This window comes from Aegilops tauschii, chromosome 7 (genome assembly GCF_002575655.3).
Source record: "Aegilops tauschii subsp. strangulata cultivar AL8/78 chromosome 7, Aet v6.0, whole genome shotgun sequence".
Classification (NCBI taxonomy): Eukaryota; Viridiplantae; Streptophyta; class Magnoliopsida; order Poales; family Poaceae; genus Aegilops; species Aegilops tauschii.
The window spans coordinates 12597144-12668637 of record NC_053041.3 but is presented as its reverse complement, the minus strand read 5'-3'; the positions used below and the strand labels follow the sequence as shown (position 1 = coordinate 12668637).

The window sequence follows — 71494 nt, the reverse complement described above, 5'->3', positions numbered from 1 at the left end:
GAGCTAAGTGTGTGAACACGATTTGGTAAAGGTAGCGGTGAGAGGCCATGTAGGAGTACATGGTGGGTTGTCTCATTGAAGCCGTCCTCAGGAACTGAGTTCTGTGTTTGTGATCCATGATACAGTTACTACCACGCATTGGGCCCGAAACCAATGGACCCTCTCGGCTTCTTAATCACCCTTGTCCTCTGTCCAGGAGTTGCAAGTAGTTTCTGGTGTTTGTAGTATGCTGGAGGCCGTGGACAGCGCTGACCGAGGGGTGGGTTGTGATGCGGTAGGCACGTGGCACGGTGTACCGGGCGCCCGTTTGGTGTCTCGGGAACCCTGCACACATCGTTCGGGGCCGTATGTGGAAACCTCGGCCGGACTCCCTGCGGATGGAACCTGAATAGGCGATAAACCTGGACTAGAGACTTGAGTGTTTAGGTAGGTTGTGGCCGACTCCCTCGCCAGGCTTCCGCTTGAAGGTTGCCGAGGTACACGACGTGTACATGGTGGTAAGTGGCGAGAGCGTGTGTGACGAAGTACACCCCTGCAGGGTTAATATGATCTATTCGAATAGCCGTGTCCACGGTAAAGGACTTCTGGGTTGCCTATAACAGTTCATAGACAAGTGAAAGTGGATACTCTAAAATGCGCAAGATAAGCGTGAGTGCTATGGATGGCGTTCTCGTAGGGAGACGGGAGCGGATCCATAGTGGTGTATTGGTATGGTGAATTTGTGGACTCGTGTGCGCCACCTCAAAAGAGTTACTTGCAGTCGTAGTTCAGGATAGCCACCGAGTCAAAGCTGGCTTGTTGCAGTCAAACTCCACCACCCCCCTTTTGTTGATACCGATGCATATGTAGCTAGTTCTGATGTAAGTCTTGCTGGGTACATTTGTACTCACGTTTGCCTATTTTATGTTTTTGCAGAGAGACTTCAGTCTCGCTAGTAGTACCGCTTGGACTTCGACGTTTAGCTTGTTACCTCAGCTACGATCTTGTGCCCTCGGCAGGATCTAGTAAATAGTCAGGCTTCTCAGCCTTTTTCATTTGTAGATGTCTGTACTCAGACATGTTAAGCTTCCGCATGTGTTTTGACTTGTATGCTCTGAATGTTGGGTCATGAGACCCATGTTTGTAATATCTGGCTCTTCGGAGCCTAATGAATAAATACTCTGAGTCATAGAGTCTTGTTGTGATGCCATGTTGTATTTGCACATATCGAGCATATTGTGTGTATGATTGAAATGCTTGGTATGTGTGGGATCCGACAATCTAGTTGTCTATCCTTAGCAGCCTCTCTTATGGGGAAATGTAGTCTAGTGCCTCCTTGAGCCATAGTAGTCCGCTACAGCCCGGTTCACCGGAATCCTGCTAGCCCAGCACTACTGCTCTGGACACTTGACTGGCCGGCATGTGTTTCATATCGTTCCTGTGTCTGTCCCTTCGGGGAAATGTCACGCGGTGACATCCGGAGTCCTGCCTAGCCTGCTACAGCCCGGGTTCCCGGAGTCCTGTTAGCCTATTGCTACAGCCCGGATTCGCACGCTGCTGACCGACACGTTCGATGTTGATTCATGTATGCCTGTCCCCATACGTTAGCGCCGCTTTGGGTTCACGACTAGCCATGTCGGCCCGGGTTCTCTGTCATATGGATGCTAGCGACATTGTCATATACGTGAGCCAAAAGGCGCAAACGGTCCCGGGCCATGGTAAGGCGACACCCGTGGGAGTACCGTGCGTGAGGCCGCAAAGTGATATGAGGTGTTACAGGCTAGATCGGTGTGACTTGGAATCGGGGTCCCGACAATACTTGACGAAAAATCGTTATGGTTTTGATGCGTAGGTAAGAACGGTTCTTGCTCAGCCTGTAGCAGCCATGTAAAAGTTGCTACAACAAAATAGAGGACGTCTAACTTGTTTTTGCAGGGCATGTTGTGATGTGATGTGGTCAAGACATGATGCTAAATTTTATTGTATGAGATGATCATGTTTTGTAACAGAGTTATCGGCAACTGGCAGGAGCCATATGGTTGTCGCTTTATTGTATGAAATGCAATCGCCATGTAATTGATTTACTTTATCACTAAGCGGTAGCGATAGTCATAGAAGCAATAGTTGGCGAGACGACAACGATGCTACAATGGAGATCAAGGTGTCGCTCCGGTGACGATGGTGATCATGGCGGTGCTTTGGAGATGGAGATCAAAGGCACAAGATGATGATGGCCATATCATATCACTTATATTGATTGCATGTGATGTTTATCCTTTATGCATCTTATTTTGCTTAGTTCGACGGTAGTATTATAAGATGATCTCTCACTAAATTTCAAGGTATAAGTGTTCTCCCTAAGTATGCACCGTTGCGAAAGTTCGTCGTGCCGAGACACCACGTGATGATCGGGTGTGATAAGCTCTACGTTCACATACAACGGGTGCAAGCCAATTTTGCACACGCAGAATACTCGGGTTAAACTTGACGAGCCTAGCATATGCAGATATGGCCTCGGAACACTAAGACCGAAAGGTCGAGCATGAATCATATAGTAGATATGATCAACATAGTGGTGTTCACCATTGAAAACTACTCAATCTCACGTGATGATCGGACATGGTTTAGTTGATTTGGATCACGTGATCACTTAGATGATTAGAGGGATGTCTATCTAAGTGGTAGTTCTTAAGTAATTTGATTAACTGAACTTTAATTTATCACGAACTTAGTACCTGATAGTATTTTGCATGTCTATGTTGTTGTAGATAGATGGCCCGTGCTGTTGTTCCGTTGCATTTTAATGCGTTCCTAGAGAAAGCTAAGTTGAAAGATGATGGTAGCAACTACACGGACTGGGTCCGTAACTTGAGGATTATCCTCATTGCTGCACAGAAGAATTACGTCCTGGAAGCACCGCTAGGTGCCAAACCCGTTGCAGGAGCAACGCCAGATGTTAAGAACATCTGGCAGAGCAAAGCTGATGACTACTCGATAGTTCAGTGTGCCATGCTTTACGGCTTAGAACCGGGACTTCAACGACGTTTTGAACGTCATGGAGCATATGAGATGTTCCAGGAGTTGAAGTTAATATTTCAAGCAAATGCCTGGATTGAGAGATATGAAGTCTCCAATAAGTTCTACAGCTGCAAGATGGAGGAGAATAGTTCTGTCACTGAGCATATACTCAAAATGTCTGGGTATAACAATCACTTGATTCAACTGGGAGTTAATCTTCCTGATGATAGTGTCATTGACAGAATTCTTCAATCACTGCCACCAAGCTACAAGAGCTTCGTGATGAACTATAACATGCAAGGGATTAAGACAATTCCCGAGCTCTTCGCAATGCTAAAGGCTGCGGACGTAGAAATCAAGAAAGAGCATCAAGTGTTGATGGTCAACAAGACCACCAATTTCAAGAAAAAGGGTAAAGGGAAGAAGGGGAACTTCAAGAAGAACGGCAAGCAAGTAGCTGCTGTGAAGAAGCCCAAGTCTGGACCAAAGCCTGAGACTGAGTGCTTCTACTGCAAAGGGACTGGTCACTGGAAGCGGAACTGCCCCAAGTATTTGGCGGATAAGAAGGATGGCAAAGTGAAAGGTATATTTGATATACATGTTATTGATCTGTACTTAACTAATGCTCACAGTAGCGCCTGGGTATTTGATACTGGTTCTGTCGCTCATATTTGCAACTCGAAACAGGGGCTACGGATTAAGCGAAGATTGGCTAAGGACGAGGTGACGATGCGCGTGGGAAACGGTTCCAAAGTCGATATGATCGCGGTCGGCACGCTACCTCTACATCTACCTTCGGGATTAGTTTTAGACCTGAATAATTGTTATTTGGTGCCAGCGTTGAGCATGAACATTATATTTGGATCTTGTTTGATGCGAGACGGTTATTCATTTAAATCAGAGAATAATGGTTGTTCTATTTATATGAGTAATATCTTTTATGGTCATGCACCCTTGAAGAGTGGTCTATTTTTGTTGGATCTCGATAGTAGTGACATACATATTCATAATATTGAAGCCAAAAGATGGAGAGTTGATAATGATAGTGCAACTTATTTGTGGCACTGCCGTTTGGGTCATATTGGTGTAAAGCGCATGAAGAAACTCCATTCTGATGGACTTTTGGAATCACTTGATTATGAATCACTTGGTAATTGTGAACCATGCCTTATTGGCAAGATGACTAAAACTCCGTTGTCCAAAACAATGGAGCGAGCAACAGATTTGTTGGAAATCATACATACTGATGTATGTGGTCCGATGAATGTTGAGGCTCGCGGCGGGTATCGTTATTTTCTCACCTTCACAGATGATTTGAGCAGATATGGGTATATCTACCTGATGAAACATAAGTCTGAAACATTTGAAAAGTTCAAAGAATTTCAGAGTGAAGTGGAAAATCATCGTAACAAGAAAATAAAGTTTCTACGATCTGATCGTGGAGGAGAATATTGGAGTTACGAGTTTGGTCTTCATTTGAAACAATGCGGAATAGTTTCGCAACTCACGCCACCCGGAACACCACAACGTAATGGTGTGTCTGAACGTCGTAATCGTACTTTACTAGATATGGTGTGATCTATGATGTCTCTTACTGATTTACCGCTATCATTTTGGGGTTATGCTTTAGAGACGGATGCATTCACGTTAAATAGAGCACCATCTAAATCCGTTAAGACGACACCTTATGAACTGTGGTTTGGCAAGAAACCAAAGTTGTCGTTTCTTAAAGTTTGGTGCTGCGATGCTTAAAAGTTTCAACCTGATAAGCTCGAACCCAAATCGGAGAAATGTATCTTCATAGGATACCCAAAGGAGACTGTTGGGTACACCTTCTATCACAGATCCGAAGGCAAGACATTCGTTGCTAAGAATGGATCCTTTCTAGAGAAGGAGTTTCTCTCGAAAGAAGTGAGTGGGAGGAAAGTAGAACTTGATGAGGTAACTATACCTGCTCCCTTATTGGAAAGTAGTTCATCACAGAAATCTGTTCCTGTGACTCCTACACCAATTAGTGAGGAAGCTAATGAGGATGATCATGTAACTTCAGATCAAGTTACTACCGAACCTCGTAGGTCAACTAGATTAAGATCCGCACCAGAGTGGTACGGTAATCATGTTCTGGAGGTCATGTTACTTGACCATGACGAACCTACGAACTATGAGGAAGCAATGATGAGCCCAGATTCCGTGAAATGGCTTGAGGCCATGAAATCTGAGATGGGATCCATGTATGAGAACAAAGTGTGGACTTTGGTTGACTTGCCCGATGATCGGCAAGCCATCAAAAATAAATGGATCTTCAAGAAGAAGACTGACGCTGACGGTAATGTTACTGTCTACAAAGCTTGACTTGTTGCGAAAGGTTTTCGACAATTTCAAGGAGTTGACTACGATGAGACCTTCTCACCCGTAGCGATGCTTAAGTCTGTCTGAATCATGTTAGCAATTGCTGCATTTTATGATTATGAAATTTGGCAAATGGATGTAAAGACTGCATTCCTGAATGGATTTCTGGAAAAAGAGTTGTATATGATGCAACCTGAAGGTTTTATCGATCCAAAGGATGCTAACAAAGTGTGCAAGCTCCAGCGGTCCATTTATGGACTGGTGCAAGCATCTCGGAGTTGGAATAAACATTTTGATAGTGTGATCAAAGCATATGGTTTTATATAGACTTTTGGAGAAGCCTGTATTTACAAGAAAGTGAGTGGGAGCTCTGTAGGATTTCTAATATTATATGTGGATGACATATTGTTGATTGGAAATGATATAGAATTTCTAGATAGCATAAAAGGATACTTGAACAAGAGTTTTTCAATGCAAGACCTCGGTGAAGCTGCTTATATATTGGGCATCAAGATCTATAGAGATAGATCAAGATTTCACAAGAGAACCAAGCACATCAAGAGATGCTTCAATTCCATCCGCGATCAAGTCAAGGAGGGAGACATAGAGATTTGCAAGATACATACGGATCTGAATGTTGTAGATCCATTGACGAAGCCTCTCTCACGAGCAAAATATGATCAGCACCAAGACTCCATGGGTGTTAGAATCATTACTGTGTAATCTAGATTATTGACTCTAGTGCAAGTGGGAGACTGAAGGAAATATGCCCTAGAGGCAATAATAAAGTTGTTATTTATATTTTTCCTTATATCATGATAAATGTTTATTATTCATGCTAGAATTGTATTAACCGGAAACTCAGTACATGTGTGAATACATAGAAAAACAGATTGTCACTAGTATGCCTCTACTTGACTAGCTCGTTGAATCAAAGATGGTTAATTTTCCTAGCCATAGACATGAGTTTTCATTTGATTAACGGGATCACATCATTAGAGAATGATGTGATTGACTTGACCCATTCCGTTAAGCTTAGCACTCGATCGTTTAGTATATTGCTATTGCTTTCTTCATGACTTATACATGTTCCTATGACTATGAGATTATGCAACTCCCGAATACCGAAGGAACACTTTGTGTGCGACCAAACGTCACAACGTAACTGGGTGATTATAAAGGTGCTCTACAGGTGTCTCCGATGGTACTTGTTGAGTTGGCATAGATCGAGATTAGGATTTGTCACTCCGATTGTCGGAGACGTATCTCTGGGCCCTCTCGGTAATGCACATCACTATAAGCCTTGCAAGCAATGTGACTAATGAGTTAGTTGCGGGATGATGCATTACGGAACGAGTAAAGAGACTTGCCGGTAACGAGATTGAACTAGGTATTGAGATACCAACGATTGAATCTCGGGCAAGTAACATACCGATGACAAAGGGAACAACGTATATCGTTATGTGGTTTGACCGATAAAGATCTTCGTAGAATATGTGGGAGCCAATATGAACATCCAGGTTCCGCTATTGGTTATTGACCAGAGACGTGTCTCGGTCATGTCTACATAGTTCTCGAACCCATAGGGTCCGCATGCTTGAACGTTCGGTGACGATCGGTATTACGAGTTTATCCGTTTTGATGTACTAAAGGTAGTTCGCAGTCCCGGATGTGATCAAGGACATGGCGAGGAGTCTCGAAATGGTCGAGACATAAAGATTGATATATTGGATGACTATATTCGGACACCGGATGAGTTCCGGGGGTCACCGGATAATTATCGGAGTGCCGGGGGGTTATCGGAACCCCCGGGGGAACTAATGGGCCAACATGGGCCTTGTGAGAGAGAGAGGAGGGGCCATAGGGCTGGCCGCCCCCCCCCCCCCCCCCCCCCCGAGTCCGAATTGGACAAGGAGGTGGGGCGGCGCCCCCTTTTTCCCTCCCTCTCTCCATCTCCTTCCTTCCCCCTTCCTCCTCCTAGTTGGACTAGGAAAGGGGGAGTCCTACTCCTACTAGGAGGAGGACTCCTCCCCTCCTTGGCGCGCCCCAAGGGCCGGCCGGCCTCCCCCCTTGCTCCTTTATATACGGGGGAAGGGGGGCACCCTAGAACACACAAGTTGATCATTGATCTCTTAGCGTGTGCGGTGCCCCCCTCCACCATAATCCACCTCGGTCATGTCGTTGGAGTGCTTAGGGGAAGCCCTGCGCCGGTAGCTTCATCAGCACCGTCATCACGCCGTCGTGCTGACGAAGCTCTCCCAAGACACTCTGCTGGATCGTGAGTTCATGGGACGTCACCGAGCCGAACGTGTGCAGATCGCGGAGGTGCCGTACTTTCAGTACTAGGATCGGTCGATCGTGAAGACGTACGACTACATCAACCGCGTTGTCATAACGCTTCCGCTTACGATCTACGAGGGTACGTGGACAACACTCTCCCCTCTCGTTGCTATGCATCACCATGATCTTGCGTGTTCGTAGGAAATTTTTTGAAATTACTATGTTCCCCAACAGTCTCCTGCAGTAGTGTAGGTAGAGGTAGGCTACACAATCGGGGGACATGGTGAGCGGAAGGTGTGAGCGCCTGTCTCTTGATCGGACTGAAGATGAAGAAGAGGCCATTGCTACGGTGGTGTTCATGCGCTGAGCCGTGGTGTGGTGAGTGATATAAATACGCAGCTTGGGAGAGGCTAGCATTCGTTTGATGGCTAGAACACAAATTATATGACGGCAAGTGTGAATGCGTTGGTATATGACACAGTGATTCACATGGGATAGCACAGTTAATAAAGTGAGAATATTGTTGCTAATGAATAGCTGTATGGTGAAATGCAGGGGAGTAATATGAGCCTGAGTCCGATCGCTACAAAGATCGACGCGTAAGGTAAAGAGTATCATGCAGCTTGGCCTGCAAACGGCATTTTGAGTAAACATCTTGCTATTAATAGACATAGCACCTACCGACTAAAGAAATATAGGAGCGTGATCTAAAAGCTCTTATATTTGAGGGAGTATTTGATTGTTGGTAGATAGTAGGAGGTACAACAACATCTAAAAGTGTGGTAGATATTTTAAAATATATGCATGCCGTCTCCACAAACAACCCCCCCCCCCCCCCCCCCCCACTCCCACCAGCTCTTGATCCAATACATCCTTGAGACAGTCATTATCCCGTGAGACCATGAGAGAAGCATATATGAGACATTTGCGTGTAAAAATGTGTCTAACATTTTGAGAATAGGAGATGTTAGGAAAGAAACATTAAGGGTGACTAAGAAGCCAAGTATTGCACGATGTGATGCCCTAGGGAAGATTGTGATGCTTGTCAAACGGCCATGGCCTTGTCGCCTTTGCATGTATGTCTTCCATTGCGTCCACCCACGTGAGGGTGCACTCCATCCAGCTCACCTTAGGCTCCTTCACGAACTCTTGACAGTGTCCACAACTACTTCATCCGCTCAGATGCTCACGCAACAGTCTTTGGAGTCACGGTGTTCAGATCTTAGTTTCATCGAAAGAATTACAATAACGGACGCGAGTGACTCACATATTAAAATGTCTCACTGCTCATGCACAAGTTGATTACTAGAAGTGTCTATTTGAGCATTTTAATTTCTATTTTTAAAATACGCAATATACATAGCAATTACAACTGATCTGCAGTAAGCGGCACCCACCCACCCACTCACTCATCTGTCTAGTCATCTTCCTCATACTCCCAATCCATATTCTCTCTAAAAAAAAGAGCGAATGTGCCATTCTTCTCCCAGGTGCAAAGGCACATGGGTGAACAGTAAATTCTGAAAAATAGCAAGACCAAATCAAAATATTCTAAATTTGTCTGTAGGCAAAAAAATTGATGGTGCCAGGAGCGCGTCGTACGACCAGACATCCCCTACCTCTCGCACGCCATGCGGAAGTTCATTCTCCATGGAAGGGACGGAGTTCTACTGCAAGGAGCATGAACCAAGCTAATGTTCTACCGGATCTGTAAGTGTTGAGTCACTTACAATTATGGCGTGGGTTTTGGTGTTAGAGGCTACAGTTTAGGACGAGATTATGTCCTTAGATCTGATTGTTTGTTAATCTACTGTGGCGGGAGCTTCGTTCCTCGATTGGACGCGGAATCTATCTTAAGGGACGAGGTTGAAGAAACAATCGTGACATTTTTTATGTTTTCTAGTGGATTAGAAAATTTGAACCAACTGTATTTGTTTGGTCCCTATCAATCCCTAATATTTCTAGTTGTTATTGATCCGGCCCTCGTATGGGGCATATATAGGACTACATGCTGGGATAGAGACTTGAGGGCGGGACAAGTAATTCTTGGTTTAAACCTATTGAACCGAATATGTATTCTAACAGGTTTTAGCAGAAGACAAATTGAAGGGACGAGGAACATATTTCAACAGTTGTAGGTTACACAATCGGGGGACATGGTGAGTGGAAGTTAAGAGCGTCTGTCTCTTGATCGGATTGAAGATGAAGAAGAGGCCATGGCTACAGTGGTGTTCTTCGTGCGCTGAGCCCTGGTGTGGTGAGTGATATGAATACACAGATTTGGAGCGGCCAACATTCGTTTGATGGCCAGAACACAACTTATATGACGGCAAGTGTGGATGCGCTGGTATGACACAGTGATTCACATGGGATAGCACACTTGATAAAGTGGGAATACTGTGACTAATAAATAGCACAATTATTCGCAAAAAATAAAAATAAAAATAGCACAGTTGATAAGTGAGAATAGCTGTTTTGAAATACCGGGGAATTGAATAATGTGGGTCTGAGCCTGATCGCTAAAAAGACCGACGCGCAAGGTAAAGAGTACGATGCAGCTCGGCCTCCAAACGGCATTTTGGGTAAAGATCTCTATTGATAGATATAGCACCTACCGGCTATCACTGAATAAATGATTGGTCTCAGCGCGTATTTGAATGTTGGTAGATAGTAGGAGGTACAACAACATCCAAACCCGTGGTGGATTATATGCATGCCGTCTCCACAAACACCTCCCCTATCCCCACCAGCTCTTCACCCAATAGATCCTTGAGACAGTCATCATTCCTCGAGAACATGAGAGAAGCATATATGAGACCTTTGCGTGTAAAAAAATTTGCCTAACAGTTTGAGAATAGGAGATGTTAGGGAAGAAACATTAAGGATGACTAAGAAGCCAAGTAATGCACAATATGATGCCCTAAGGAAGATTTGTGATGCTTGTCAAAGGGCCATGACAGCATGCTCTAACATATCTGTGTGCCTGCCGCATTCGCATGTATGTCCTCCTTTGCGTCCACCAACGTGGGGGTGCACTTGGTCCAGCTCACCTTGGCCTGTTTCACGAACTCCTTGGCGGTGTCCACAACTAGTTCATCGACTCAGGTGCTCAGGCAATGGTCTTTGGCGCCACGGTTGTCAAGTCTTGGTTGTATCGATGGAGATAGAATTACAGCGACCGACCCGAGTGACTCGCATATAAAAATACTCATTTCTTACACGCAAGTTGGTTAGCAAAAGTGTGTATTTAAGTGTTTTTGTCTGTATTTTAAAAATTCACATTACACATAGCAATTCCAATTGCTCCGCGGTTGGGCTCGGCCCATTTACTTTTTTCTTTTCTTTTTCAACCTTCAAAAACGGGAGTACGTGAGTTTCGAACTCTATACCAAACGGAATAACCAACTGGGAACCTCACCTACTATGCCTAGTTACTTTTTCTTCTTCTTTGTTATGCGTCAAATGTAACCCTCAAATGGAGACACTGGTTTTCTTTTCTTTCGATTTGCTTGGCCGGTTTTTCTTCGGTTCTTATTTTTTCTTTTTCCACTTTAGTTTACTTTTCTTTTTGTTTTTAATTTTTTTGTGAACTTTTTTACTTAAATACCTGAACTTTTTACCCTGATTATGTGAACTATTTTCAAATCTGCCAACATTTATTTCCAAATTTATGAAGTTTTTTCCTCAAAATCATGAATTTTTTTATATCCATGAAGAATGAAACTATTTTCAAATTTTTGAACTTTTTGAAATGCACAAACGTTTGTCATGTTCACGAACATTTTTTGAACTCATGAACTTTTTTTTAAATTCATGAAATTTTTTGTATCCCGTGGACTTTTTTTTGAACTCGTGAACCTTTTCGAGTTCGTGGTCGATTTTTCAAATCCGCAGAACATGTGAACTTTTTCAAGTTTTTTTCTCAAATTCATGAACTTGTTTCAAAATTGGTGAGATTTATTAAACCTCATGAACTTTTTAAGAAAGGTCGACGGTAAGTGAAGGGTCACTTATGTTTAAAAAAACGAGAAAGCTATTTTCCTGCCGACTGTCTGTTTGCAACTGAGAAAAAGGACGTGAGCCATCACTCTTATCTTAGCGCGAGCTCTCACTCTTATCTTAGCGCGAGAACCATCCCACCACGCCATTCTTCATGTTAGACATAGGAAGGTTACCTTTTTGACCCACTTTGACTATTGCATTAGTACAGACTTTTTTCAGTTTTTTGGGCACGTTTTTTGTGCAACTTTAGTCCTATATCTCACGTTTATATGCATGTTCATTTATTTTGCTCCCGCGAGCAAGTTCTCACTATTTTTTTTCCATCGACCTCTTGTGTCAACAACTTTTTTCACCAAAGGAAAAATAATGCAGCACATCATGGTAATATACACACCACAGACACGATAAGTTACGCACAAACCCCATAATAACTTTTTTGACCTGAGAAAAAAAAAGTTGTTAAAAACATATCCCGACAAATCGATAGTTCAAACCACCTCAATATTGCAACAAGTCTGAACGCCCTGATCGTCGTGAATCTCCTTCCGAATGGCTAGGTAGGTTGTCAGATAGTCTGAATGCCCTCACCCATGCTCTCCCGGCTCGTCGGTGTGCACGGCAGCCAGCTCCTCCGCCAAGGAGGAGATCGTCATCTCCTCCAGTGATGAGGAGGACCAGACACCGTCGAACAGCCACCGCAACAGCCTTCCCGACTCCTCAAGGAGGCCGCTCTCACGAACGAAGATTTCATCCATGAGATCGAGATAATGACGGAGTGGTCGCTCCATTACATGGGCCTGTCGCCACCATCGCTAGCGCACGTGAAGGAGCCGCTGTCCCCGCTGCGCCACCGCGTGAAGCACGAGCCGGCGTCCCCGCTCCGTCCTATGAAGGAGGAGCTGGCCTCGCCCCGGCACAACCGCGGCGTCCAGATCGGACACCACATGAAGGAGGAGCCGACCTCGCCCCCGCACCACCGCGGCGTCTAGATTGGACGCCGGGTAAAGGAGGAGCCGACGTTCCTGCCACGCAGCCAGTACGGCCGCATCCACGCGCCACCGTCATCGTCGCGCCGCCACCGTCTCGCCGTCGAGGAGTTGCCGCCCGCGATCAACAAGGCGCGGGGCCGCTCCCTCCACTACCTCGGAGGAGGCGGGGGGTGTTAATGAAATATACTCCCAGTAACTTTCTTGTGCATAGCATGGTAACTTACACACCACAGACCTGATAACTTATGTACCCTGGTCCTGATTACTTTGGCGCGTGGGGGGTGTGTGTGGGGGGGGGAGTGGTTGATGAAATATCCCCCTGATAACTTTTATGTGAATAGCATGGTAACTCACATATTGCCGACCTGATAACTTATGTATCTCGGTCTTTGATAACTTTTTGGCATGGGGGGAGGGGTTGATGAAATATCCCCAAGTATTGCGTGAATAGCATGGTAACTCACACATCGCAGACCTGATAACCTATGTGGCTCGGTGCTGATAACTTTGGCGAGGGGGTGATAAAATGTACCCACGACAACTTTAATGTTAATAGCACGGTAACTCACTCATAGCAAACCTGATAACTTATGTACCCCGGTCCTGGTAACTTTGCCGCCGGTTGGGGGGGGGAGGGCAGGGGTGGTTGACGAAATATCCCTTGGTAACTTTTACGCGAATAGCATGGTAACTCATACATCGTGGACCTGGTAACTTATGTGCCACGGTCCTGATAAATTTGGCGAGGGGGGGTGATGAAATATCCCACCGTTAACTTTTGTGTGAATAGCATGGTAACTTACACATCACAGACCTGATAAACTTATGTGCCTCAATCCTGATAACTTTGGCGATGGGGTTGTGTAAATAGTTTGGTAATCTAGGCATTGTATACGTGATAACTCACGCACAAACACCATGGTAACTTTAACCTTAGCTGATAAGGAGGTTAGAGAAACCAGGTTTATGCCGCGGTAATATCCGTGTAAGCGACATGTCAACATATGTAGCACATGCGTGATAAATTACTTTAGCCCATTAGTAATAACTTTTGATCTGAAAAAAGTCGTTGTAACATACCAACATGGGATCTACTTTCGAGGCTCTCGTCATGACGGATTTTTTATGTGAAAATGGTTTTTTTTATCAGACCGATGGTTTGATCTACAAAACATTTTGAAGTTTTAAAATAGAGGAAAATCTAAGATGACATCAGCTTTTTTGTCCTCTAGTTCATTTACACATGGGGAGAAGGTAGAAGGATCATTTTTATGCCCTGATATTTTCAACATAAACAAGATGTAACTTAGTTATCACATACGTGATAGCTTACTTAGTCTGGGCCCGGTAACATTTGATCCAAAAAATAGTCGTCGAAACATATCAATATGAATTCTAGTTTCGAAGGTCTCATCGCAACAAATCTTTTATGTGAAAACGGATTTTTAATATGACTGATGGTTTGAGCTACAAAATATTTTGAAGTTTTGAAATAGAGGGCAATCTAGGATGGCATCACCTACTATCTCCCTCTGGTTCATTTGCACCTCGGGAGAAGGTTGGTTGACCATTTTTATGCCCCGGTAATTTCTATATAAACAAGATGGTAACTTATGAACCAGAGATGTGATAACTTACTTAGCCTGAGCATGATAACTTTTGACCCAAAAAATTAAGTCGTCGAAACATATTAATATGAGATCTTGTTTCGAAGATCTTCTCGCGACGAATCTTTTATATGAAACGTGTTTTTCAATTGGAGCGACGGTTTAAGCTACAAAATATTTGAATTTTCGCATTTGGAAGAATCTTTGATGACATCATCAATTTTGTTTTTTTGCATGTATATAATTAACTGCTAGTAGACAGTGGACACGCACATGACAAAAATAAAATGAAATTAATGCATGCATGCAAATTAGGAAAGGGGGAATTGTGCGGATCTGTTGCTTATCTTCCGACTGGGTGTAAGTTAGCAAAGTCCTTTAAAAAATAGATTCATCTTTTTCCCGAAGTCAATGGTGAACTTGTCAACCAGTCAATGTGTCACCTTTTTTTTCTTTTGAGGGAAGTCAGTCTGTCCACCCGAGCGAAGTTAGCGAGCGAGAAAGCGTACCTGTTGCTGGGCCGGCCCACAGCACACCCGGCATGAAGAGGTTCTCGCAACCACACTGGCCCAAATGCTTCCTACAACTTCATTCAGCGCCGTCATCCATCCCCATCCCTGCGGTTCTCTTAAAAAAAGAACCCCATCCCGGTGGTCGGCGGACGACCCTCGACGGCGAGAGCATGCAGCAGTCACACGCATGGTCGTCCCTTGCCCGGGGCTTAGCGCGCCGCCTCGCCGGCGGAGTGCTGTCAGCTCCGATTCCTCCTCTCCAGTCCGCGGGAATCTCCACCGGGTCAGTCTGCCTGCTCGCCCGCCAGGTGCTTGTCTTTATTCCGGGAGCGACTACAATAGAAAAAAGGAACTGTTGGAAATATGCCCTAGAGGCAATAATAAATGGTTATTATTATATTTCTTTGTTCATGATAATTGTCTATTGTTCATGCTATAATTGTGTTATCCGGAAATCGTAATACATGTGTGAATACATAGACCACAACGTGTCCCTAGTAAGCCTCTAGTTGACTAGCTCGTTGATCAACAGATAGTCATGGTTTCCTGACTATGGACATTGGATGTCATTGATAACGGGATCACATCATTAGGAGAATGATGTGATGGACAAGACCCAATCCTAAGCATAGCTCAAAGATCGTGTAGTTCGTTTGCTAGAGCTTTTCCAATGTCAAGTATCTTCTCCTTAGACCATGAGATCGTGCAACTCCCGGATACCGTATGAGTACTTTGGGTGTGCCAAACGTCATAACGTAACTGGGTGACTATAAAGGTACACTACGGGTATCTCCGAAAGTGTCTGTTGGGTTGGCACGGATCGAGACTGGGATTTATCACTCCGTATGACGGAGAGGTATCTCTGGGCCCACTCGATAATGCATCATCATAATGAGCTCAATGTGGCTAAGGAGTTAGTCACGGGATCATGCATTGCGGTACGAGTAAAGAGACTTGCCGGTAACGAGATTGAACAAGGTATTGGGATACCGACGATCGAATCTCGGGCAAGTAACATACCGATTGACAAAGGGAATTGTATACGGGATTGATTGAATCCTCGACATCGTGGTTCATCCGATGAGATCATCGTGGAACATGTGGGAGCCAACATGGGTATCCAGATCCCGCTGTTGGTTATTGACCGGAGAGGCGTCTCGGTCATGTCTGCATGTCTCCCGAACCCGTAGGGTCTACACACTTAAGGTTCGGTGACGCTAGGGTTGTAGAGATATGAGTATGCGGAAACCCGAAAGTTGTTCGGAGTCCCGTATGAGATCCCGGACGTCACGAGGAGTTCCGGAATGGTCCGGAGGTGAAGAATTATATATAGGAAGTCAAGTTTCGGCCACCGGGAAAGTTTCGGGGGTCACCGGTATTGTACCGGGACCACCGGAAGGGTCCCGGGGGTCCATCGGGTGGGGCCACCTATCCCGGAGGGCCCCATAGGCTGAAGTGGGAAGGGAACCAGCCCTTAGTGGGCTGGGGCGCCCCCCATGGGCCTCCCCCCTGCGCCTAGGGTTGGAAACCCTAGGGTGGGGGGCGCCCCACTTGCCTTGGGGGGCAAGTCTCCCCCCTGGCCGCCCCCCCCCCCATCCAGATGGGTTCCTGGCCGGTGCCCCCCCCCCTCCCAGGGGGCCTATATAAAGGGGGGAGGGAGGGCAGCAACACAACAGCCTTGGGCGCCTCCCTCCTCCCCTGCAACACCTCTCCCTCTCGAGAAGCTCGGCGAAGCCCTGCCGAGATCCTGCTACATCCACCACCACGCCGTCGTGCTGCTGGATCTCCATCAACCTCTCCTTCCCCCTTGCTGGATCAAGAAGGAGGAGACGTCGCTGCTTCGTACGTGTGTTGAACGCGGAGGTGCCGTCCGTTCGGCACTCGGTCATCGGTGATTTGGATCACGGCAAGTACGACTCCATCAACCTCGTTCATTGGAACGCTTCCGCTCACGATCTACAAGGGTATGTAGATGCACTCCTTTCCCCTCGTTGCTAGTATACTCCATAGATGGATCTTGGTGAGCGTAGGAAAAAATTTAAAATTCTGCTACGATCCCCTACAGGAACATGGTCTGTCGGTTATAGATCGACGGTACAGATTATGGAGTGTGGGATTTGTACTCACAGTTACCTAACTTTTGCAAAAAGGTCCCGGCAATTCTCATTGATTTGCGCACACGGGTCACCCCTCTCCCCCATCGCCCTATCTCTTGCACACAGTGGCGGCGGTCCAGATCCGGCGGGACGCCGTCGACTTGCGCAGCCCATTCCCGGTACTCCGGCTCGCAAGTCATCTGGATCAGCCTCCCTCACACCCACGACGTTGCTCTCCACATCAACCCAGAAGCCGCCATCCCAGCAGCCACTGCCAAGGTCCACTCCCCCGGGGCACCACCTGGCCTTCACCGCGCCGGACTATGGCGGGTTTGTGGCCGGCCGGAAGACCCATAGCACAGACGTGCCCGAGAGGGCGCAGCCTGACGGCCGCACGTGCCAGGTCTTCTTCCTCGACCCCGACGGTGAGGGATTCGTTCTCGAGTGATGCTTAATGTTCGTTGGATTCCTATTTTATGAACAGTATTTACAGTTATAATTGTAAATTGAACTTGCTATCTCGGTGATTTCTCTATTCTTGGTCTATACGTCCCAGGATCTAGCAGTGGCATGTTGATTAGTAGTTGTGGTATTGTATATTGCTACTCGCTGATGGCAAGTTTGGTGGATCGATGCTAGGCTCCTTTCCAATCAGCTGAAGCCATGGATTTTTTCTCTATGTTTTGGTTTCGTACTAATTATAGTGTTGCTCGGCTTTCCTGCTTTCGTTTGGCACTGTATCCGATACCTTCTGAGCTTGCCCAATCCAGGGGTTACTCTAAACTTGATCTAGTATTAGACTGAAACACTTTTTGAGTTCTTTAGATGTTTCTTTCTTTCTCTGTAGCAAGAGATCGAAGTGGGGAGCACTATTTTCTTCAAAACAATATTGTGATAATATATCTGAAAACACAAGGAAAGAAATATTAATCACTGCACAAGCTTGATATGCTTATACTAGATTTTCGAGCAGTTCTGTAAATTGAGATCTCATCCTCTTCTCGGAACACGGGAACAAACTAATCTCATCTACCTATTAAATTACCTGCATGTGAAGTGGTTGTATGCATAGGACTGAAATTCGTTAGACTTGCAATAGGTGCCACTTCACTGATTTCTGAGAGTTCACTATCTATTTGTCCAATAATGTCATTGAAACTAAAATCATGATAGTTTTGGTTTAGTGAAACAATTGTATTAGCTTTTTGGTCGTACTCATTCGGCTTTTATGACACTACGTTTGTAAAAAGAACAGTTGCAACTTTTTTACCTTTTGTATGTAGAAAAGAAGACTCTCTTCTTGTGTATCTTTTTAATTTGCAACATTAACATTGCAATCTTGGAATTGGGGCTGATTTTCTCAATTTCTGTTGTGCGTATGCTGGATAGATTGAAGCTCGTCGACTAGTAGTACTAAGTTTGATCTCCGCTATTTTGTTGCTGCATCTTGAACTGAAATGGAGGGAAGTAGTGAGACATCGCCTTTAGGAGAGCCCATAATTGCAAAATTTGTACCAACACTATCAGGTGAGAAGACGCAGTCCAAAAAAGCAAGAATATATTTTCATTACCTAATTTTCCATTAATCCCTTCTTTGATGTTTTTTGCTTAATATTTGTTTGCAGCCGTGGAATCTGTCAATAGTGTTCAAAATCAAGATTTCAGCGATGCTACCTCGTTTGCAGAGATTAATTCTCCAATGGTTCTCATTGATGATGCGAGTACACCGAAAAAGAAACAAGCTTGCTCTCAATATTGTTCTTCTCAAACCCATGACTTCTTTTGAGTGATTAAATTGTCCAAGTGGCTTCTCTGTCCAGCATAAAAACATTTAGGTTGTGTTTTGGGATTAATTTTTCTCTAATTTTCCTTCCATGTCGTATGTGCAGCAAGCAATCAAATTGTATTGTTTATACTCATATTACCACAAAATCATCATTTCTTTCTTAACATTAAGGAAATGTTAAGTCACAATATATAATTAGTAGGAAATGACCATTGGAGGGAGTAAATGGCTTACTGTTTTAACCTACTTGCGCTTGATTTGGGATAGACCTTCGGTTGCTAACCAGCCATTGAGCCATAAAACTTATAATGCAATATCAATACATCAATACAGCCGGTCGTAAGCTATTTGCGTTACGCAAGTCTTCTTGGGATGATGAGCTATGTAAATTGATATAAATGATCAATTATTGTCAAGCTGTGAATATATTTTGCTGTATGATATTGTTTTCATTTTCTCTTCACTGGTCTGACATGTGCCTTTGTGCTGCAGCATGAAGTTTTTTGCTGAGTGATGTCTCTCCCAGAATGGCTTACTGTTTTGACCTACTTGCTCATCAATTATTGTCAAGCTGTGAATCGTGTTTGCTGAGTGGTGTCTCTCCCAGAACAAGAAGCTTGATGAGCAAGAAGTAGTAGAACTGGAGGGAAATGCTAGAGCTTATCGTTTTAAATAGCAATGCCTATTGAGTGATGATCATATTAGTCCTTAATACTTTGTCTTGCTGGCCATGTACTAAAAATAGTGCTACCATGTCTCATCAAGATATGTATGCTTGTGATATGCTCAATCTGGGACTGTCCAGTCTGATGTTTAGTTATGCTTCAAAGGGTGGCTTAATTTGATCTATGTACTCACATATTTGTGATACATATTGACATACTTTGCACTGACAATCGTATTCAGCTTCTTTTTGCATAATTAGTGATGTAGTACAAGCCACGAAAAATGCACTGAAATATGCATGGTTTTGATGAAGTAGATACGTGCAAAGATTTTAAGCAGTATAACTAATAGGAGATGGGGCTTCATTAGTGCAGACTCCATAAGGGTCGTTGGACGAAATGAATGAAGAGGGAGATGAAATACTTGAGGTGGTTGGTGCAAATGTTTTATTTTATAACTAGTTGTTAGTAGGGGGTTTTTGTAAAATGTACATTAAGTGGCTGAGATCCATCCACCTGAATCTGTGCCATCTACCTACGATCCAATGGCCCAGGTTCCTTTTCCTATTTTTGCACCTGTAGCCCTTTTTCTATTGTAGTCACTCCCCTTTATTCCTAACTGACCGAGCTTCCTTCCTTGGGTGTCTGTCTGTTTCTTTTTCGGGATTTTCCTAGCACTCTGTACTCTGTAGACCTTGTTCTAGGATTTGGCCTCCTTGGATTGCCTCAAGCTGATCATGCAGCTCATCAATCATCAACATCACAGTGGTGGGATAGATTCAGCTCATGAACTAGGTTCTTTGAGAGTTGCTCTCAGAACTCACTAGCCACTTGGATAAATACCATGTATATTTCCTCCTACTACCATCTTCTCGCACAATGTTAGTTACGGCGTATTTGCGTTTCTATCAACACCATTCTTGCATTTCTATGATCTTGGGAAAGGCTTTAGGTGTGCTTGCATTTCTATGAACACCGTTCTAGTGCACTGTTCCACTGGCTTTAGGTGTGCTTGCTGCTTCTCTATTGTGTGCATAGCACCACCAAGGTTTACGAGTTGATGAGTCGACGAGTCGTTCCGACGTTGAGACTCATAGACTAATCGTGACTAGTTTAGACTAGTGCTGGACTAGTCACATGGTACTGTAGTACTCAATTATTGTTAATAACTAGTAGTAGTATCAAGTATGTAGTATATATAAAACAGTACAGTATGCAATAAAACCAGAAGTGTTAGGCAACGCTCGCCAGGCCCAGCCCAGCACCACACAACACCCCCCAGCTGGCCCATTTGGGCCCAAGTGGCCAGCCTACTTAGCTCCCGTCACTGGAACCCTAGCTCCCAATCGTTCCCATTGCCGCCGCCAGCACCATCACACACAGGAGCACGCGTGCGCGACCCGCGCCTCGAGCCGCCTTCTGCCGGCCCCGGCCGCTACCGCCGACCACCTCCATGCCTCCTCCTCTCCTCTCCTCTATCTCTATTCCTTCTCTCTCGTCTCAGGGCCGCGCGCACCTACATGTCACGGCCATGGCTGCCGCCCGAGCATGAGCTCCGGCCAGGCTGGGTGACTTATCCCCTCAAAATTTTGAGTCGCTCGACTCAAATAGCTCGACTAGACCAAGTAGTCTACACGAGATTTGTAGTCGACACTCAAGTTGCGACTTGTAGACTAGTCTGTCGACTAGTCTCGACTAGTCCCTCGACTCGTAATCAGGGAGCACCATTGTTGTGCCCCGGGTGTTAGATTGAAGAGGGGGCTTCTGGTGGCATGGGAATGCTTTGCATAATTAGTGGTCATGTGGATGTTTGCTTTTGAACTATGAACCCCGTTCCTAGCATGTTACCTGATATAGTGATTTTTTCTTTTTTGCACGGCAGTGTAAATGCCATGCTTTTAATCCTTAAAATAAAAATGTCCCTTTCCCTCTTTCGACCGCTCGCTTCTTCTGGTGGACACACGCTCACACAAGCAGGCACATGTTGTCTCCTGGTTTCACAAAGAGCAGAGACAAACCGAGATAACAGAGTAGAGAGACACCAGATATGTCACTCACAAGTCACATGCCCTTTCTTTCATTACTTATTACCACCACATGCTTACAAGCAACGGATGCTGTCAAGCAATAAATGCTTACATACTTGCTCTCTTACCAGCAGCGAATGCTAGGATGCATAGTATTACAAGATGGGACTGCTAGTACATTTATAGGGTAACTAACGGACCCTTCAATGAACTGCATCAGCAAGTTCACTGTTAACTTAGTCAGACACGGCTTGGAGACAGTCACAAACGGACTGCTTTCATTCCCCTAGTGTCCTCAGCTGAGACGCAGCTTTTCTTTCACGTACATGTATGCACTTTGGACAATTAAAACCAATTTGCCTCTTTCGTGTTATAATAAGATTAGTTCCAATCCGCGGAACACGCGGACTTTTTTCAAGTTTTTGATTTTTTTTCCTCTCAAATTCATGAACTTTTTTCAAAATTGGTGGAATTTATTAAAACTCATGAACTTTTTAAGAAAGGTCAACAGTAAGTGAATGGTCACTTTTTTAGATTTACAATTTTTTAGATTCATCTTTTTGAATCACCCTTTTTTTTTTTTTTGAGCGAAGTTAGCGAGCGAGAGAGCGTACCTGTTGCTGGGCCGGCCCACAGCACACCCGCGTGAAGAGCTTCTGTCGCAACCACTGGCCCAACTGCTTCCCACAACTTCATTCAGCCCGTCCTCCTCCAGTCATCATCCATCCCCATCCCGGCGGTTTTCTTAAAAGAAAATCCCCATCCCGGCGGCCGTTGGACGACAGCGTCAGGTCGACCTTCGACGGCGAGAGCATGCAGCAGTCACGCGCATGGTCGTCCCTTGCCCGCGGCTTAGCGCGCCGCCTCGCCGGAGGAGCGCCGTCAGCTCCGATTCCTCCTCTCCAGTCCTCGGGAATCTCCACCGGCTCGGCCTGTCTGCTCGCCCGCCAGGTGCTTGTCTTTATTCCTAACTGAATTGGCTGAGCTACCTTGGGTGTCTGTCGGTTTTTTCTTTCGGATTTTCCTAGCACGTTGTAGACCTCCTTAGATTGCAACTCATCAATCATCAGCATCACAACGGTGGATAGAATCGGCGCATGAACTATATTCTTTGAGAGTTGCTCTCAGGACTCACTTGCCACTTGGATTAGTGCGGTGGATAAATACCAAGTGTATCTCCTCCTACTACGATCTTCTCGCACAATGTTATTTACGGCGTATTTACGTTTCTATGAACGCCGTTCTTGCATTTCTGTGATCTTGGGAAAGGCCTAGTTCTAGTGCACTGTTCCACTGGCTTTAGGTGTGCTTGCTGCTTGCTCCTTCTATTGTGTGCATATCTCCGATATTGTGGCCAGGGGTGTTAGATTGAAGAGGGGGCTTCCTGTGATATGGGAATGCTTTGCATAATTGGTGGTCATCTGGATGATTGCTTCTGAACTATGAACCCCGTTCCTACCATGTTACCTGATAGTGATTTTTTTCCTTTTTTCACAGCAGTGTAAATGCCATGCTTTTAATCCTTCAAATAAAAATGTCCCTTCCCCTCTTTCGACTCTCGCTTCCTCTGGTGGACACACGCTCACACAAACAGGCACATGTTGTCTCCTGGTTTCACAAAGAGCAGAGACAAACAGAGAGAACTGAGTAGAGAGACACCAGATATGTCACTCACAAGTCACATGTCCTCTTTCATTACTTATTACCACCACATGCTTACAAGCAGCGGACGCTTCTCTAACCAGCAACAAATGCTTACACACTTGCTCTCTTACCAGCAGCGAATTCTTGGATGCAACAGATGCATAGTATTACAAGATGGAACTGCCAGTACGTTTATAGGCTAACTAACCGACCCTTCGATGAACTGCCTCAGCAAGTTCACTGTCAACTTGGTCAGACACAGCTTGGCGACAGTCACAAACGGACTGCTTTCGTTCCCCTAGTGTCCTCAGCTGACACACAGCTTTTCTTTCACGTACATGTATGCACTTTGGACAATTAAAACCAATTTGCATTTTTCGTGTTATAATAAGATTAGTACCAACAGTTGCATGCTGGTAACTTAACTCTTGTTTTTGTCATGGACTTGACAGGACGGAGGTTTTGTTCATGGTGGGTTCATGGATTCCATTCGTATTGGTGGCGTTGTGATACCTAACCACAAGAGGGTGGAGTACGCGCTGCAATCCATCCATGGCATTGGCCGGGCACGCGCCCGTCAGATCCTTTCAGAGCTCAATTTGGAGAACAAGGTCACCAAAGACCTCTCCAAGGAGGAGATCATCACCCTCCGTGAGGGGATCGCAAAGTACATGATTGAAACAGACCTAGTAAGTAATTCCCCTGGTCCTTTTTGCCAATCTGATTTGCCCCGTGCACGTCGTTATGTAAATGCTGTCATGAGATGATTATAACTCATTCGTAGGACCTGTCTGGTTCATCTAAACCTTCCTAATCCTAGGTGTATCTGGCATTTTAGTTTGATCGCACAAAAGAAATGGAAATACTGAGTTTTCTTCTTTGGCATGCTTTACAGAGACGGTTTAAGAGTGCGGCAGTTGAGAGATTGGAAGGGATTAGATGCTACAGGGGCATCCGGCACGCGGATGCTCTCCCGGTACGTGGCCAGAGAACAAAGACCAATGGCAGGACTCACAAGGAAAAGAGGGCTTGAGTTGCCAACAAGTCGTTCTCGAGCCTCCCAAGAATAATTAGTCATGCTACCATTATTTAGCTCCTTTTTGGTTTTGTTTGTCCTGCACTACCGCGCTACTGTTAATCGACAGTTAATCCGATAATAAATGCTAGGTGTCTCCCAGCTGGCCTCTGCTGGACTTTCCAAACTTTCAAATTCAACTAGTTTGGTTTGGTTAAATTCAGTTTAATGTTTTATGTGCTTCTACATCTATGATGATTCTGTCGCACATAAAGCATCTCAATGCCGATATCGGATATTTGTTATTATGTGCCACTAGCCCTGTTATATTCCCTTTGGTTCCTTATAAGGATGGTTCAACTTAGTGTTTGTTTTTTGTTTCTTGTTTATCATGCATAGGGCATAGAAATGAGGCATTTTTTGTATGATATGATATAAGATTGTTTTTCGAACATATTGTGTCTTAGCTACAGTCATATTCTTACCTTAACAAAATCAGCTCTTGTCCCAGCTATGCTTTTGTATCATCAGATGATCAAACTGCTCCTGGGCATTTGTAAGAGTGTTGTGGTTTGTTCAGTGCATGGTCAGATAAAGTCATATATGCATCAGGTGTGCTGTATTTTCTTCAGTGCATCTCAACAGAGGGTGCAACTGAAGGGGAAGATCATATCACAGCAGAGTGCGAGCTCATGCGCAAGTTTATTCTGCTCCACCTGGGTTGAAACATCGCTCCTCAGGAGCGGCTCGGGCGGAAAAAGCTCGCGCCGCCGCCACCCCGTCCACTCTCTTCCCATCGCCGCCGTCGGCGGACGCCGCTGGGTAAAGCTCGCCGGCGGCCGGATAAAGCAGATTGTAGCTTGGAATCTGAATCTGCAACGCCATCTTCAACTGAATATTGGCTATTCATTCATCAAGCTTCCGTGTTCCTTGCACCAAATCTTGTATCCCCGGCGAAATATAATGCAGGGACAAGATTCGGCCGCAAAAATCCTCCTTTTCTTCTTTTCAGTAAGCAGTGCAAGTGTGTCTGCCTGCACCACTTGCACTGTGGAACCGAAGAGTATTGTCATCGTGTGATAACATATAATCCAAACAAGCAAGGGACAGAAACACTCTTGTGTGTTTTGGGTATTTGCTCAGAGCTACTCCAACTGCCACCACCTAGACGCATCCATAAATATATTGCTCATGGAACACATAGATTAAGTAACTAACACCCTAGAAATGAAGATATCTTGGCAAGTTGTGGAGCATGTTTGCACATTTGCTACCTATAAACATACATTTACTGCTCAAATAGATATAATACTTGCAATATGCTGGCAAATATATATTTTTGTTTTCAATTTATATTTGTCTTCTCTCTAAAAGCATCCAAGGAACCGTCTTTACAGGACACATGGAACACATTTGGGCTGTCACGAATGAATTGTTCTTTTCGTATTAGATTTCTTCACATCAGAAGCATCATCTTTACAACTTTTACATCAGGGGAAAACACATACATGATCACACACACAACTACACGGGCCCCAACATGAAACTGACGAGCAGCTATCTCCCGCCACGCCACTACGATGTCACAGCAAAAAAAATTAATCTATCTTCCAACTGCCGATCGCCTCGAATCGACCACAGGAGGCATAATACATGTACATATCCTCGCCGAGGCAATATATATATATATATATATATATATATATATATATATATATATATATATATATATATATATATATATATATATCTTGCCTCAGGCATCCTCGTAGACACTTGTCATCAATAAAAGCTTGCCCTTGGGCACAGCCTCTCCACCGACCCGTCTGGTGGCCCATCAACCGGGCGCAGCTTGATCTCGTAGAGCTTCGGCCACAATTTCCCAGTCACTGTGAGCAGAGTCGAAGGGTTAACTCGAGAAGAACATACAGGCTTCCATCTATAGGACGAGCGCGAAAAGAAAAGGAGAAAAAAACTCACCAAACAGTCTGTTCTTTTCTTCGTCCCAAGCTATACCGTTTAGAACATCGATGACCTGGAACATGGAACAGATTTTTAGCGTCATGCCACTATACTGGATTTGGATTATGTTTTCTGTTAGCGTAGAACTGCAGTTAGGAAATGGACCATCAATGACTGCTCACCGTGTTGCCAGAATTCCACAATTGTTGCCTGCGAAATTGCAAGGACACAAGCATCAATTATTATTTCAAATGCAGACACTACAAAATAAAACAGAGCAGTTTTATGAAGGAACTCAGCGGGTAAGAGAACAACAGTCATTTCTACTTCGGGCATACCTCAGCTCATGAAGAAAGATCCAGCTCACCACTTGGCCATCTTCATGGGAAACCCTAGCTATGCAATCTGTCTACACATCATAGCTTTGAATAGTAAGAGTTGCACACTTGCACTCACAAAATTCTAGGATATTCGTAGGCAGTTCAATTTGTATTGTTGGAATTGGATCATACTCCCTCCGTCCCAAAATAAGTGTCCCAAAATAAGTTGTACTAAGTTTGCGACACTTATTTTGGGACGGAGGGAGTATATTACTTGAGTTTGATCAGACTTCACATAAAAAACACAGCTACAAAATGGCTTAGCTAGACATGCAAATATCTCAGTTACCTAATCCCCGTGTCAAATCTGAACCCATTGTCTTGTAGGGTATAAAAAAATCAGGACCAGTTCTTTGTACATCAATGGCCTATTTGGGAGTATCAAGTGTAACAAAGGACAACACAGGAGAAAACTTGGAGACACCTTGGTACAAATTGAGCCACACTCCATAGTTAGTTTGTTAAACCTGAATCACATTTTGCCTAGATGAAGCATTCAAAAGCAACACCAAGGAGCGACATAACAGCACTAAGCTATTCTAATGAGAAAAGTTATTTTTTTCATCGAGATCTTGACCAGCATATTGATATGTGAAAGCAATATGGTTAGACAGTAACTGTGAAATTGCTCTAACCTGCCAGACATTTGCCCACACTTCACCATTTATATACTCCAGTTCATTAATAAAGGAAACTTCATTGTCTTGATATTTCACAGTTACTGTCTTCGTCACTGTATAAGCGGAGATGTCAAGCAAAACAAATGAAGTCTCAAAGCTATATAGAATATCAAACGTGGGAATTACTGAATATACCTTCAAGTGATACTGGATCCAGCTGATACAACCTTGAGGTGCCATCACTGCCAAATAGAATTTTTCCATCGGTGGCCAGCCCCCACCCATCACGCATTTTATGGGTAAAACTCTCACGCTGCAGCAGAGAACACATAAAGTTGTTACCTCAACATCAGCAAGAAACCACGATAGGTGAAAAATGAATAATGTAAATACCAGATATTTGCTATATCAAATTATGATTAAATAGAGTTGAAGGCTATATATTAACAAATTCGCACATCTACTGGTCTGAGCTTGCAGGTGATAACCAAACCCAACATGTAACAAAGTGTATCTATCCAACTTGCCAGCTTGTATTTAAGTAACATTTGTATAACTTGAACCTAGAAGACAGCTACACCATGCACCATGAGAACTTAATCAAGGTTGGAGTACGTACTAAACAAGCTTAACAAATACTATTGCATCTTTTATTTGGAAGTAAACTGGCCAAATAACTTGAAACATGACCAGTAAAATGCAAGGTGAATGATTGTAAACCTATATTTCAGAAGATCACCAGACAGTAGATATTGATAGGTGGGGTTGGGGATAATTAGCTGAGAATTACAAAAAAAAACATCCAAATCATCTGTAAATGCACTAAAATAGAAACAGGGGCAGCAGCATTACTTTGCTAAAGTTATGCCGGTCGTATATGAATCCATCATTCTTCTGCCAAGTAACTTGAAACAATCTACAAAAGAGAATTTTATTTAAAACAAATGAAATGTGACTTAACAGGACCACAGAAGCAAACAGAGCCATCATATTCATATTCAAGAAAGCGATTTCTATCGTCATGTATAGTTGAGGTAAATCTACCTGTCACCGAGAAGCGTAAGGCCTTCTCCAAACATCCATCCATCCATTTGGTGCTGTTCTAAAACCTGAAAAATGACAAAGCAATGACTACTGATTTAGTGTAGGGTAGGTCATCCATTGCCGCAGACATAAAACGCGCAATGTTATATATGGAAAGCAAAGTAATTAACATACTTTCCCAGTTTGAAGATCAACCTTTCGGACCGACGACTGCCCAGAAACAAAATTAGAAGCATTTAGTTGGTGCTTTAAAGAACTAGTTCCAGAAAAGCAAGTGAACAAAACAAACGCAACTCACAAACAAACTCATAATAAATCCATAACAGTGACACCAAGTCTGCTACTTGTTTCTTTCCGCAACAGGTAGTAATTAATTGTGAGAAGAAAATCCAAGGAAGTATGCATTCCTCAGCATGGCAAGAATAATGACTCGAGTGAAGCACAGATTTTTGTTGCCAAGCTAAATTGGAGCAGCAGATTCTTGGTCCACATTGACATTACCTACCTGGTGATAGAGGCCGGTGGACTCGAAGAGAGTGTCGTTCCCCCCGTACAGGAGGCCCTGCCAAGAAGAGACCACGCGATCTGAGAAATCGGTGAGGAGGAGAACCAGATCGGGAGGGAGCGCGCGTGGGGGGAACCTGGGTGAAGGCCTTGGGGTCGTGCGGGTACTCGCGGACCAGATCGAAGGAGTAGAACCTGGCGGCGGCGGGCGGCGGCCGGCGGAGGAGCGCGGCGGGGAGGTAGCCCGGGCGCCAGACGGCGGCGGCCGCGGCGAGGAGGAGGAGCGTCGCGAGCGCGGCGCCGGCGGCCGCGACGGCCGTGCGGCGGAGGCGGCGCGGCGGCGGGGAGGCGTTGGTGGAGGATACGGAGAGGGGGGAAGGCGCCATGGGGGAGGCGCGGCGGCGGGGCGGCGGGGGCCTCCGTCGGGAGCCGGCGGTCATTTGGGTCTGGTTGGTTGGTCAACCACTAAATTCTCAGTTTAGATTTAGATTTGAGCTTGTCTTGATAATTTCTTAGCTGAAATTTTTGACTTTGGAATGAATGCCTACGTTGAAATCTTTTCTTCTTTTACGGCACACAACATCATGATTTGATTTTTGTACTTTACAAAATATATCACGCGCATCGGGACAGGCGTATTGGCTCCCAGTAGCATTTGCTCCCGCGTGAACAGTAAACTAAAAAAAATCTTTTTTATAGATGTTTGTATTAGTGTGACAAATATACTTGACAATTTTCATGCGGAATAGAGCAGCAGTATTCATCGGTGAAAAAAACAATTTTGGGGCAACATTTGGTGACATTTACAATTTTGCAGGTAGCATTTGGTTGTGACTATGTATACAATTTTTGTTGGGATTTTTTTTGACATTTCAAAAATTATTTTCGCGCACGGGAGCACATCCACCCGGGAGTCGAATTGGATTTCTGATACACATCACACTTCTCACTGATGTTTCGTTGCTCAAGCCATGGTGCATGAATATAAGAATATACAATGATTATATATTGGCAAAAAATTGTGTGGCGTGTAACCTACCCCCTTCTCTCTTGCAGTTGTGCAAATCGGACGTGGTTTTGTTAAGAGTGAGCCGACGTCATCACATCATATATGTATTGTTTGTATAGATAAGATCAGATAGCAAACCTCTATTAAAGAACAATAAGTGACTCAGAGCGGGCCTACTTTCTTTCACAACTATATCTTCGAAGATGGACACAAGGCAAGGGTAAAGGGAGGACCGCTCAAGCTACTTCCCCAAAGGAACCTCGTCTTCCCTACATTGCTACGGAGGGAATATCCATCTAAAATTTGCCTCAGGGACTTATTTAAAAACTTGTTGGACATCCGGCTCATAACCCCTAAAGATGAGATCACAAGTGAAATATTCAAGTGGTCACTATAACTATTCAGTGCATAAAACATGATCCATCACGCCTTCCAACGATGCAACAAAATACAAATAGTCAAGTTGTGGTCAACAGTTGGATGTTCACCTGCCAATAGTCTTGATTATCTCCATGCTACCATTGTCATCCTGGCCTGCTGGTCTTGACTGCTGAATGTTCGTGCAGTTAGCAGCCTGTGGTTTCTTTAGTTCGATAATGTAGACATTATTCATAAGACATAATTTTATTTGTATGGTAGTTTGTTTTCTGCATTACCCTTCATGTCGTATACTAGTACCACATGCAATTTGTAGTTGTTGGTTGGTTATACCTGGCAATGCAATATTTTTGCATCATTGTCTTATTGAAGGCATTGCTTAGCTATGCTCGGACATGTTCTTCAGAATAAAAACATAGGAAGTGGCTTCTGGTGGTTGGATTCATTGACGGTGGCGCTTGACTATCGTCCCTTCTTGAAGATGTTGCTATTGAACAACCTCATTGTCCTTGCGGTGTCAAGTGATGTTAGTGCGGATAATGGTTGTTGTTGTAGTTTGTCAATTCTTGTCTTGATCACTTGAGCGTCTTTCCTTTTTTTACTCGTTTGGGCATAGTTTTGGTTTGTGTGACTTTGCTCTTTATCGGCGTGTTTTTTTTTTCGTGTGTGTTGATGTTGCATATGTGCATTCTAATTATGCAGAGGCCGAAAATATGTTTATTGTGTTCTGTATAAATGATGCTTCATTTTCAGTGAATAAAATTCCACACTTAGTCAAAAAAAGTGAGCACATTATTGATCAATCCATCACCTAAGCATACATATGTATTCTTGACCAGCACCGGTCATATGGGTACGTAGTACAACGACGTGGTCCATCAAGTAACCATACGATATATGATTTGGTGAGGCTGCCGTCCCATTCTCGATAAGTTAATATGTGTATGTTGCCAGCTGCCCAAACTTGACGACCTTAATTTGCCTTCATATAAAATAATTCAACATGCCAAATAATCGATTAATTCGTAGTATGCTGGAGAGGTCACACCGATTCTACTCGGTTGGGCATAGTGGAAAGTAAGTTACACTAGTAACATACATATGGAAAGTCACTTTCTCAGCCGAGCACAAATGAGCTCGGGTGAACAGTAAAATTGATTTGTTTTTAAATAGAGTAAAATGCATCATAAGTCCTAAACTATTGGATATGTGTCAGTTTAGTCATATAACTTTGAAACTACATTTTTGGGTCCTAAAACTATCGGAGGTGTATCACTTTAGGCATATAATTTTGAAACTACAGTTTTGGGCTCCAAAACTATGTAAGTTTGTTCATCTCAGGTCCTAAGCTTACATGGCCAGCATCTACAGTGCATTTTTTCAAATGAGCCCTTTGTATGTGTTTACTTCCCAAAAGTGGTCCAGACGCTTCCATGTTGCAGTGTGTGTTGCAACCTGCACGCCCACTACCTGCATGGCCATCCGCTGCAGTGCAGCGTCGCTGAGAGGTTTGGCGCGGCCGCTGGGAGACCCAGAGTCAGTCACCATGGACGAAGACATCCCTCTCCCTCGACACGGACGTCAGGAAGACTCCGAGCCAATTAGGATGGATGACGCTATCCCACCTATCTCTCTCTCATGACATTGTCATTGCCCCGACACCCTTGCCAAAGAGCTGGTCGGTAGGTTGTTGTTTGGGCACGAGCATGGGCACGGGCGAGGAATTTTCACTACTGCCGAACGACACAGAGGAGTGCGCGAAACCGCGAAGCTGGTGCAAAGGTCGGCAAAGAGTGATGCAGCCCCAGCAGCAGCCACATGTGGGTAGCAATTGGACGGTGTGCGACATGTCATTCGGCTACTGCAGGGTGAGGCGGAGATAACCAGTCTACTCTCCTCGCTGGAGCGCAAGCCATCATGTCACTGATGGCCTGCAATTACGAAGTTATAGAACTAAATTGACACACCTTCAATAGTTTTAGCACCTAAAGCTGCAGTTTCGAAGTTATAGGACTAAACTGACACACCCCCAATAGTTCTTGGACCTAAAACTGCATTTTCAAAGTTATAGGGCTAAACTAACACACTTCTAATAGTTTTAGGACTTCCGAAGCATTTTACTCTTAAAAATATATCAAAAAATTCTGAAATTGTTTGTGGCAAACATTTGTCAAATGTTCTAAGAGCTTGTAGTTTCATCCTGGAATCACATTTGGGAAAGTTGTGGCAAAAAATTCATTGCTCCAAAATGCTTTCGAAAGTAGCATTTTCAGAGTACCAATTTTTTACCACACCTTTCAGAAATGTGATTTCATGATGAGAATTTGCAAGCTCTTAGAACATTTGTAAAAAAACATATTTTTTGAATTTTTCTTGAATTTCTTACGATTTTACTGTTCACCCGCTCATTTGAGCTCTGGTTGAGAAACTCCGCATCCCATACGTATGTTTTTTAGGAGAATAACATACATATGTTAGTAGTCTATGTTAGTATCTTCATAGTGCGTAGTGAACATATGTGTGGTGTCATGCAAACATTCATCTATTTAGATGTAGGCTTATTTTCCCCGCAGAACAAATAGATGTATACTCATATTGCCTAAGTGCATTATATTATGATAACATATTAACTTATTCAGCGTTTTGGTATTTACATCATTAAGGATCGAGACACTCAACTAAATACCGGTTAATGAATGTAATCTTATCATGTTCGGTCAGCAGTTTTGTAGCCGTAGGAGGTAACAGGTCAGCTCGAAAATCATACGTAAGGAGACCATATTACTCGTAGTTTGGAGTCTTCCGTCGTGGATCGTGCACGGTTGGTGAGAGGCTCCACGGTACTCAATGCTGCAACTTGCATTTCGTGACGCCAATTTTAAACTTTGAAAGACGACGTATCACCTGCTAATTATTCTCGATTATCTCCACTCTGTGATTGTCATCCCAGCTTCATGGTCCTGACCAATGAATGTTTATTCAGTCAGCACACTGTTGTTTCTTCCTACGATTATAAAGAGACTGGTGTCTGTAAGACACAGTTTAATGTGTATGGTAATTTGTTTTCTGCATAATCCTCATGCCATGTGCTATTAGGTTGTCTCTCCATTTACTTATACAAGGCCTCATATAAATACAAAATGTATATTCGTGTTTACAAGCATAAGCAGGAGCAGAGATTCAATATATAGGGACAAAGACATAGCCCTTTTAATTTTAGTTTGTTTTGGTCTACCAATGATATGATTCTTATTGAACTAGAAAGATAAGTTACTATTTTCTTATCAAAACCGAGGCAAAAAAATTGCCTCATTCATTAATTAAGAGAGAAAGAAAGCTCATAGCATTACATCGGCTCCACAGCATAGCCCATCAAAGATACAACACCACCAAAGAAAAGTAGGACTACTCTCGCGGCATGATGACACTCAGATGCCTAGCCCCTGCAATGATCCATAGTTTGGCTTTGTCCTATATGAGCTTGAGAATGCATGTAGAAGGGAGGGCGCGTCTCCGCCACCCACCCGCCCCACCAGCCACCGCCAGCTCCACCCAAACCGCGCCAGCGGCGAGCTCCCGGACAAGGCGGGGAGCGTGAGACTCCGCTCGCTCGAACGCTCGGGCCCGGGGATTGGTCTGGGGATTGTGCTGAACAACGACCCAGATCTGATTCGGGATGAGCGGGATCCCGAGGGAGCGGAGGTCATCGACGGAGGATCTGGAAGCGCTTCTGAAGGCGGCGAACAGAGCGGAGAGGGCGCGGCGCGTGCGGCGGAGAAAGCAAGGGAGGCCAAGCTGGTCCTCGTCGAGCGCATCATGGCGAGGGCGACGGAGGAGGAAATCGATCGATTATGCCAACTAGGCTCACCGCTAGAGCCGGAGCAGGTGCTGGATTGGGCGGCCGGGGAAGCATCGTCGACGTCGAGAGTCCAACGGGTGAGATGGCAACCATTTTGGCGAGATCCCTGGTGAGCAAGGAGCGACAAGGAGAGTTATGATTGGTGAGGTCCTTGTTCCGCTGGTTTGATTGGAACTACGAGTAGGCACCCCCTATCGTCCCTCCCCATTCCGAGCAACTCTGACGAGGGCTCGAGTTTGCCGGCGACCTGTTGCGGCAAGGATCAAGGCATTTGGGGAGGCTGACCAGTGGGGCCCTCAAGTTAGACAGTGGACACCTAAGAAGCAAAAGGCGGCCAGTGGGGGCTGTTTTCAAAAAGGAAAAGCGTATTCGCAAAAGCCGCTTCCTCAAGACGGAGAGGAGGTGGTTGAGATATTTGGTCAGCTCTGGTCGGTGCCGTCCCCAAACAAAGCTAGGGTTCCGCCACCAAAGGGAATGATGGTTTGGATCCGCAAGGACCTCTTCCCCTCCAAAAAAATTTACCCCAGAAGATTGCTATCCCGTGAGAGAGAATAGAGAGCTTGCTCGACCGAAGAATATCAGCTTCTCGAAGGAATTGTGGAGTGGTGGTGCAGATCGAACGACGTACGCTCAAGTGGTCAAAGGGATGGCAGGCAACCGAGGAGGGGGACGCCAAGGTGGGGGGAGTGGTGCTGGCCGCGGGGAAGGAGCTCATCGTCCTGTAGGCCAGACGTACCCTCAATCCCATGGCCAGATCCCTATCCAGACCAGGGGTTTGACTCCGCAGGGAGCACTGGTGATGCAGCAGCTTCATCCAGGTACATTCCAACCCATACAGCAATTTGGTGGTCCAGGCAGCTTGCAAGGGATGCCACCATGGCAGGGGATGCAATTCCCGCAGTATAATCAGTGGCCGCAGCAATATTTGCCCAATATGCTTGTAATGCACCAGCAACAGTAGCAGATGCCGGTTATGCATCAACAGCAGCAACCAGTGCAATATGGACATCCCCCTGAACAACTCCAGACTGGAAATCAGTTCCAAGGATATGGGGAAGGGCAGTCTAGTACTCAGCAGCAGAACACTCAGAATCAGCAGAAGAGAAAGAGCAAAAGCTTCAATTCACAAAAAGAACAGCAAGGAAAAGCCAGCAGTGCTGACAAAGCTGATAGTTCTCAGAATAGGAATGAAGAGGTTGTGATCAATTATGATCCAAAGTTGAGGGATGTCATATGTTATAATTGTGGAGAGCCAACTCACTTTGTTGGGACCTGTCCAGTGCCTAAAAGTGCTTCATTTGTCACAAGGCTGGTCATCACATGGACAACTGCTTGGAGTGGTGTAAACCTCAAGCTACCGCCCAATACTATGGCAGTGCCAATGCAGGGCTGGGTTTCTTTCACATAGAATCAGATGACAAGGAGGCAGTTAAGTGGCTGAACATGACCAATGTGTGTGTTGCTGTGATTCAGGAAGGTTCTATCACCTCCCAAGAACTGAAAAACAACTTTTCTGAAATATGGAAAACTAATTGGCCATGGCAAGCGAGACAGTTAACTGAGAAAAGATTTCTAGTCAGGTTTCCACCTCACAAGAAAGTGAAAGATTTGGTTGAGCTCCCCTCTATCAATCTCAAGAAAAAGGGGGTAACTGTCTCTTTTGATAAATGAGATGGTGAGGAGGTAGCATATGGTGAATTGCAAGAGGTTTGGGTGACCATGATTGGGATCCTATTAACAAGCTCACTTGGAAAGTAATATCCATATCACCTTCATCTTGGGGATCTTGGTGAATGTAGATTGGCATGAAATATTCAGAAGCTTCTATGAAAAAGTCAAGGTGCAGGTTGCTGTGAGATATTTCAAAGATCCCAACTGAAAGATTGGTAGGAATTGACAAGGAATTATTCCTCATATCCTTCCTTGTTGATACAGAACCAATCCTGGAAAACATTAACCCAACTACAAGTGGGGGTGAGAGGTCAGATGAAGACCTTTTGGAAGGGAATCCTGAGAAAGATATGCAAATGCAGGGTCCTAAAGATATGGAAACTGATAAGAGTAAAAATCCAAAATCTGGGGGCCCAGCTCAGAATTCTCAGAAAGCTCCTTCTAGGTCCAAAACACCAATGGAGCTAGTGAACTCACTGGAGAAAAAGGTGCAAAGTGCTATACTAGGACTGGAAGGAGATTCAAGCATGAAAAAAGACTTGCATAGGAAGAAACCTGAGGATAATATTGGCATTCAGCTACTGGAGCAATTTGATGAGGAGTCTGATGGGGATGGTGCAACCTTGGAGGTGCCAAAACCACAGAATACTCACAACAAAAAATGGGCTCTGTGGTGGCACCCAGGGTGAGCACCAGGATCAAAAAAGATGGGAGAAATGCCATACAAAAAGCTGAAGACCTCAGGAGGCTTAAAGACCTGGAAGTTCCTAAAGGTAATAGGAATTATAACTCCTTTTTTGCTTTAAATGATGACGATTTACTTTTGAAAGCAAAAAGGCTGGCTTGAAATTAGGTGATAATGATGTTAGTATTTCTCAAAATATTCAAGTTATTAGGCAAGTGGAGGAAAGCAGGCTATCTGCATTTAAAGACACTCATCCAGAGTGTTTCCTCCCTGCTAACCTTGATATGAGTCTTGATGATTTAAATATTGATCTATCTGAGAAGGCCGCCCAGTGAGTGATCACAGTAGTGATCACCCTGAAGATACCCCTACATGGGCTGAGGTAGTCTCAGGTAGGAAAAGTAGTTCTAGGAAACTAGATTTTAATAATGGTAGTAGGCCTATTTTGGAATGTTAGAGGGATGAATAAACCTGAAAAACTCAAGGCAGTGGGTAAGCTCATTAGAGACACCCATGCTGACTTGGTTGGTTTTTTTGAGACTAAGAAAGAGTCTTTTAGTAATTTGCAAATTGCCAGTGTTGACCCCAGGAGAGTTACTTGGCACTGGCTACCAGCTGTTGGCACAGCTGGGGCATCCTGGTGGGGATCAATACAGAGAAATTTGATATTGTGTCTGTAGATATTTTAGATTTCTCTGTTTCTTGTTTAATTAAGGATAAGATGAATAACATTGATAGGAGATTTATTTCTGTCTATGGTTTAGCCTATAATAATCTCAAATTAGAGTTCATCAATGAGCTGCATAATATTCTGAATACTTGGTTGGGGCCCACCGTTATTGGGGGTGACTTCAACCTGGTTAGAAGTAGTGAAGAAAAGAATACTGGGTAGTTAACCTACACTAGGTGACCCTGTTCAATGACTGGGTTAACAAATATGGGCTGATAGAGTTGAAAAATTATAGTAGGAAATATACCTGGGCTAACAACTAGGATAAGCTGGTTATGGCTAATATTCATAAGGTTTTTATTTCCACCTGCTGGGAAGGTATTTCCTAGCTGTCCAACTTAAGGCTCTCCCTAGGGTGGGTAGTGACCATACTCGCCTAGTGGTAGATACAGGGGCCATCCAGCCACCAAAGAACAAACAATTTAGGTTTGAAAAGTGGTGGCTAGAAGTGGAGGGTTTTGAAGACATGGTGAAAAACTGTTGGAATGCTCCATGGTCTATCAAAGACCCCTTAGATAGATGGCAATATAAATCAGATTGCTTAGGAGAGTGTGTAAGGGCTGGAATGCCAACTATGAGGCTGCCCAGAATAAAAGCAAACAACAGCTAGTTGCTGAGTATGACCTATTAGATATTGAGTCTGAGACTAAAGTGCTTTCCCCACCCTCAAAGAATAGGATGGACAAAATTGCCTTAGATCTCCAAAATATATGGAGGTTGGAGGAAATAAGTCCAGACAAAGATCCAGAGAAAGAGGTATTTTGGAGGGGGGGGGGTAGAAATACTGCTTATTTTCATGCTCTAGCTAATCATAGGAGGAGAAAAAACAAATTGATATGCTAAATGGCCAAGATGGGCCTATGGAGAACACTAGTGATATTATTAAGATTGCTGTAGATTACTACAAGCAATTATTTAGTAAAGAAGATACCTTAGATATTTCCTTAGATGAGGAATTCTGGGATCCTTCTGAAAAAGTTTCTGATGAGCATAACAAGCTCCTAGAAGCTGATATTACTGAGGAGGATGTTAGAAAAGCAGTCTTTGGGTCATATGCAGAAGGCCTCTGGCCCTGATGGTTTTCCTTTCCTCTTCTATCAACATTTTTGGTCTACTATTAAGGGAGACCTTATGCTGATGGTAGATGCTTGGAATAATGACTCATTAGATTTATATAGGTTAATTTTTTTCTCTTTTAACTCTAATCCCAAAAGAACCTGAAGCAAACACTATCCAAAAATTTAGGCCAATTGCTTTGTCCAATTGTAGCTCCAATTTTTTTGCTAAATGTGTTGCTAACCAATTAGGGGACATTGGTGATGAGATTATCTCACAAAACCAAACTGCTTTTATTAAGTGCAGATTTATTGTAGAGAGTGTGGTGACAGCTCATGAAATTATTCATGATGTTGTGACTCATAATAAAGAAGGGTTTGTATTTAAACTAGACTATGAGAAGGCCTATGATAGAATTAGCAATGAGTTTCTATTAAAAATTATGTATCAAAGGGGGTTTAGCCCCAAATGGATGAGAAAAATTAAATCCATTTTATACAAAGGTTCAGTAGGAGTTAGGATAAATGATTGCAATAGTGATTTTTTTAAACCTTTAAAGGAGTGAGACAAGGAGATCTAGCCTCCCCTTTGCTATTCAACCTGGTGGCTGATGTTTTTAGTAGAATGCTTAATAAAGCTGTCCAAAACAACATGCTGACAGGGTTGATGGCAAATATTTTCCTCCAAGGAGTGACCAGTCTGCAGTATGCAGATGACACTCTCCTCTTTTTGGAAAATAACCTGGACTCAACCAAAAACTTGAAATGGCTTTTATCTTGTTTTGAACAAATGTCTGGGCTTAGAATTAATTTCCGTAAGTGTGACCTGATCCCCATTAATGTTCTAGAAGAAGAGGCTCATATGGTAGCTCAAGCCATGTCTTGTGGGCTTGGGTCTTTTCCTCTAAAATACCTGGGGTTTCCTCTGCATTGCATAAAGCTTAGAAGAGAGGACCTGCAACCTGTGGTTGATAAGGTGCTGAAAAGAGCTGCTGGGTGGAGAGGTAGATTGTTAGGATATGAAAAGAAATTGGTGCTGGTTCAATCCTGCCTAGCTAGTATTCCCACATATCTGATGAGTATGATCAAATTCCCCAAATGGGCTATTAATTTGATCAACTCATAGATGGCTCACTGTTTTTGGGATAATTATGAGGGGCACCATAAATATCATTTTGCTAACTGGGGCCTAGTTACCTAAAATAAGCAATATGGTGGCTTGGGGATACCAAACATTGCTGAGACGAACTTACGTCTGCTTGCTTCTTAGGTTTATAAATTCCATAATGGTGATAATAAGATGTGGAAACAGATAATTGATTATATATATAGAGCCAATAATCCCAATATCTTCTCTTGCCCAGATAACAACTCCTCTCCTTTTTGGAAAGGGGTTTTGTGGGCTGCTAAAGCTACCAGACATGGCTATGAATGGAAAGTGGGCAATGGTAAGAGGGTCAAGTTTTGGGAGGACCACTGGTTTGGGTCATGTAGCTTGGCCATCCAATTTTGGGAGTTATATAGCATAGCTAATGAGCACAATCAAGTTATTGCTAATTTGTGGGATGGGGTGAACCTTAAAATCACATTTAGGATATGTGTGGATAGTAGGTTGCTTCACCTCTGGTTTGACCTGTTGAGTATTGCACAATCTGTTATCTTGAGAGATGAGGATGATGCTTTAATTTGGAAACTAGAATCTAATGATAAATACTCTGTTAGATCTATATATGCTATGATAAATTTTAGGGGCATTAGCCCAGTTAATATCCCTGATATGTGGAAAATCCATGTCTTTCCCAACATCCATATATTTTTGTGGCTGTTGGCACATAATAAGTTGTTGGTTAGAGGGAATCTCATAAAGAGACAACATTTAAATGACCTCTCCTGTTTGTTTTGCTCTGAATATGAAACAATCAATCACTTGTTCTTTGAATGTGATGTGGCTATGGAGATCTGGAGAAATATACATTCCATCTCAGGATGTATTCCCCTGCCCACCTTTGATAAGGTGACATGTATGTGGGGGAAGAATAATAACCTGCAAGCTGAAAATATGATTGTATCAGCTACTCTCTAGACTATTTGGAGATGTAGGAATGATATGTGTTTTAATAACACAAACTGGATGGGTGTGCAGATGATACTGAAGACGATTGCAGGTTTCTGCAAACTTTGGAAGATCCTCTGCAAAGGAAGTGCAAAAGAGCGCCTGGAGGAGATCATTGTGGCTATATGGGAGGCTGCAAGAAAACCACCACTGCTGCTCTGGCCAGAGCCTGGCTAAGGAAGAATGAGCTTTGGCTGCAATATTCCCTGCAAAAGATGAGAGGGTGGATGGGTACGGACAAGAGGGTGATCATGATGGTTAAGATAGCTTCCTGTTACCTTCCTGTGGCGGGGTGTGCCAATAGTTTCATCAAATGTCTAAATGTTTATGTTTTGGTTTCTTAAACCATGCCGGAGGGATGACTCAATCACCCCCCGCTGTTCTGTAATAATCGTTGTACTCTGTGGGCAGTGGCGGAGCCCCCCCCCCCCCCCCCCCAGGGTTTGTGTCGTACTGAGTAGTAGGCCGTAGGTAAGCGTAGATTACTTTGACTAAGGAATACTTGCCCCCCCTATACGATGCGCTCCAGGCTTGAAGCCCACATGCCCAGCCACAGATTAATTTGGTACAGAAATACTAGTACGTACTGCAGCCCATTACTAGTTGGTCAAAACGGCCTGTTTAGTCTAGGGAATCCCCATCGTCTACCCATTCTATCGGCGCCGACGCGACGCACGACCCCCGCTGCGTGCCTGTCTCAGGGTAGTTATAGGAGAAGGGATGGGCGCATACGGCACTGCATAACTGATCCTGATCGACGGCGACGGCGCAGGCAGGTTCCGTCCGCCTCCGGCGACGGTGGCGATGCTCAAGAAAATCCTACGGTCAGTCTCTCCTTCGTTGATTTATATCATACGCGTTACTGGTTTACATTAGGCAGCAGCAATTTCATGATTTAGATTAAATTAGTAAATATGCTCGTGCGTTGCAATGGGAGACAAAAAATTACGGCTAACCAACTAAGTATGACTCAATATCCTGATATATGAGCGTACTCTATTTTGACACAGTGGCTCACCATGTTGCCATTCTAATCCTAGCCGATGATGGTCGCGATGTCCACGTGATCACAATGCATTCGACGCGGTAAATCCCAAGGCTATGAGTTTGCCAGTGCATACCACACTTGTCATTATGTTGCGCAAGGGAACGTTTAAAACTTTAAAAACATATCTCATTTACCACGAACTACTCCCAACGCCAAGACATATAAAGACTTTCGAAAAACTAATCAAATCCTAGACATAAAATACTTTTGAATCAGTGAACAGTTTTTTGAATTGACGAACATTTTTGTTTCAAATTTTTGATTTTCTCAAAATCATGAACATTAGTTTTTTACAAAAAAAATTAAATATACAAACCGGTTTTGAATTCATTAACAGTTTTTGAACCAACAAACATTTTATGAATCGATGATTTTTTTAAAATTGGGAACAAATTTTAAAAACAAATATTTATTTTTATTTTTGTGAACTTTTTTTGAGGGAATTTGTGAACATTTTCTAAATTGTCATGAACATTTTTTTTCAGATTCCCGGATATGAACATGATTTATTTCCCGACCATTTTTTCCAAATTTTGATTTATTTATAATTTTGCGAACAGTTTTACAAAACCACCAACATTTTTTGAATCTGCAAAAATTTTATGATTTTCTAATTTTTTTTAATTCACATATATTTTATGATTTCTCAAAATTGTTTTTTGAAAACTCGCAACTTTTAGAATATTAAAATCCCGAATTAATTTAAAGAAGAAAGAAAACAGAATGAGAAAAGAAAATACAAAAAAATAAAATAAAATAAACAGGGCAGTGAAGCCCCGCACATGGGCTGGCCCATGAACGCATACATGCGTGAGAAAAGAAAGATATAAATTGCGGAGCGTGAGAAAAGAAAGACATAAATTGATTTTTATGATTTTCTAATTTTTTTTGAATTCGCATATATTTTATGATTTCTCAAGATTGTTTTTTGAAAACTCGCAACTTTTAGAATATTAAAATCCCGAATTAATTTAAAGAAGAAAGAAAACAGAATGAGAAAAGAAAATACAAAAAAATAAAATAAAATAAACAGGGCAGTGAAGCCCCGCACATGGGCTGGCCCATGAACGCATACATGCGTGAGAAAAGAAAGATATAAATTGCGGAGCGTGATAAAAGAAAGATATAAATTGTTTTTTGAAAACTCGCAACTTTTAGAATATTAAAATCCCGAATTAATTTAAAGAAGAAAGAAAACAGAATGAGAAAAGAAAATACAAAAAAATAAAATAAAATAAACAGGGCAGTGAAGCCCCGCACATGGGCTGGCCCATGAACGCATACATGCGTGAGAAAAGAAAGATATAAATTGCGGAGCGTGATAAAAGAAAGATATAAATTGTGGAGGCTGGGGATCGAACCGTGGCCTCGTCGCTACAGGAGGGATACGCCAACCAGTCTGCTGCTCATGATTTCGTGACTTCTGCTCATCGCGCCTCTTTAAAATAACGAAGGAGGTGGCGACTTTTGGTCCGAAAAATTGAATCGTTTTCTCAGTTACGGGTGGCATTGGTGGATAATTTCTACCAACTTAAAGGGTAATTTTAATGACGGACGACCAGAAGCGATAGCCGCTTTATTAGTAGGTAAAGATTAGTTAGGTCAGTGATTTCTTCTTCTATCCCGGCGTACCGGTATTGTAAATCAGTCATCATGCATTGGTTATATAATTTAGATTTAATTTTTCATAAATTATTTTTGTATTTGTGTAGTCATGAAGATGAAAGCAGTATATTTTTTGTCTATAAATAACATATTTGATTTTCTGGGTAGTCACGAACCCGATTTAAAAAAAATGCAAATGTAACCTATTTGCATTGTCCCGCTGATTGTAAGATACTCCCTCCATTCCACAATGGAGTATATCAAAAGCATTGAATACATCTACGATGTTGACTATTTTTTCGGGTCATCGTCTCTTGGCTCCCCCTATGCTCAAATCCTGGCTCCGCCCCTGTCTGTGGGTTTTGTTTTCTGATGAAAATGGAACCGGGGCTGTCGAGCCCTTTTCTTCTAAAAAAGATGTAGAAGGGAGGCATGTACTTCTTTCTAAACACTCTAGCATTTCTCTCGGTCCAAACAACCCAACAGACAAGCATATTGATGGAAGCCATGGCCTTCCGGGGTTTAACATGATGGAATATGGTAAATGTAGCGTATAACAGAGTAAAAGCTAGCTAGGGGTGTGTACTGTCAGATTAGATATTGCTTTTAGTGTATAATAAAATAACTGCTTACCCACTGATTATGCACACTTGTAGTTTTGTCACATGCTGGTTGCTAGACGTCACTCGTTAAGATCTGACTTATGGATCCGTTGATGCATGTCGTTTAGCACCTAATGTACGTACTCACGTAACTAATCCTGCATAAAAAAATTACTCTTCTACATGTACGCGTCATGTTGGCCACGTTATATTAGGTAGCTACAAGCGTCAAAACAATAGGAAATACGAAGAGGAGACGATTGATTACAAGCCACATGCCAACTTTGTTTTAGAGATAATACATGTCTCATTTATATCATATCATAATGATCATAGTACGAGCCAAGTAAACACCGATCTGCCAAAACTAAAAAGACAACAAAACGCTAGCCTTTGCACAAAGAAACACTAGTCAAGAAGGAATATTACACTCAAGACCGAATAATCCACTGAGCTTGACACCACCGTCCGTTACCTGCCTCCGGCACCACCACAACAACCACTAAAGAAAAAAAAAATAGCGGATCACTTTCTCACCTAAGCTCGAAGATATACAGGCCCATGGGAGAAAAATATATTGCTACTTGAGAGTGGCTCGTATATACATAAGGACATAGACGGCCTTGACTTGATAGTTGTTACTGGAGACCTGACTTAAGTTACGTCCGTAGAGGTTGAATTAGCCCCGCTCCTATAAGTACACGGGCTCATCTGCATAATACTTGCATAGATCTGCAAATCAGTCTAGCTAGCTACCTCCCCCGGCGAGTCAATAATGGAGAACACCATCCTCCCTACAATGGTGCTCGCCGCCCTCTTCCTCTTCCTCTTTCTCAAAGCCACTTTCCGTCACGGCAAGAAGTACAACCTCCCGCCTGGCCCGAAACCTTGGCCGATCATCGGCAACTTCGACCTCATCGGCGCGCTACCACACCGCTCCATCCACGAGCTCTCCAAGAAGTACGGCCCACTCATGCACCTTCGATTTGGCTCCTTCCCTCTCATTGTTGCCTCGTCGGTCGACATGGCCAGGTTCTTCCTCAGGACCAAGGACATCCTCTACGTCGACCGCCCTAAGACGGCCTCCGGCAAGTACACCACCTACAACTACGCTGACATTACATGGTCGCCCTACGGCGCCTATTGGCGCCAGGCGCGCCGCATCTGCCTCACCAAGCTCTTCAGCCCACGCCGCCTCGCACTCATGGCGCACATCCGTGTGGACGAGGTGCACGCCATGGTGCGTGACATATTTGCGGTGTCTGGGCCCACGCGCGTCGTGCATCTCTATAGGGACCACATGTCGACGCTGAGCTTGAACGTGATCACACGAATGGTGATGGGGAAGCGGTTGTTCGCCGACGGCTCGTTGGAGGGGCCGGTGCCGTCGATGGAGGTGTTCAGGTGGATGATGGACGAGCTGTTCCTGCTCAACGGCGTGCTCAACATCGGCGACTGGATCCCATGGCTGGACTGGATGGACCTGCAGGGGTACGTGCGGCGGATGAAGAAGGTGGGGAAGATGTTTGACGCGCTCATGGAGCACGTACTCGACGAGCACAGCGTAGGCGAGCACCGCCGTCGCGAGGGTGAGGCGGCGAGGGACATGGTGGATGTGCTCATGGACATCGCCGACGACCCCAGCCTCGAGGTCCCGCTTGGCCGCATCGGCGTCAAGGCTTTCACACAAGACCTTATCGCCGGCGGCACGGAGAGCTCGGCCGCCACCGTGGAGTGGGCCATGTCAGAGCTCCTGAGGAGGCCGGATGCCTTCGACGTGGCCACCAAGGAGCTAGACCGCATCGTGGGCCGCGGCCGCTGGGTGATGGAGGAGGACATGCCGAACCTGCCCTACATCGAGGCCATGGTGAAAGAAACCATGCGCATGCACCCCATTGTCCCGCTCCTCATCCCGCGCGTCGCCCGCGAGGACGCGGCCGTTGGAGGATACGACGTTCCCAAGGGTGCGCGCGTGCTCATCAACGTGTGGGCCATGGGCCGGGACCCGGAGCTGTGGGACGCCCCGGAGGAGTTCAGGCCAGAGAGGTTTATTGGGAGCAAGATCGACGTGAAAGGGCAGGACCTGGAGCTTCTTCCATTCGGGTCAGGCCGGCGGATGTGCCCCGGCTACAACCTCGGGCTGAAAGAGGTGCGCCTTAGTCTGGCGAACCTACTGCACGGGTTCACCTGGACACTGCCGGAGGGGATGAGTAAGGAGGAGGTGAGCATGGAGGAGGTGTTTGGGCTAACCACCAGCCGCAAGTACCCGCTGGAGGTCGTCGCGGATCCCAAGCTCCCTACTCATCTCTATCTTTGAGTTTGATATGCGTCATGCATGTGTTATGGTTCGTCGGAATACTAGTCTATTCCGCCAGTCTATCTGCAACAAAAAATAAGGGGTAGCTTGATTGCTCAAGACAAGTCTATAGACCAAACCTAGTTACCTCAAGTTTGTACTAAACCAGCGACAAATAATATGGATCGGGAGTACTATATAAATGGGATATCAAAGTTAGCCATCTTGTAAAGTCAATAATTGGCATCACCCCGTGACCGGGTCAAGATGCATTTTACTACTAGCATGCATGATGGACTGCATTTTCCCCTTTTTCCTTTTGAAATGCATGTTGCACTGCTGAGTGCTGAGCGTCTTGCCCAAGGTAAATGTAGCTCCGACCCTGGTCCGAGCTCCGAGGTGCTCAAGAAGCCCGCTCCTCTTCTAGCAGCCTGCTTGCTCGCTTGATCCCTCTCTTTTCTTCTCTCTCGCTTCCTGCTGGGTAAAAAGGTTCTCCCTCCATCCGCAAGTACCCGCTGAGCATGAAGGAGGTTCTTGGGCTAACCACCGGCCGCAAGTACCCGCTGGAGGTCGTCGCCGACCCCAAGCTCCCAGCTCATCTCTTTCTTTGAATTTGATATACGTCATGCATGTGTATGGTCCATCGGAATAGTATATTCCGCCAATCTACTTGCCACACAAAATAAGGGGTAGTTTTATTGCTCAAGACAAATCTGTGACCAACATTGCTTCATTAATATGTGGTTCATAAGGTACGACCCTGGTCCGAGCTCAGCGTCCCGCTCCTCTTCTGCCAGCTCCGCTCGCCAGCTTGCTCCATTTCTTTTCTTCTCTGTCTGGCCAAAAGGTTCTCCCTTCGATCCATATTAATTGTCGCAGCAGCTTTAGTACAACGTTGTACAAGTGTTGTACTAAAACTACATCAATTAATATGGACCGGAGGGAATACAAAAGAACCGCCATTTCCTCTCTTGGAAAAACTCTACCCGTTTTTGACAGATTAAAAAAGCTCATTAATTTAAAAACTTGTTTGCGAATTTAGAAAATGTTAGGAATTTACAAAACACATCACATATTTAGAAAAATATTCATAACTTTTACAAAAGATACTTGAATAACAAATATATTTGAGAATTTAAATTTTTTCTCAAAATTTTCAAATATTAATGAATTTGAAAGTATTCAGAATTAAAAAATATCGTTACTTCAAAAATGTCCGTGAATCAAAAAATAATATTAAAGAAACTTATTTTTTTAGTTATTTAAACTACCATGGATTTCAAAAAGTGTTATTTCTAATATTGATGAATTAAAACTTAAAAATGAAATAAATAATAAAATAAAAAGGAAAACAAGAAAAATAGTAACCCAAATAGACCTTGAAATCCGACAAAGAAACTCACAAAAGACAGTGCAGAACCTTCCATAACCAAGAAAACTAGTATCATACATGGGTCGGCCCATTACTGCAGACTGAGGGTTTTCTACCGCTAGGAGTTATTCCGCGCCTTAAGCGCGAAATAAAATTGCCCCATCTGTGACTCATAGGTGCATCCACATCATACGACTAACAAAGTGACTTGACTGACTGACTGCAGATTCTAAAAAAAAAGATCTACTGACTACAAATCCTTTACAGTACAAACACTATTCTCTACTCCCTCTGTCCCCAAATAGATATTGTATAAATTCAGTCAAAAATTCAATTCTCTCTTAGTCTGACTAAACATATAGAAGAAAATATCGACAACTACAATATTGAATAAATAGATTCTGAAAATATATCTAATGATGGATATAAGGATATTGATTTGGTACTGTTTATCTTCATATTTTTGTATACACTAGCAAAACATGTCCATGCGTTGCAACAAGAAAAAGGTGTCCTTGCACCGTCCTACTTGAATGCACCACGTAAGCATGTCTATGAACATAGCAAACACGGTTGTGATGAATCCCGCGCGTCACCCGTGAGGACGCCATCATTGATGGGTACGATGTGCCCAAGGGTGCGCGTGTGGTCCATCGGCCGGCACCCGGAGCTGTGGGACGCCCCGGAGGAGTTCAGGCCAGAGAGGTTTATTGGGAGCAAGATCGACGTGAAAGGGCAGGACCTGGAGCTTCTTCCATTCGGGTCTGGCCGGCGGATGTGCCCCGGCTACAACCTCGGGCTCAAGGAGGTGCGCCTTAGTCTGGCGAACCTACTGCACGGGTTCACCTGGACACTACCGGATGGGATGGCCAAGGAGGAGCTGAGCATTGCATGGACGTGGTTTTTGGGCTAACCACTAGCCGCAAGTACCCGCTGGAGGTCCTCACCGATCCCAAGCTCTCTGCTCATCTCTATATTTGAGTTTGATACGTGATTCATGTGCTATGGTTCATCGGAATACTAGTATATTCCGCCGATCTACTTGCCACAAAAAATAAGGGGTAGTTTGATTGCTCAAGACAAGTTTGTGACCAACATTGCTTCATTAATATGTGGTTCATAAGCTGCGAAGTTGTAATGCAACTTCTAATTATGAATTGTCCATCAGTAAGTAATCATTGGTCAAACCATTATCTTCATGAATAAAAAATAATGGATGATTTAGCAAATTTAAGTCTGTATAAATATTTTTTTAAACATGGTATAGAGACGCAGACACTCATACATTCATCCCTATCAACACACACGCACAACAACCTATGAGCACCTCCGAGAGATTGAGGTGATCCATAAAAATGTGAGCACCAATGTCAAATCTACGATTTGAACCTTGGTCGGTTGGTTCCACCACAAAGAACATCAGCGTGATTTTGACCATTTTAGGCAAGTACACAATTAGCTGAACTGTAGACCAAACCTAGTGACCATATGAGTGGGATATAGAGTTAACCATCCTGTAAAGTCAATAATTGGCATCACCCCGTTGCAGGGTCAAGATGCATTTCACCCTTCATGGTGCACTACTTTTCCCCTTTTTCTTTTTGAAATGCATGTTGCACCGCTGAGGGTCTTGCACACGGCAGATGTAGATCCGACCCTGGTATGAGCTCAGCGGCCCGCTCATCTTCTGGCAGCTCCGGTCGTGACTTGAGAAACCGACAAAGAAACACACACAACAAAATAGTGCAAAACCTTACATAACCTTCCCAAAACCAAGAAAACTAGTACGTATAGGTTCGCCTAGCAGCACAACGCTTGTATTGCTCTCCCACAACCCCGTTTTCACGGTTTACGCTGCTCTCATTTCGCTCGCCGCTACTACGGGAATCGCTTTTGCTTTCTTTTCCTCTGCCTACTAAGATGTTTCAGTTCGTCAGGTTGTCTCTTGCCTGCTCATGGATTCAGCAGGCAGTTTAAAAGGTTGACCTATTTGGGAATCGGTTGGCCCATTACTGCAGAGTGAGGGTTTTCTAGCGAAATTAGATTCCCGCTGTCCATGACTCATAGGTGCATCCACACCCCATATGGTTCGATGGTTAGACGGGCAGTGGTATCCCCAGCCCACCAGGATTCAAGTCCTGGTGCTCGCATTATTCCTGAATTTATTTCAGGATTTCCGGCGATGCGCTTTCAGTGAGAAGAGACGTTCCCGTCGACGACGACGAGTCTACAGTGACTTCGTAAATATCAAGATGATATGCCGCTCAGTCTCTCGAAGGTGCTCATATGGGTAGGGTGTGCATGTGTGCGTTCATAGGGATGAGTGTATGCGCGTATGTATGAGCGCTTGCGTCTGTACTATGTTAAAAAACACAGAGTAACTTGACTCACGGACTGCAAATCCTTTACAGTACAAACACTATTCACTACTCCCTTTGTCCCCAAATAGATGTTGTATAAATTTCAGTCAAAAAGCCAACTCTCTCTAAATTTGACCAAATATATAGAAGAAAATATCAACAACTATAATATTGAATGACTAGATTATGAAAATATATCTAATGATGGATATAAGGATAGTGACTTGGTATTGTTTATCTTCATATTTATTTTCATGAATTTGTTTTTTGTGAATTTAGAAAAATGTTTACGAATTTAGGAAAAGATAACAGATTTAGAAAAATATTCATGAGTTATACAACATACACTTGAATAAAAAAATATGAAGTATTTGAGAATTTTAAAAATATCACAAATTTGAAAAATATTCATGAACTTGAAAAATATTTAGAAATTAAAAAACAACCATGACTTCAAAAAATTGTTAATGAATCAAAAAAATATTCCTGAAATTTGTAAAGGTTGGTTATATAAAAAGTACTCGTAGATTTCAAAAGGTGTTGTTTTTATTAATCTTATGAATTAAAAATTTAATATAGAATAAAAACAATTAAAAGGAAAATAGTAACCCAAAAAGACTTGAGAAACCGACAAAGAAACACACAAAACAAAATAGTGCAAAACCTTACATAACCTTCCCAAACCAAGAAAACTAGTACGTATAGCTTCGCCTAGCAGCACAACGCTTGTATTGCTCTCCCACAACCCCGTTTTCACGGTTTAGGTTTCTCCCATTTCGCTCGCCGCTACTACGGGAATCGCTTTTGCTTTCTTTTCCTCTGGCTACTAAGATGTTTCAGTTCGCCAGGTTGTCTCTTGTCTGCTCATGGATTCAGCAGGCAGTTTAAAAGGTTGACCTATTTGGGAATCGGTTGGCCCATTACTGCAGACTGAGGGTTCTTTAGCGAAATTAGATTCCCGCCGTCCATGACTCATAGGTGCATCCACACCCCATATGGTTCGATGGTTAGACGGGCAGTGGTATCCCCAGCCCACCAGGGTTCAAGTCCTGGTGCCCGCTTTATTCCTGAATTTATTTCAGGATTTCCGGCGATGCGCTTTCAGTGAGAAGAGACGTTCCCGTCGACGACGACGAGTCTACAGTGACTTCGTAAATATCAAGATGATATGCCGCTCAGTCTCTCGAAGGTGCTCATATGGGTAGGGTGTGCATGTGTGCGTTCATAGGGGTGAGTGTATGCGCGTATGTATGAGCGCTTGCGTCTGTACTATGCTAAAAAACACAGAGTAACTTGACTCACAGACTGCAAATCCTTTACAGTACAAACACTATTCACTACTCCCTTTGTCCCCAAATAGATGTTGTATAAATTTCAGTCAAAAAGCCAACTCTCTCTAAATTTGACCAAATATATAGAAGAAAATATCAACAACTATAATATTGAATGAATAGATTATGAAAATATATCTAATGATGGATATAAGGATATTGACTTGGTATTGTTTATCTTCATATTCATTTTGATGAATTTGTTTTTTGTGAATTTAGAAAAATGTTTACGAATTTAGGAAAAAATAACAGATTTAGAAAAATATTCATGAGTTATACAACATACACTTGAATAAAAAATATGAAGTATTTGAGAATTTTAAAAATATCACAAATTTGAAAAATATCCATGAACTTGAAAAATATTTAGAAATAAAAAAACGATCATGACTTCAAAAAATTGTTAATGAATCAAAAAAATATTCCTGAAATTTATATAGGTTAGTTATATAAAAACTACTCGTAGATTTCAAAAGGTGTTGTTTTTATTAATCTTATGAATTAAAAATTTAATATAGAATAAAAATAATAAAAAAGAAAATAGTAACCCAAAAAGACTTGAGAAACCGACAAAGAAACACACAAAACAAAATAGTGCAAAACCTTACATAACCTTCCCAAAACCAAGAAAACTAGTGCGTATAGCTTCGCCTAGCAGCACAACGCTTGTATTGCTCTCCCACAACCCCGTTTTCACGGTTTAGGTTTCTCCCATTTCGCTCGCCGCTACTACGGGAATCGCTTTTGCTTTCTTTTCCTCTGGCTACTAAGATGTTTCAGTTCGCCAGGTTGTCTCTTGCCTGCTCATGGATTCAGCAGGCAGTTTAAAAGGTTGACCTATTTGGGAATCGGTTGGCCCATTACTGCAGAGTGAGGGTTCTTTAGCGAAATTAGACTCCCGCCGTCCATGACTCATAGGTGCATCCACACCCCATATGGTTCGATGGTTAGACGGGCAGTGGTATCCCCAGCCCACCAGGGTTCAAGTCCTGGTCCTCGCATTATTCCTGAATTTATTTCAGGATTTCCGGCGATGCGCTTTCAGTGAGAAGAGACGTTCCCGTCGACGACGATGAGTCTACAGTGACTTCGTAAATATCAAGATGATATGCCGCTCAGTCTCTCGAAGGTGCTCATATGGGTAGGGTGTGCATGTGTGCGTTCATAGGGGTGAGTGTATGCGCGTATGTATGAGCGCTTGCGTCTGTACTATGCTAAAAAACACAGAGTAACTTGACTCACAGACTGCAAATCCTTTACAGTACAAACACTATTCACTACTCCCTTTGTCCCCAAACAGATGTTGTATAAATTTCAGTCAAAAAGCCAACTCTCTCTAAATTTGACCAAATATATAGAAGAAAATATCAACAACTATAATATTGAATGAATAGATTATGAAAATATATCTAATGATGGATATAAGGATATTGACTTGGTATTGTTTATCTTCATATTCATTTTGATGAATTTGTTTTTTGTGAATTTAGAAAAATGTTTACGAATTTAGGAAAAAAATAACAGATTTAGAAAAATATTCATGAGTTATACAACATACACTTGAATAAAAAATATGAAGTATTTGAGAATTTTAAAAATATCACAAATTTGAAAAATATCCATGAACTTGAAAAATATTTAGAAATAAAAAAACGATCATGACTTCAAAAAATTGTTAATGAATCAAAAAAATATTCCTGAAATTTATATAGGTTAGTTATATAAAAACTACTCGTAGATTTCAAAAGGTGTTGTTTTTATTAATCTTATGAATTAAAAATTTAATATAGAATAAAAATAATAAAAAAGAAAATAGTAACCAAAAAAGACTTGAGAAACCGACAAAGAAACACACAAAACAAAATAGTGCAAAACCTTACATAACCTTCCCAAAACCAAGAAAACTAGTGCGTATAGCTTCGCCTAGCAGCACAACGCTTGTATTGCTCTCCCACAACCCCGTTTTCACGGTTTAGGCTGCTCCCATTTCGCTCGCCGCTACTACGTGAATCGCTTTTGCTTTCTTTTCCTCTGCCTACTAAGATGTTTCAGTTCGCCAGGTTGTCTCTTGCCTGCTCATGGATTCAGCAGGCAGTTTAAAAGGTTGACCTATTTGGGAATCGGTTGGCCCATTACTGCAGAGTGAGGGTTTTCTAGCGAAATTAGATTCCCGCCGTCCATGACTCATAGGTGCATCCACACCCTATATGGTTCGATGGTTAGACGGGCAGTGGTATCCCCAGCCCACCAGGGTTCAAGTCCTGGTGCCCGCTTTATTCCTGAATTTATTTCAGGATTTCCGGCGATGCGCTTTTAGTGAGAAGAGACTTTCCCGTCGACGACGACGAGTCTACAGTGACTTCGTAAATATCAAGATGATATGCCGCTCAGTCTCTCGAAGGTGCTCATATGGGTAGGGTGTGCATGTATGCGTTCATAGGGATGAGTGTATGCGCGTATGTATGAGCGCTTGCGTCTGTACTATGTTAAAAAACACAGAGTAACTTGACTCACGGACTGCAAATCCTTTACAGTACAAACACTATTCACTACTCCCTCTATCCCCAAATAGATGTTGTATAAATTTCAGTCAAAAAGCCAACTCTCTCTAAATTTGACCAAATATATAGAAGAAAATATCAACAACTATAATATTGAATGAATAGATTATGAAAATATATCTAATGATGGATATAAGGATATTGACTTGGTATTGTTTATCTTCATATTCATTTTGATGAATTTAGAAAAATGTTTACGAATTTAGGAAAAAATAACAGATTTAGAAAAATATTCATGAGTTATACAACATACACTTGAATAAAAAATATGAAGTATTTGAGAATTTTAAAAATATTACAAATTTGAAAAATATTCATGAACTTGAAAAATATTTAGAAATAAAAAAACGATCATGACTTCAAAAAATTGTTAATGAATCAAAAAAATATTCCTGAAATTTGTAAAGGTTAGTTATATAAAAACTACTCGTAGCTTTCAAAAGGTGTTGTTTTTATTAATCTTATGAATTAAAAATTTAATATAGAATAAAAATAATAAAAAGGAAAATAGTAACCCAAAAAGACTTGAGAAACCGACAAAGAAACACACAAAACAAAATAGTGCAAAACCTTCCCAAAACCAAGAAAACTATTACGTATAGCTTCGCCTAGCAGCACAACGCTTGTATTGCTCTCCCACAACCCCGTTTTCACGGTTTAGGCTGCTCCCATTTCGCTCGCCGCTACTACGTGAATCGCTTTTGCTTTCTTTTCCTCTGCCTACTAAGATGTTTCAGTTCGCCAGGTTGTCTCTTGCCTGCTCATGGATTCAGCAGGCAGTTTAAAAGGTTGACCTATTTGGGAATCGGTTGGCCCATTACTGCAGAGTGAGGGTTTTCTAGCGAAATTAGATTCCCGCCGTCCATGACTCATAGGTGCATCCACACCCTATATGGTTCGATGGTTAGACGGGCAGTGGTATCCCCAGCCCACCAGGGTTCAAGTCCTGGTGCCCGCTTTATTCCTGAATTTATTTCAGGATTTCCGGCGATGCGCTTTCAGTGAGAAGAGACGTTCCCGTCGACGACGACGAGTCTACAGTGACTTCGTAAATATCAAGATGATATGCCGCTCAGTCTCTCGAAGGTGCTCATATGGGTAGGGTGTGCATGTGTGCGTTCATAGGGATGAGTGTATGCGCGTATGTATGAGCGCTTGCGTCTGTACTATGTTAAAAAACACAGAGTAACTTGACTCACGGACTGCAAATCCTTTACAGTACAAACACTATTCACTACTCCCTCTATCCCCAAATAGATGTTGTATAAATTTCAGTCAAAAAGCCAACTCTCTCTAAATTTGACCAAATATATAGAAGAAAATATCAACAACTATAATATTGAATGAATAGATTATGAAAATATATCTAATGATGGATATAAGGATATTGACTTGGTATTGTTTATCTTCATATTTTTGTATACATACTTGGTCAAACTTAAAAAGCATTTTGACTGAATTATACCCCATCTATTTGGGGATGGAGGTAGTATTTTCCATTAAGAATTTTTTTTTGGATTTTTAGATTTTTTATTGCCTTAAACGGCCAATCAGAGATTGACACGTACATTTTTTTTAGCAAACATAGTAGGGTAAAAACCCTACTGTAACTCTATTTTTTCATTAATAAGGGGTGGTCATTTACAGATGGAGTACAGCAAGTTAAGGGTAGTCTAGCCAGTTCTGCATTCCCTCCTTTAGAATAGGCTGCTCTCTTGATGATAGTGCCATAATGTTCTTTGAAACATGTGATGCAGTAACTCAAATTCCTTCTCTTGCTGTCAAAGATGATACTGTTCCTATGTTTCCATATGGTCCAGCAGCCAGCTATTAGGCATTCTTTGAATGGTTGGATCTGTGTCCTGTTTCTGGCCTCAATCAGCATGTCATTGTAGTTCAGGTCTGTGCTCCATTCAATGCCAAGTGATAGCCAAAAATTCTGGCTAAAATCACATGAGAAGAAGAGGTGCTTTAGATGTTCTATAGGTTCATCATCACAAGATTGGAACATTAGTGGGGGGATCTGGTGGCGGTCGGTTTTTGGGTGTGTCTAGCGATTGTTGGGGGTGCTGTACGATTAGTCATTGATGGCTTGTGGATAGTCGTTGTTGCATGTTGATTTGACACGTGACGTGACTACATGTTGAACTGCATGTGCATTAGTTTTCAACGGCGTTAAAACTGCTACCTCTTGGTCTCTTGGAGTTTCCTTGATACAACTCTTTCAGCAATGTTCATTGCATTGGATCTGTAAGGAATGGATCTGTCTATAGAGCTATGTTACCTACCGGCGAATTGTTTTGTTACCAACCGGTGAATTGTTTGCAGTAAAAAAGATCCATATGATGGAAGATGATGAGAAATTCATCCACGGCTTCCTTTCCCAGGACAATATTGTTCAGTTGAAGACAGATCATGCATGTAAGACAGAGCATGAGATGATGCTCTGTCTTAATGAATCAGCCCCGTTGATGAGGGAGGCCAAGTTGGCCGACCGCACAGGGCCCTCAAATTTTTGGGGCCCCCAGTCCAACAAATAATGTGTATCTATATAAAAAAAGTGGCAATGAACAAGCAATCAACCAATTTGGGGGCCCTGTGCGGTCGGCAGCCCACTCTGCACATGCACAGGCCGGCAGCCGCTTTACTAATTCCGATCTTCGATTTGCAATCAACCTATACATGCATGTAAAACGCCCAACAGCCTGCCTGTTAGTTTCTGTGACTCCCGCTTAGCACTACCGATCCAATCACGCAGCAGTTTCGCTCGGGTTAACCATCGATCATTAGAACTTACATCAAGGACAGAGAGGTCTCGACTCTAGAGCAGGGCGAGGGTGGCAGTCGTTGGGTCAGAGGTGCGTACGCGGCTGCCGGCCGGCCATGCCCCATGGCAGAGTTTACACGGTGGCAAGGTGCATCGTCCCTTGCCGCCGTTGTCAGCATACATTTTCATAAGAGGCTGATTTTATGTTGCTAGTGTATGTTACTTTTTTATTAAACATTTTTCTCAAAATCTTACGTCAAGTAAAGTCTTATTTTATTCTATTAGCTATAAAGTCTTATTCATAGAGTGTAGATTGATTCATGTTAGTTGTGTTTGTTTTATAAAAAAGGAAGAATCATCAATCATGTACTCCATAGAAGGAGGTATGATTCCGGTGGTGAAAAGAGTTCATATATGCTATATTTTATAAATATGATACCAAATAACACATATTTGAAGTTATGTAATTAAGTGAAAGTTTGTTTTACTTACATTGGCTCTTCACTTATATGATTTTTTTTGGAAATTTAGAGCCCTATTTTGATTTTCGTCCTAGGCCCCCAAATTTCTGGAGACGGCTCTGTGCATCACGAGTTCTTCACCCGATAGTCCACTAAGATATAGCAAGCAACAATATTTTGCTTGACCTAAAATTTAATGCTTGCATCTCAGATTTTAGTATAGCGAAAATACTTGATGTGGATGGATCAAACTACACAAGTTTTGCTGGGACAAAAGGTTATCTTGCCCTAGGTAAAACTATATCTCGATGCTGGTTACGTCAAATAATCTTATCATAGTTTCAAATGCCTCTCTATGCTTTTCCTGGTTTATACTATCTACATTGGTATACCGTATACACTGGTTGCATCAAAATTAACTATCCAATGTTCTTTATTTCGGAGTTCGCATACACAACAAGCAGTGGCCGAGATAGCAGAGAAAGGCAAGGGGGCAGGGCAGGAAATATGCTTGTGTGTGTGTGCGTGTGGGGGGGGGGGGGGGGGCTAATGACTACTTTTTCTTTCTTTTTTAATCTTAGCCCCTAGAAAAAACCCTTCAATGTTTTCTCTAATCTTGGCGCGGGGGGGGGGGGGGGGGGGGGGGGCACAGCCCCCCATGAGTGCACATAGCTCCGCCATTGACAACAAGGGTGACATAGAAGTGCAATATTTATAGCTTTGGAGTGCTCGTTCTAGAGCTGTTCATGGGAAATCATCCAGGTGATTTCCTATGGTCCATGTACAACAAGAAAAGTACATTACTTGAGAACTTGTTGGACACCCGGCTCCCATCCCCTGAAGCTGAGATTGCATGTGAGATATTTAAAGTGATCTCCGTAGCTGTTCGGTGCATGGAATCCTGATCCATCACTCTGTCCAACGAGGCAGCAAGTGATTAAGGTGTTCTCAACAACTGAAAGGTCACCTGCTAAGAATCTTGATTATCTCCACACTGCCATTTTCATACAGGCCCGTTGGTTCTGATTCATGAATGTTCATTCAGTTAGCTCACTATTGGGTCACTGGATGTGGATTTTTAGAGCACTTGCACCCAGGCCCTGCTATCCTAGCTCTTCAATATTGCTTTAAGATCCGTGCGACACAACTAACTTTCTATATGAAATTTTCTCTTTTTTGTTTCTCTCATATAGAATATATCTTGAAGTTCAAACTTTTGCAACGTGGCAAAGCTTTCTAACTAGAATCTAGGATAAATCTTTCAGAACTTTTTGTCCGACATAAATACTAAAATTCTGATTTTTTAATCAAACAAAACTTATTTTGTATATTTATGTTTGACAAAAAAATCTGAAAGATTTATCCTAGATTCTAGTTAGAAAGTTTTGCCACGCTGCATAGGTTTGAATTTAAAAATATGTTCTATGTGAGAGAAACAAAAAAGAGAAATGTACTTGCCCGAATTGCGATGCGAAAAATGGATGGCTAGATAGAGAGGGCTTGGGTGCAGGTGCTCTATTATATATTTTCGTCACTATTGGTGCTTCCTATGATTATATAGAGACCGTCTGTAATACACAATCTATCTGGTAGTATTTTGTTTCTTGCATTAGACACATGCTGTACTAGTACTATGTATGCCACTCCTAGCTGCTGGTTGGCAATTAGCTACATATTAATAAATATGTGTATGGCAGAACGGCTGCTATTTCATCAGAGCATTGACAAATAATTCATTTGCATCCTCTATCAGATGCCTCCTTTTGGGTCCTTGTAGCTATTACAAGATGCTCAGGCCTTTAGTTGTTTCTGTATGTGTGGAACATCAGATTCCAGAAGATGTATACAAGCGAGAAGTGCATATCTTTTCTTTTACCAGCTTGGTTTCCAATATATAATCAGGTGGTTTCCCTATCTACTAGATTCTAGAAGATGTATACAGGGGAGAAGACCCAGAGGACAAAGATTTGAAATGCAAAATAGTTCTTGTGATGACAATTATTGTATTTTCTGACAACTTTTAAAAATTGGCTAAGAGAGTAAAAACTAGCTAGGGGCGTTTCTGCGTGATCCGTGATGTTGACTGCTCTCTAGTATTTACTGTCAGCTTAATTATTGCTTTTAGCGTATACTGTTTAATTCTAGACGTCGGTAGTTAAGATGTGACTTGTGGAGTTGTTGTATATTGTTTAGAATCTAAGGTATTAATATAATTCTGTATAACAAATTATTCCTCTACATGTATGCATCATGTTCGCTACGTTAGGTAGATTGCAATCTGTACCGACTCCTCTTAACAAATACTATATACGCACATAATATAGTACTATACATAGCAAGTAGAGGACTTAATAAGTTCAAGACTTGAGGAACGGAAGACTTGGCTTGCTAAATTAAGCTAAGGACTTGAAGTCCTGTAAAGAAGACACACCCATGCAGAAATTGCGTTGGCATTTTCTTATTTACTACGACATCATCTCGTCTTGGACCCGCCAATGGTCCCCAAACTTTATGCCTTCTCTACTACAATGAGGTAGACGTACGTTAGAGAGTAGTAGATGGTTGGCCTTTGGATACCCCCAAGGCACATGGTTCGACGCAAACCATCAGTGGTATCAGCATTACACATAATTGTGCATACCCGGCAGTGTGCTATGAGCAAGGCAAAACATGCCCATGTATGATGTGAGCCACATCGCACACGGTTGAGGGGGATGACTGTTGCAAATGTATTGTCCCGGCACCGCGTACGTTGTAGTCATGCCTACATCCCATACAGATGTAGTTCCGCACCCTTGTGCGCTGGATGTGCATCAGTAACCACTCACAAACAAGGTTGTGAAAACCGTGTGCCATATGATTGTTTGCCCGTGTGTAGCGTGTGCATCTGTAGTAGCGTGACGTACGTGTCAAAAAAATAGGAAGAAGGGATGCAGATGTTGAACTGGCCCTCGTTATTAATGGTAAGAACTGTAAGTTGACATTCCAATTTCCTGTGATGATGACACAATAGTACCCCACTTGCAGTGCAATACTTGATTACCACATGTCAACTTGAAACTATAAAGGCCCGTAGGAGAAAAATATATAGTTACTTGTTAGTGACTCATATATACATAAGGCCTTGGGACAGACTTGATCATTGTTTAAGTGACCTGACTTGACTTACAGGAAAGACTGAACTAGCCCTGCTCCTATAGGTATACACGTTCACTTACATAATACTATTGCTTGCCCATTAATTGGTACACTCTATTGTACCGCCAGCTTTTGTTTTGGTGGAAGTTTACTGTCAGATTATTATTGTCTTGCTTGCCCAATGGTTATGCACACTTGTAGTTTTTGTTGCATGTTGTTGGTTGCTAGGCGTCAGTAATTAGAATCTGACTTATGTGGTTGATGTGTAGTCTTTAGTGTCTAATGTATGTGATTCTGTTAGAGAACTCATTAATTTGATCCCCTACATGTACGTGTCATGTCGTTGACTTGCAAATTGTGGGTATTCAAATGGGTTGGCTACGCTACATAGACAGCGATCTGTACCAACGGTTCTGACATACATATATATATGACAAGTTGAAGACATGATAAGTTAAAGACTTCAGGGAAATATGGAAGACTTGGCATGCTAATTAAGTTCAAAACTTGAAGTCGCATAAAAGAACACCCATGCAGAAATTGCGTTGGTATTTTCTTAATTACTACGACATCATCACCACTTGGATCCCTCGACAGTCCCCGGACATCATGCCTTTTCTAACACGAGGATGATGACACCACTACACAATGGGCCTTTGAAGAACCCCCAACACACATGGTTTAAATGGGAACAGTCACTGATAACAATAAGATGGCACACGGTTGCACAGACCAGATTGTGTGGGGATCGATGTGCAAGGCAAACATGCCGGTGTGCGATGCGAGACACATCGCACACGGGCAGGACAGGACTGTGACCCACTGGTACACATGTACGGTTGTGGTGAAATCCGTGTGTTTCTGTAGTAGTGTGATGTATATATGTGTCAAAAAGAATAGGAAGACATGTGGATGTTAACATGGCTCTCTCCGGAAGTAAGAAATCTAGGTTGACAGGGACCATGTTAAAATTTCTCGACATTCCAGTTTTTGCACGCGATGATGCCGTTGAAGTCTGAGCTCAGAAAATAATAATACTACGGTAGCTCGTTACATTGCATATTTGATTGTCACTTGTGGGTGACGACAGATAGACTTGACTTCATGTGTGCAAAAATAATTCCAGTGTCTCGAGTATGTCCTCCTATAAGCATATGCATTGTTGACTTGCCAACTCAGCCAATGTTGTATATGTTTATCGTGGATGCTGACGACATGTCAAGAAATCAGGAAGAGGGTAGAGATGTAGATGTCGACACGGCCCTCTCTAATTGTAAGAAATCTCAGTTGACATTCCCATTTTTGCGCGCGATGATGTGACACTATACTCCATTGGGTTGCAAGAGAGAAAAATAAAGAGGTGCTTCCGTGCTTGTGGGTGACTCGTATATACATAAGGCCTTGAGGCAGACTACACTTGATAATTGTTGAAGAGTCATGAATTAAAGTTACGTACAACAATTATGCAGCAAAGTAATACCACTGTTTCGACTGTCGAGTCACACTCTAGATACAGGCATTGCCCCGTTGCTAGCCTCCTCCTATAAGTATACACATTCACTTGCATAACATTGCATCGGTCTACAAATGATCAATCACTAGAACTAGCTATCACTAGCTACATCACTAGCTACCTCCCATCAGCTGGTACAAAATGGAGGCCACCATCCTCCTTACAATGGTGCTCACCACCCTCCTACTCTTCCTCTTTCTCAGAGCCACCTTTCACCGCGGCCAGAAGTACAACCTCCCTCCGGGTCCAAAACCTTGGCCTGTCATCGGCAACTTCGACCTCATCGGTGCACTCCCGCACCGCTCCATCCACGAGTTATCCAAGAAGTACGGCCCACTCATGCACCTTCGCTTCGGCTCATTCCCTCTCATCATCGGTTCGTCAGTGGACATGGCAAGGTACTTCCTCAAGACCCAGGACATCCTCTATGTCGACCGCCCCAAGACGGCTTCCGGTAAATACACCACCTACAACTACGCTGACATGACATGGTCACCCTATGGGGCCTACTGGCGCCAAGCACGCCGGATCTGCCTCACCCAGCTCTTCAACCCACGTCGTCTCGCCTTGTTGGAGCACATCCGTGCCGACGAGGTCAAAGCTCTCATGTGCGACCTCTTTGCAGTGTCCGGCCATGCCGTGCATCTTAGCAGGGACCACATGTCCATGGTGAGCATGAATGTGATCACACGGATGGTGATGGGGAAGCGACTCTTCGTGGACGGCGTGGCGGAGGGGCCGGTGCCGTCTCTGAAGGTGTTCAGGTGGATGCTAGATGAGCTATTCCTGCTCAACGGTGTGCTCAACATCGGCGACTGGATCCCATGGCTGGACTGGATGGACCTGCAGGGATATGTGCGACGGATGAAGAAGATAGGCAAGTTGTTTGATGCATTCAATGAGCATGTCCTTGACGAGCATAGCGGCGAGCGGGGCCGCGGCGAGGGTGAAGCGGCTAGGGACATGGTGGATGTGCTTATGGAGAAGGCCAACGACAACGCCCTCGAGGTCCAGTATGGCCGCATCGGCGTCAAGGCCTTCACCCAAGACCTCATCGCCGGCGGCACTGAGAGCTCAGCCGTCACCGTGGAATGGGCCATGTCGGAGCTCATGAGGAGGCCCGCCACCTTCGATGTAGCCACCGAGGAGCTCGACCGTGTCGTCGGTCGTGCCCGCTGGGTAACCGAGAAGGACATGCCAAACCTGCCCTACATTGAAGCAATCGTGAAAGAATCCATGCGCATGCATCCTATCGTGCCTCTCCTCACCCCGCGTTTGGCCCGAGAGGACGCCACCATTGATGGCTATGACATCCCTAAGGGTGCACGTGTGCTCATCAATGTGTGGGCCATTGGACGGGACCCGGAGTTGTGGGACGCCCCAGAGGAGTTCAAGCCAGAGAGGTTCCTGGGGAGCAAGATGGGTGTGATAGGGCAGGACCTCGAGCTGCTACCGTTCGGTTCTGGCAGACGAATGTGCCCAGGCTACAATCTCGGGCTAAAGGTGGTGCACCTAAGCTTGGCAAACCTGCTGCACGGGTTCACTTGGAGGCTGCCAGAGGGGGTGAGGAAGGAGGATCTGAGCATGGAGGAGGTGTTTGGGTTGTCCACCGGCCGCAAATACCCACTCCAGGTCGTCGCCAAGCCCAAGCTACCTAATCATCTATATGTTTGAGTTCGACGCATCATGCATGTGTTATGCTTTATCGTAATAGTAGTATATCCTCTGTCCATTTTTTCACAAAATATATGGTGTGTTTTATTTGTTCAAGGAAAGCATGTGAGCAACGTTACTTCATTAATATGTGGTTCATATGATATGCAAATGTAATATAACATATTATTTTTATTTCACATGAATTGCATATCAGTAAACATTGGCCAAACCTTTATCTTAAGGAGTCAGCATATGGTTTATTCCATGAAATGGATTAAGTGGCTAAATTAAGTCCTTAAACGAAAACAGTTAAAACATCAACTAGCCAGGACGAGGTCAGAATGATTTTGACCATTTAGGCTAGTATACAATTAGTTGGACACCAAACGTAGTGATTACATAAGTCGCACATCATAGTTGGCCATGTTGTGAAGTCGATATATAGTGGATACCACGGTATGAAACCAACCTTACATTATTATTTTTAGATGAGAAACACTAAACCAACATTAGATGATCTGGACCTGACATGCACTTTATCCTGCATGGTGGCATATGCAAGGAAAATGGGCCAGGTCCATGTTTTTAGCCCGGTGGCTCAAGACGATCCTAGCTTTAAATGAACAAAGCCATCAACCAGTCAAGATGACAACCACAAAAAAATAAAGAAAAAAATTAGCATGGTAAGATGCAAAGGCGCTGGAAAACAGCTCTCAAAGCCTCACACATTACAAGCTAAAGGATAAGGCAAGTAACATGAAGCTTGGAGATGTCAAGGCCCTCTTCCGCAAACAAAGCACCAAGGATGAGAACATGCTGACTTAGGAGGAGAAAAGCTCGCCGGCGATGCTAGGGCTTATTGTCTCCAAAAGTCAAAGCACCTCGACACGACACAACTATCAATTTCCATCATCGATGAAGACCCTACCTACTCATGGAGTATGCCCATATCACATGATGTGCAAGTTTTTTTTTGACAGGACACAGGGTGTGCAAGTGGCTATGCTATTATGAGCACTTGGCTTAGCACAAGATTGAAACAAGCCCCCGTTCTGCAAGATCGGCTCAGCCTATTGTTTCACGGGCCGCTGAGCCCAAGCTGAGCCCAAAAGCTTGCTCGGCCCATCCAGCGTAAGCGATGGACACTTAAACTCCTCCACTAGCAAGACATATAGCGGGTGTGGAATAGGATCACTTGGCTTTTCAAATACACGTTGACCATTTTTTTAATGCTATGAAACATTTTTAAAATTACGCAAACACTTTTCTACATTGTATAATCCATATTTTTGAAATGTCATAGACGTTTTTTAGAAACGTCTGGATATTTTTTTAATGTTTGTTATTTTTTCAATGGTATGAAACATTATTAGAATCAGACAAACATTTCCTTACACTGTATAAACATTTCTTTTCAAGTGTTTTGATTTTTTTGAAACACATGAACATTGTGTAAATGCCACAATTTTTTTTAGAAATTGGGTGAAGAAAAAATTACACTATGTTAAAAAATTCAAATTCATGGTGAAAGTTTTAAATATTTGGAGTAAATTAAGTTTCAAAATATATGTGTTTGGAATATTTTGAAAACATAAACAAGAAGTAAAAATATATGTAATGAACGAATGAGAAGCAAAGAAAAAAGAACGAATGACGAACAGAACTACTGGGTCATCCCAATAGCAGCGACGTGAGGCACCCTTTGAGTTGAGGTCTCTTCTGTCTCCGTGCGCGCGAGACAAAGCGATGCCGGCAGAATAGGAGCACTTGGCTTGGCTCAAAATTGGAATGAGATCCTGTTTAATTAGTGGGCTAGGCCATAGCGAGCCTGAAAGCTCACTCCACTAGCGGGCATAAACCCCTCGAAATCACTGACTAAGGAGCTGCTTTCTAATCCAGCCTCTCACCGTATCCTCTTGCTATTCAGGGTCTACCTTGTCATCTGGCGATCGCCGTCAGAGTAGACGTACTTCGTACCTCCTCGCCGGAATTCCCCTCAGCAGTGGGCAGTCCTCTCAATATCGTCAAGTTGTTTGCACTTGCATGGTGGATTTAGGGAACCAGGGGGGATGGGAGGTCTGATCTAGCCGGAGATGGGGGTAGGGAATGTTTCAGTTGTATCCTAACACCAGTGTACCCTCTATCCTCATCATCCATTCTTGCATAAAGTTCGTGCAAGAAAACTTTTTTTCTCCCAAATAAAAGAACATTTGGCCTCGAAACTTTGCATATCAACATCACACAAGTACATCATGCGTACAAAAGTTTTCATATTTTTTGGCGCAGCATATTTTTTTTTAAATGATACAATTCAGTCTAAATTTAAAATTTGACAAATGTATGTTTCATAAAAAAAGGAAACATTGTATATAATGAATGACATTTGTCTATAGTTTTTTTTTTGAATTGTTTGCCACATGTCTGTCACTTGTCTATCGTTTTATATCAAAAGTTTCATGGTCAAATGTTTGGAAGAAACGAAAAAGAAAATTTCTATATAAGGATAGCACGAATCTTGACGCAAACTGAATGGTCTAGATAGTGTGGAGGCGATTCTGTAGTTGCCTTGGCCCCGACGTTTGGACTTGCCTTGGCCCGGACGTTTCAAGGGAAAGAAAACGAGAGTCCTTTTTAGCTGCCGCCACCATATAAGACGGAGAAGGAGTCAGAATTCCAACATGGCGGCCTCCACGATGGCAGCACCGACGACCGACCACCTGGAGCCTCCGATGGCCGCGTCCCGCACGCCCATCCGCGCGATCCTGGCCGCCACGGACGCCCTCGCCGGCGAGCGCGTGGTCGTGGGCGGCTGGGTCCGGGCCGGCCGCGTCCAGTGCGGCGGCACCATGGCCTTCCTCGCCGTCAACGACGGCTCCTGCCACGCCAGCCTGCAGCTCGTCGTCGAAGCGGCCCGGGTGACGCACCCGCCGCTCGCCCGCCTCGCGGCCACGGGGACCTCCGTGCTCGTCTCCGGCATGCTCCGGGTCCCGCACGGGAAGAGCAAGGAGCGCATCGAGCTGGGCGTCGATGCCGTCATCGACGCCGGCGAGGTCGACGACCCGGCCGCCTACCCGCTGCCAAAGGGTAGGATTAAGCTCGACCACCTCCGGGACTTCCTCCATCTACGACCGCGCAACGACACCATCGCGGCGGTTGCGAGGATGAGGAGCGAGCTCACGTTCGCGACGCACTCATTCTTCCGGGAGATGGGCTTCCTGTGCGTGCACACGCCGATTATCACCACCGACGACTGCGAGGGCGCCGGCGAGATGTTCCAGGTGACCACACTGTTCAGCCAGGCCCAGAAGGCGGACAGGGACCTCCGGCTGAAGCTCTCCGCCGGAGCTCCTCGCCAGGACGAGGATGATGGTCGAACTGTCGGTTTCGAGAGCGACTTCTTCAGGCGTCAGGCTTTCCTCACCGTCTCCGGCCAGCTCCAGGCCGAGGCCTACGCCTGCGCGCTCAGCGGCGCGTACACCTTCGGCCCCACGTTCCGCGCCGAGAACTCGCACACGTCGCGGCACCTCGCCGAGTTCTGGATGGTCGAGCCGGAGATCGCGTTCGCAAACCTGCAGGTAATCTAATCAATCAACAACGTCCTCCTCTGTACATCATTTGAGTGATGTTACCAGCTGAACTCTGTCACGTATATACAGGATATCATGAACTATGCAGAGAGTTACGTGCAGTACCTCTGCAAATGGCTGCTGGAGCATTGCATGGAGGACATGGAGTTCATGGCTAAAACCCATGATAAGTCTGCGATCGAGCGTCTCGAGCTCGTTTCATCGACGCCTTTCGAACGTGTCTCATACACAAAGGCTGTCGAAATGCTGACGGGCTCAGCTGGTAGCAAGAAGTTCCAGACCAAGGTTGAATGGGGAATCGATTTAGCGTCTGAGCATGAGAGGTATGTATAATTGTATGCACGTATGCAGATACAGTTATTGGCACTGATATTTCTGTTATTTTCATGTTTTTTATCGTTGTTTGGGTTGTTGTTGTGATTCCGAATTTCTTGCAAACCTGAAGGTACTTGACTGAGGTGATATTTAAAAAGCCTGTCATCGTTCATAACTACCCGCGAGGGATAAAAGCATTTTATATGAGGCTCAACGATGACCAGAAGACCGTTGCTGCCATGGATGTTCTAGTTCCCAAGGTATATAAGGGAGTAATATGTTGAATCATTGAACAATATTCATTGATTTAATTGAAAATTGGTAATTTCTAGTATACCTTAATTGATCCTTGATGTGGCTTTTCTCCCAGGTTGGTGAATTGATTGGTGGAAGTCAGAGGGAGGAGCGCTTCGATATCCTTAAACAACGGTACCAGCGCCTTTTCTTATATTTGGAAAAAATGTTAATTTTACTTTGTAATAACCAATCCATGTCTGCATATAATACTACAAAATTAAGGCACTTGTGGTGGACTAATTAACAACATGTTGTGTATCTAGGATACTGGACGCAGGTTTGCCTATGGAATCCTATGAGTTCTATCTGGACCTTCGACGCTATGGATCCGTGAAGCACAGCGGGTTCGGGCTAGGCCTAGAGAGGATGCTCCTCTTTGCCACCGGCCTCGACAACATCAGAGATGTCATCCCCTTCCCGAGGTACCCTGGGAAGGCCGACCTATGAAGACCTGATTGGCCTCTGAAGCAATAGCACAAGTTGTCCATAGTCTGATAACTAGCTAGGGTATAGTGGTAGTAGGTGTAAAGCATAGTAAGTGTAAACTAAGTTGTCCATAACTGAGACTAGGAGTAATACGTGTGCATATATGTTTGTGACGTCTTTTTTATAGCATAAAAAATTAGTCTTTTTGGTAGAGTTCATGTCAAATTTGAATCTGCATATAAGGATCGATTGTCCCAGTTGAATTGTTGTTCTGAAGCATAAACGAAAAACAGACCAGCTTCTAGCTCATCCATACAGAGCAATTTTTTTTCATATCAGCTACTCAAATCAGGTGCGTCTACACAACTAGAGTTGTCAACTGAATTTCTCAATATAGCTTCTCTCTTCCAGCGTAATTTTGTAGAGAAAGACATTCAAATTTGTTTCTCTTGATCTGCCCGAGGTATTTTATGTTCAAAAGCTCTTATCTTACAGTTCATTGTTTTTGATATAGCTAACCACTCATTTCAAGTGGTCTTCTCTTACAGTTCTATTACACGTAGAATTTCTAACACAACAGGCCAGGCCTTGTCACCAACCATGCATCCACGTCATTTTTTCAAATTAATTCTTGTGTTATCGACTTCTCAGAAGCCCATGTGTCACGAGGCACGATGGACGATCGATCATCAGCAGTGAGCTCGTGATACCTCAGGATGAGTTGGCTTCCGAACTGATGGAAGGATCACGGCGCCCTTAGACGCAGGGGGGGTGGTGTATGCCATATGGTTGTTCCGAACAAATGCCTCTAGAGAAGGACATATAAACACACTATGTTTCTAGATATCGCGTAACCGACTGTGTGCTAATAACTGACTAGTTCACACTTTGTACACTCTAGAATTATCTTTTTACTTGCACGTAAACTTATACTATATAAATATATACCAACTTAATTGCTAGACAAAATACTCTACTAAGTTTTTATGTATTTAATGAGACAATTGATAAAGACAAATATAGGCACACAATAATACATCAAGACACATGGAATTATTTGTTGGTCAATGTGATACTCTTTATGGGCTTATATTTGGGGTAAAATCTATAGAACAGTTTTAGTTTTTAAAATTAAATATCCTAAGTCAAATGTGAAAGTCGAATCATTTTTGCGACAATTTTTTTTAGTTCCACACATGAAAATTCTTTTGTGTATTTGAATATAATTGTTTTCATTGCATTGATAGTTTGCATGTTATATTGAAAAAATAGTATATATTATATAATGCACAAATACTCATGTACAAATAATAATCTGTAAATAGAAAAACATCAAAAGTATAGTTGCAATATTAGTTGTGCTTAAGTAAAAAAGATCAATATAAGTATGTAAGACCGCAGGGTCGGTCCTCAGGGGGAGCAGGAGGGGCGGCCGCCCCGGGCCCCCAAATCCTAGGGGTGGCCACCTCAGATATGTGCGAGTACTCATGTTCCATCCGCCGGGCGACCAGAGGCGCCATTAGAGCAGTAGAAGCTGCGGAATTAGGACTGAGACTATCATTCTTCTAGTAGATTAATAGCAAATATGCCCGTGCGTTGCAACGAGAGACAAAAGAATTACATGCTAGTCAAATGAGTATGACTTAATCCTCGAAATATGAGTGTCCTCTATTTTAACCTCACCATGTTGCTACTTATCTTTCTTCTCATCCTCGTTAATGATGTACGCGATGTCCATGCGATCTCAATGCATTCAACGTGGTAAATCTCATGGCAACGAGCTTGCCATTACACGACACACTTGTCAATGTGTCGCGCAAGAGAATGGTTAAAACTTTTAAAACAAAACTCATCGACTACGAACTACTCTCAATGCCTAGACATTTAAAGACTTTCCAAAAACTAATCAAATCCTAGACACAAAAGACTTTCGAATCGGCGAACATTTTTTCGGATCGTCAAACATTGTTTAAAAAAATGGCAAATATATTGATATTTTTAAATATTTTGTAAAATTGCATGGATTTTTTTTCAAATTCACGAATATGTTTGAATATACCATCATTTTTTCAAATTCATGAACATGATTTTATTTTACGACATTTATTTCAAATTATGATTTTTTTTATAATTTCGAAAAGCTTTGAAAAATCGTCAACATTTTTTGAGACCGGAAAATTTTGATGATTTCCCGAATATTTTTGGAATTCACAAACATTTTTTTAAATCTCGAATTAATTTAAAGAAGAAAAGAACAAAAACAGAAATGAGAAAAGAAAAGACAGAAAAGCGAAATGAAATAAATAAGGCGCCATGGCCCGGCCCATGAACTCCACGTGGTGTGGGGGTAGAGGGGGGACGTTCGTGAGAGAAAAAGGATAAAATGGGGTTCAAACCTTGGTCTTCAGCGTGGGAGAGAGAGGCTCAAGCCACTGCACCACTTAGTCCGGCTATATTAATGTGCGATATCACATACATAAGAGAACTAAGCGCCAGGGCGACTTTGAAAATAAAAATCAAATCATTTTTTCCACTTATGGATGGCATGGTGGGTAATTTATAGCAACTTTGAGGGTATTTTTATTTTTATTGACGGACGATGAGAAGCTTTCCATGCTTTTTTTATTAGGAAGAGATTATTCTCCTTTAACAAACAGACCTTGGCCCAGTCTTTCTTTGGCATTACACATGGTTAACTGGAGTTGGGTCCCACAAAGCCCTTTTTCTTGGCTGGGCCATAAGGATCTGGGCAGCGCTGATTCATGTTTTTGTCTCAAGAAAAAAAGCAGGAAACTCTGTTTTTTACTCCAAAAAAGATATTTATTTTAGATCCCAAAAAGATAAAATTAGAGATCAATTCTTGCAGAAAATCCATGTCAAAAGAATCTTGCAAAAAGGCCACGTAACAAAAATACTAATGGTTGGTATACTTGTCTTCGCTGCTTTTTATCAAAAATACTAATTCATGTATTTCTAAAAAGGTTGATTCCATTTAATAAATTAACAATTGGTTATTCCATTTACATAATTAATTCTCCTCCCCGCCACCGGCCGCTGGAGCGGCAGGCGGAGGGGAGGCGAATTCACAGGCTCGCCGACCGAGATCGAGGGGAGGAAGGCTTTTCCAAGTCACCTTGGGAGAGAAAAAAGAAAAGCCTTAGCTTGCACAAATCTCCTAATGTAAGCTCAAGAATGGGATTGTTCACAATTCACAAGGTAATCTCAAATACTCACGAAAATCGCGATCCCCACCAATGTGTCGCCACGTTTTGGCGACACGAGGGAAACCACACCATCTCCGCCTAGGCACCACCTCACTCTCATCTTGCCACCACCTGAGGATACTGTTGGTGAAGTGGACACGACATTTGGTGGGGTGGTGGCGGGGGATCTCGTTGTGTGGCACGGTGCCAGATTTGGGGTGCTCCATGGTGACCCAATGGTGGCTTCTTCGTCAGCTGTGGGGGTTGTTCCAGGTCGTCGGCGGGGGTGCCGCTCATAGGTGGCACAGTGGTGCAGCGCCAGAGCAGCAGCGCAGTGGGCGCACGGCTTGCGGCTTGTGGGCTTGATCTGTGCCCGTGCGAGCCTACAAGCCGGTGCTTGAGGTGTATGGTGTGGAGCTCGGTCAAGGCACCGCCAATTGGATCTGGCGCGTGGAAGAACAATGGGGTGTGGTGGCCATAGGGCGTGCAGGTATATTGGCGCGATTGTGTCCGATCTTCCTAGTGGCGGCTCATCACAAGTTTCCTGTTGCGGTGCAAGGCATGGTGAGGTCTCATGTCAAAGGGCGTAGTATTGGGGTGTGGAGGGCGCGGTGGTGGCTACACATCGGTGATTTTTTCTCTGTGGTGTTGTGGCGGCACGATCAGTGTGCTCTTGTGGCAGCCATGGTCTTCCGTTGCCGGCGGTCTCCGCCGGCTATGGTCAGACCCCTTCTACGGGGCTTCGTGGGGTGGCGGGGCAAAGGCTCTGGGCAAAAGCCTTGCTTCCCAATGGGGATTGGTTACCGGCGACAATGGCATGGTGGTGCTGTTTTCCTTGGGAGTTGTCGCGAAGTGCCCTTCTCTCCACTAGGTTGTGGTGGTCGTTGCTTGGGTTGCAGTGGTGGCAATTGGTGTGGCAGGACCCCTTCCCAGGTTCCGGTGGGGAGTCGTGGGTGGTTTCCCGGCGAAAGCTTTAT

At 43.5% G+C, this 71494-nt stretch overlaps 5 protein-coding genes, 1 long non-coding RNA gene and 1 pseudogene across 6 annotated transcripts; 6 read left to right on the top strand and 1 right to left on the bottom strand.

Moving 5' to 3' along the window:
• The first annotated feature begins 16928 nt into the window (after positions 1–16928).
• Positions 16929–19511, top strand: LOC109747677 (uncharacterized). The gene is made up of 4 exons (XR_002229209.4): positions 16929–17257; positions 18222–18359; positions 18458–18667; positions 19111–19511. It is a non-coding gene; the product is annotated as an uncharacterized lncRNA (long non-coding RNA).
• Positions 19512–21987: 2476 nt separating this feature from the next.
• Positions 21988–24333, top strand: LOC109747676 (uncharacterized). The gene is made up of 3 exons (XM_020306704.3): positions 21988–22261; positions 23407–23643; positions 23850–24333. The coding sequence occupies exons 1-3, from the start codon at positions 22124–22126 to the stop codon at positions 23985–23987; spliced, it is 513 nt and encodes a 170-aa protein (XP_020162293.1). The 5' UTR covers positions 21988–22123; the 3' UTR covers positions 23988–24333.
• Positions 24334–25388: 1055 nt separating this feature from the next.
• On the bottom strand, positions 25389–28938 carry LOC109747679 (glutaminyl-peptide cyclotransferase). Its single transcript, XM_020306707.4, has 11 exons — positions 28617–28938; positions 28481–28537; positions 28150–28185; positions 27976–28040; positions 27784–27847; positions 27127–27244; positions 26947–27044; positions 26270–26340; positions 26114–26141; positions 25950–26004; positions 25389–25858 (listed from the first exon to the last, which is right to left on the bottom strand). Exons 1-11 carry the CDS (start codon positions 28917–28919, stop codon positions 25752–25754), a joined length of 1002 nt encoding a protein of 333 aa, XP_020162296.1. The 5' UTR covers positions 28920–28938; the 3' UTR covers positions 25389–25751.
• A 14962-nt stretch (positions 28939–43900) lies between these two features.
• On the top strand, positions 43901–45826 carry LOC109747674 (trimethyltridecatetraene synthase). The gene has a single exon (XM_020306701.4). The coding sequence runs from the start codon at positions 44010–44012 to the stop codon at positions 45549–45551; it is 1542 nt and encodes a 513-aa protein (XP_020162290.4). The 5' UTR covers positions 43901–44009; the 3' UTR covers positions 45552–45826.
• A 1658-nt stretch (positions 45827–47484) lies between these two features.
• LOC109747671 (trimethyltridecatetraene synthase-like) lies at positions 47485–47883 on the top strand (annotated as a pseudogene).
• Positions 47884–61155: 13272 nt separating this feature from the next.
• Positions 61156–63347, top strand: LOC109747673 (trimethyltridecatetraene synthase-like). The gene has a single exon (XM_073503138.1). The coding sequence runs from the start codon at positions 61175–61177 to the stop codon at positions 62705–62707; it is 1533 nt and encodes a 510-aa protein (XP_073359239.1). The 5' UTR covers positions 61156–61174; the 3' UTR covers positions 62708–63347.
• A 2020-nt stretch (positions 63348–65367) lies between these two features.
• Positions 65368–67571, top strand: LOC109747675 (asparagine--tRNA ligase, cytoplasmic 1). The gene is made up of 5 exons (XM_020306702.2): positions 65368–66264; positions 66346–66599; positions 66722–66851; positions 66962–67020; positions 67152–67571. The coding sequence occupies exons 1-5, from the start codon at positions 65368–65370 to the stop codon at positions 67333–67335; spliced, it is 1524 nt and encodes a 507-aa protein (XP_020162291.1). The 3' UTR covers positions 67336–67571.
• Positions 67572–71494: the final 3923 nt, after the last annotated feature.

Coding starts and splice junctions, on each gene's coding strand:
- LOC109747676 (XM_020306704.3), top strand. CDS start 22,124: ATGCAGCAGTCACGCGCATGGTCGTCCCTTGCCCGCGGCTTAGCGCGC. Junction 22,262..23,406: donor CCTGTCTGCTCGCCCGCCAG/GTGCTTGTCTTT, acceptor TGGACTTGACAG/GACGGAGGTTTTGTTCATGG. Junction 23,644..23,849: donor ACATGATTGAAACAGACCTA/GTAAGTAATTCC, acceptor CATGCTTTACAG/AGACGGTTTAAGAGTGCGGC.
- LOC109747679 (XM_020306707.4), bottom strand. CDS start 28,919: ATGACCGCCGGCTCCCGACGGAGGCCCCCGCCGCCCCGCCGCCGCGCC. Junction 28,186..28,480: donor CCACCGGCCTCTATCACCAG/GTAGGTAATGTC, acceptor GTTTCTGGGCAG/TCGTCGGTCCGAAAGGTTGA. Junction 26,341..26,946: donor TGTGGGCAAATGTCTGGCAG/GTTAGAGCAATT, acceptor TATGATGTGTAG/ACAGATTGCATAGCTAGGGT.
- LOC109747674 (XM_020306701.4), top strand. CDS start 44,010: ATGGAGAACACCATCCTCCCTACAATGGTGCTCGCCGCCCTCTTCCTC.
- LOC109747673 (XM_073503138.1), top strand. CDS start 61,175: ATGGAGGCCACCATCCTCCTTACAATGGTGCTCACCACCCTCCTACTC.
- LOC109747675 (XM_020306702.2), top strand. CDS start 65,368: ATGGCGGCCTCCACGATGGCAGCACCGACGACCGACCACCTGGAGCCT. Junction 66,265..66,345: donor TCGCGTTCGCAAACCTGCAG/GTAATCTAATCA, acceptor ACGTATATACAG/GATATCATGAACTATGCAGA. Junction 67,021..67,151: donor TTCGATATCCTTAAACAACG/GTACCAGCGCCT, acceptor TTGTGTATCTAG/GATACTGGACGCAGGTTTGC.